The sequence below is a fragment of the Dermacentor andersoni genome, chromosome 4 (assembly GCF_023375885.2).
Source record: "Dermacentor andersoni chromosome 4, qqDerAnde1_hic_scaffold, whole genome shotgun sequence".
Taxonomy (NCBI): Eukaryota; Metazoa; Arthropoda; class Arachnida; order Ixodida; family Ixodidae; genus Dermacentor; species Dermacentor andersoni.
In genome coordinates this window covers 123,620,049-123,692,137 of record NC_092817.1, presented here as the reverse complement: position 1 = coordinate 123,692,137, position 72,089 = coordinate 123,620,049, and the positions used below count along the sequence as shown (strand labels likewise).

Here is a 72,089-nt window from a genome sequence, read left to right as displayed (position 1 = left end):
TTTACTACCCGTCTGCAGCCAATACGGCGGCTATTTTTACACCATAATCTGAGCGATTAAAATGCGCCACCAGTTCGAAGTTTGACCAAAAGTCTGATAAAACTACGCAAAAAAAAAAAAGAAATTCTGGCAACAGTTTTCAGTCATAAGCGTGCCACATGTGTACTTTTTGAAGTAAACGACCTGGTTTACTTCCCAGTTACTCAGTATGGCAGTTACTGAGATAGGCTCGTGTGCTGTTCTTTTTTTCTTATTTTGAGTATATTGCCACTCACTTCATGCAGAACCATCAGTGACCTGCTTCAATTCTGTACTGCGTACAAGGTTCTTTTGTCTTCTGTTTTTTGCGTACTGGCATAGCATTACTACTTGCACTGCTGCTCGAGATGTGCTTGGTAAAATAAGATGTTTTGGAGGTTCATGCGTGGCAGGTTGGGTTTTATTCCTTCGATGTGTTTTTTTTTTCCTTTCATACCTTTCTTTGTCCCTCCCATAATCCTTCCATAATCACTGGGTTTTATTTTTCGTGTTTGTGGGATAGAGGCCCTCGGGCAGCTTGTTTTCTCACACTCAAGTCACTTAATAACTAAAGTCTGCTTTACGGAAGAGGACTTTTTCTGCATTCTTGATGTATTTAAGTTTGAATTGCCTCATTTGTTTGGTGGCGAACAGAAACAAAATAGCGTTGCCCGGTGGTTAATACCTTCCGCAATATCTCCACTGCAGCACGTTTACAGCCCACAAAAAGCGCACAAAAAAAATGTCATTCGTGCGACATGGGAAGGAGTTACTCCCGCAACTAGGGTTGCGGGAGTAAGGGTTGCCCGCAGACTCTGAAGAGTGCTACTTACCTGAAAACATTGCCTTAGACTTTGTATACCGACTGGTGTGGACGTTAACCAGGCACTCACCAACGAGAAGAAGGCACCGAATATTTAATTTTTTTTTAGTACCAGGCAACCGTGATTACGCTAATGGCTATTGCACAAATACCTTCGCATGGGAACGTAAATGGGCCAATAAATAGGGGCATGCGAACATTAGAAACCTCGAATACTAACAAATATTTCTTCCCAATTGATTCGGAATCGATTCGAGAATTCCCTACTCAAAAGTGTCGAATATTTGCAGAGGCGCCAGTTGTTGGCCTGATTGGAGTTGGCTAAATTCTGGGCAATAATTTCCATTCACTCGATAAGGATATGTCCCGCCTTTAAGAGATCCTAGGATTTGTTTTTCGACTTGGGTGGAGCAATTTATTAGGTGTGTAATCTTACCACGTTTGCGTTTCTTAGAAACAATGCACGGTACTGTAGTATTACACTTCGCCACGTCAAAATAAGGGGACGTGCTATTCCTATATTTCATTACTGTAATTGTCACGGTGTGCAAGATAAAATCACCCTGCGGGAGCTTGCCATTTACGAGATCATTTGCAGCAAGTTCAGTTGTGAATGGCATAACGGGTGTCAAATAATGCAGGACGCTTTTTTTTTTATGTATACAAAAATGGAGTCCAATAAACGTTTAAGGCTAACTTTCTTTAGAAACCGAGAAAATACTCGGTGTTCAATTTAATATACGAAGGTATTTTTTGTCTTTTCTGTAATATTCGCACTTGATTTTGTTCGGATATTTCGCTATAGACATTCGAAAACCCCCGCCTCACCACCCTCCTTTCTTTTAATATCGCGCTTGACCTCTCTTCAAGGAGTGATAGCTACAAATGTGTCAGCCATAACTTCACTCAAGTCTGCCATTCGCTGCATAGTTTTCGTCTTCTCACTGATGAAGAATACTTTATTTCGGCGAATAAACAATAAATATGGCCGGTTCAATTTTAAAACAGCAATCTGGCGTTCCCGTCTGCCGTGAACTGTGTGTGTGTGAGCATATTTATTGAAAAGTGGGAGCTTCTAAAAAAAAAGAAAAGTGTTCAGCAAGCGCTAACCGAGCGCTTGCTGAACCTTTCTTTCTTCTTTTTTTCCCTCCATTTCTTTCTCATGGTTGATTTTCTTTCCTACTGCGGCAAAGCTGACTCGGTTACGCCAAGTATACCCACACGTTTATATCGCATATTGGCTCGAACAAGAAAAAAATAATAATGGTGTTAACGTTGATGGCCGGCCAAAGCAAATTTACACTTTCTCGTGACCCCGCGAATTTGACGCACCCGCGTTTTTTTCTTTTTTTTTTCTCGTAGAGCTATAGGAATAAATTGGCTGGTTCGCCGCGGGTTCACTTCTAAACTATATCAAACCGCAGCGGCCGCAGATTGGATAGCGCTCGGCGAATTTTTTATACCTATCGCATTAATGTTTTTTTAGCTCCCGTCGCAGTGAGTTCTGGACAGGTGTTTAGCCTGCTTTCACTCCATCGGGTCGCGACGGCTACAGCTGTCGGGTCGGCGCGCATTCGACCCCCACGAGAGCCGTTGGATGACGGGATGGTAAGGCTTACATCGCGGGCCTCGTGTTGAAAAATACTACAAAATTTACTAGTGGAAGGTCTGGCGCTAGTGTCTACGGAAGCTGCAAGCACGGAGGTTCAACCACCGTGGGATTAACGATGGTTAGTTAGTTCATTAATTGACCTTAACTTCGTATTTCTGGCTTCAAACAGCGCCGTGAGGTCGCAAACTGACTGCCTTCAACAATATCATCGTCGTCGTCGTCATCATCATCCACATTATCATCATCATCAATCGTCAGCCTATATTTATGTGCACTGAAGGAAGGAGGCCTCTCCCTGCGATCTCCAATTACCCCTGTCCTGCGCCAACTGATTCCAAGTCGCGCCGGCCCAATTTTCTAATTTGATCGCCCCACCTAGTTTTCTACCTTCCTCGACTGCGCTTCCCTTCCCTTGACACCCATTCTGTAACTCTAATGGCCCACCAGTTATCTATCCTACGCATTACGTGGCCTACCATGTAATGCGGCCGCGGCAGCCGCATTTGGATGACGAAAAAAAAAGATAAGTAAAAGAACTGCCCGTGCATTGGGTGCCCGTTAAAGAACACTAGACGGTCAAAATTATTCTGGAGTCTCCCACTACTCATAATCACGTCGCGGTTTTGGCGCGTAAAACCACAAAATTTAAAGCCGTATTATCATTAAAAAGAAAGGTGTGCAGTCAGTGCACTCTACCGGTGCTAACATATGGGGCAGAAGCTTGGAGACTGACAAAGAAGCTCGAGAACAAGTTAAGGACCGCACAAAGAGCGACGGCACGAAGAATGTTATAGGCGTAACGTTAAGAGACATGAAGAGAGCGGTGTGGATCAGACAGCAAAGGCGGATTGCCGATATTTTAATTGACATTAAGAGAAAAAAGTGGAGCTGGGCAGGACATGTAACGCATAGGTTAGATGAGTGGTGGACCGTTAGAGTTACAGAATGGGTGCCAAGAGGAGGGAAGCGCAGTCGAGGATGGCAGAAGGCTAAGTGGGGTGATGAAATAAAAAAAAAAAGTCGCAGGCGCTTGTTGTAATCGGTTGGCGCAGGACAGGGTTAATTGGAGATCGCAGGGGGAGAACTCCATCCTGCAGTGGACATAATATAAGCTGACGATGACGATGATGATGATGACGACGACGACGATGATCATGATGGTGGTGCCTTCTGCTTTTATAACTTATGACGTCTTTGTTCACGTTTGCCTTTCCGCACATCGGTGCTTTGCGCTGAAATCCCGCCATGAGTACTTCGAAATTTGGACCAATAGAAGCAGAGGATGCGTACAAAACAAAGCCACGAGAAAGTCTGAAGCCACGAGCCCGAAGATCAGACAGATCCACGTATGCTAACCACCATTCGCGTGGTACATAGCTATTTTAATAGCTATGCGATCGCAGCGCCAGAGTTCCCTGTAGTGAATTTAGCAGGAAACTCACGTGAGCCGCGGTTCTAGGGAAAGCCTTCCAGGCAGTTTTGGGGCGAGTTGTCGCGATAACACAGCGAGAGAGGAAAAAGAGACAGACGGAGAAAGAAGAAAATGTAATGACAAAAAAAAAAAAAAAAAAAAAAAATCCGGGAAAGTGTACTTTGACGGCATGCTGCGTGATCGGGCTGGGTGTTTGCTCAGTTGGGGGGACGGGGGGGGGGGGGGGTTGCACGGCCTCGCGGCCCTAATGTGTTGGCGCGGCAGTCGCACAAAATGGCACCGCCGTCGGCTGCGCAAACAGAGACAGGCCGCGACTGTACGGCGCCGCGGCTCAGATGCAACGCCTGCAGGGCGGGCGACGCGTGGTTCGCTTCGTTTCGCGTCTCCGTCCGTCTCTATATGCGCGTGCGATTTCTGTCGCTGACGCGATATTTATTTCGTGTCCGTCTTTTCTTATTTCCCTTCTTTTTTATTTCTCGTTTTCTGCTTATCGGCTCTGCGGCAGCGAAGTTGGTTGTGTTTACCCAGCGTTTTATGGCCGTAGTGACACGCCGTGTCTGCGGGACGTCCATATCCAAAGCATTCGGCTTTTAGTGGGCCTAATCTAAACGGGATCTAAATGCAGCGCGACTCGGATAAGCTGTGGTGTGCCTGGAATAAACGTGCGTATGTATACATACACGCTGGAATAACGGGCGCTTGTGGTATACGTGCATGGAGGACGCTGAATTTCTATGTGGGGTAGTTGTGCAGAGCTGGCTTGGTACGTGTGCCGCGAACTTATTGTAATTTTGTGTGCGTGTTTATTCTGGTGTTTGACGAATAGAGCCAAGATCATCATACGCTTCTTGATTTTTTTCTTTCTTCCGTTTTTTATTGTGGGCGATAGGATATGCAGCAGGATGGTAATTCTCTATACGGGTTGCAAGTCGTTGTCATAAATAAGGGATTTCGAAGATATGTTCAGCAATCGAGTATTCAGTATGAAATCACATTGCCATGATATACATAGTGCACGTTGACAATGTATAACGGAATAACAGTTGACATTACGTTGCTCGCATTGGCTTTTGTAGAGGTTGAGTCTGGCCGCATATAAATACCGTGTGGAGATATGTGTACATAATGAATCGTCGAAGCTAAGCTCTCAAGAATACAATAACAATAATGAAAAAAAAGAGCGATAGAGAGAGAAAAAGAAAGCTGCGGTCGCTCGGCAACGTACATTCGTGCACCTCTGTTTTTCGACTTACACAAACTGGGGGTTCAAATTTAACGAAAGTACGCTTAGCAAAAGATGTGTCAACGAACATTTCTTACTTGCCGATCAGTGGGATTACACGATGGGACATGGACAGGCAGGATTCTGTAAGCAGGCTTTGCCACGCGTAGGCGTTGCCCTACGCGGAGTGGCTGGCGTCAAACTTGCAGCTCTCTCGATGAGTTTAGTGGGAGCGAGGACACGTCAGTAACGGTGGCACAAGGTCGAGCGCTCATGATTTTGGTTTGATCTCCTAGCACAACATCTCCCATCTGGTATTGGTCCAAAGAGATAGGCAAAGAAGCAAATTTTCGGCCTTGCGCATGTTCAATGTGTCTGGAAATACGGGTTTCAAAGCTCGCAAACAAGAACGCAGCGGAGTCTCATCGCGTCGTTTTAGAAGGTGGCTTATCAACAGGCCTCGTCAACCAAACTAAAGAGGTTGTCTTTGGAAAGAGGTTGCTGCATGTGTTTGAGTATGCCTTGAGTACAGCTGAAGTAATGCTTTCTTTGTCACTGTACTTTGTTTTGAACCCTCCCTCTTGCTTATAGGAGAGAAGTCTGTAAGGTTCCTTTGCGTTCGATAATGGTCGCTTTTCAATTTCAAGCGAATAATATAAAAAAAATTAATGAAAAAGAACGAGAATATCAATTTGCGTACTTCAGCGATCCTTCCACCAGGGAACTCATTTACTGACTCTTACTCTCGCTGCTCACACAGCCATATTTTCGAGAATAACGATTTCTTCTTTGCAATGCGCATAACGTCGTCATCTTCTGCTACACAGTAACGACTGCTGTGGCCTCCGATATACACCCACAAATGACACAGCTCTCAGAGTCTGTGTGGCGCGCGAAACCCCGCACAAATTGCCCAGCGTCGCATCGGCCTGACAGCGCAGTGGCTGGCACACGCAGCTTTCAACTGCACATTGCCGGAGGGATACGAACACTAGACACGCTCACCGATTAAGCCTCGAGGTAGCCTATATATACTTCTTGCATCGTATATAAAGAAAACGACATCATCTTAGCACCCGCACTTTATAGTGCAATGGAAGCATCTGTTGAGCATCGTCTCGTTGAGTGCCTACAACATGCATGACCAGCAACGAGGGACCTTTAGATGAGCACCTTTCCTTATGTGCAAAGAGCAGTGCTTGAACTGCGGGAACTGGATGGAACGAACGTCCGCGGTAGCGCTTAAGCCTGTCTCTCATATGCTATAAGCCGCCAGTGTTTGTTCATCGTGGGTTTGTCGTCAGGTGCTCCGCCGTCAACCCGTAGTCCCACCACACCATGCACTGTCTCCATTTCCTTATTCCCCTCTTCCCCTTCTCAACACAATTCACTGCAGCCCTTTAAGAACAAAACCTGTGAATAAAGGCGTGCAAACGACGACAACGACAGCGCGGGCTGCGCCGATAGATGGTGACTGCGGTCGAGATCAAGTATGCGTGCTTGCTGTGAACACCGGTGGGAGAGAAAAAAAAAATAATAAAGAAAATTGTGGTCTCTATAGCGCAGCTTCATGTAATCGCATTCTTATAGACACGTTCGCTTTCACTTCATTCTAAAAACGCTTCGGCGACGGCTGTTGTGATATTTCGAACGATATAGATGCCATGGACATTTATATCGATTCCCTCAACCAACGGTTTTGGTCACCAATTCACTTCGCTCCGTAAGCGGGCCTATAAAGGGGTGTCCGAATTATCGCGCCATTTACCGCTTCGCTCAGACGCCTCCGCGGCAGTATAACGGCCATTAACGAAAGTGATTTACGACGTAGTCACTGTTTAGACGAAAGCATAAACTGTCGAGTATACACGGGAGCAGGGAGGAAAAAAAGAAATATATCAAGAAATCCACTTTCGCCCACGATAATCCGTCCAGCTCTTTATTTTTTCTTTTTTTTTCGACACCGCCTTGGGTGACGAGAGATAAAATTCTCGTAAATTCCGTCTCTCGAGCCATGCGCTATAAACAGGAGGCAACCATTCGTCCGGTCAGTTCCGTGCAGCAGCGGTAGCACCATCCGCCACGCAAACTTAGCACGCCAGAACGATTTGATGCAGCGAATTGTGCATCTCCTGCAGAAACGAAACGCTCTTTGCAAGTTGTCACGCGCTTTTGACGTCGCTGCGGGGCTTGAATGCGAAATCGGTTGGGTCTAAGTTGCTTGAAGTGCATGCGCGCCGCTATAGCTGACGTCCTCACAGAACGAAGTTGCAACACTCTTGGAGCAATAAAGAAGCTTTCGGAATACAAACGAGACAGAGATTCGCAGCTGTGTAGAATGGAGACTCGAAGTGATCAATATACAGTTGTCGAACACGTTGTCGACTGCAAGTGAACAATAGATGTCGTCGTCTTCGTCTTCGTCAAGGCAGACGGATTAAGACAATTCTCCTTGACGAAACGTTGGCGCAGTATTATCACTTGCTCGGCCACTGTTGAAAGTTTCGGAAAGTTCGGGTACTCTGACTGACAGCTGGAGTTAATAAAGGCCGAAATATTTGTGAAATAGCGCCCCGCGCGCATCGCCCGAACAACGTCGGATAAAGGTAAGACATATGGAAGCACAGGTAAGACATAGTGACCGAAGAGATAGGCAAACTAGGCGCGAGTCCCACTGGAAGTACACGCATAGTTTCCCCTCGACGGGATAAAATGCGCTAGTTTCCCCTGCGTACTGCACCCAACTTCGCCGACAGACGGTAAGTGTCCGAAACCGCGTGAAGGCTCCTTGCCTGCCCGATATATGCGGCCGTTCAGGCAGTGCCAAATGGAGCACTGCCGAGTGTTTACGCACATGGCGGCGCCGGTGGCGACGTCGTCGGGCGGCGGCGCTTCTTTGCCGAAAGCCCGCGGTGTACGGCTGGGAAACAAGCTGTAGTCCGTCACTATTGAGATCAAAACTTCTCGCGCGTGCGCGAGAATCGCGAACGACAAAAAAAAAAAAAAAAGAAAAAAAAAAAAAAAAGAAAAAAAAGAAAAAAAAAAAGAAGAAGAAGAAGAAAGATGACGCCGCGCGCGCTCGTCGCAGCGGGGATTTGGCGGCCGCACACTTTGCTGGGACCGCTATCAGCAATGCGCGCTAGCGCGTCAGTGCTTGCCGAGGGGGAAAAAAAATTTACGGCCGTCTCGTTTTTATATTTCTCGTTCCCCGCGGATCTGGCTGACGTGCGCAGTTTTTACGGCTCCTCCCCGTAGAAGGCGCCTTCTTCTTACATTGTTTTATCGAGCCGTTTCGCGATTTCTTCCGCGCGGCTTCGAGAGCAACGGTCGGTCGGTTTGTTTCTTCTAGCTCGCGCCGTGCATCGGACGCCCGCGGCGTCTGTGCGCGTGCGTGTGTGTATGCACCCGCACGCCCCGCACCAGTGGTGTTGTGCTGTTCGGCAGCGGAGCGACCAGAGCGCGCGCGCGGGGCTTCGCTTTGCAACGCGTAAACCGAGTCGCACGTGAGCCGGGCTGCGCCGTCGGCGAGCAAGCGGGCCGGGCGTGTGTGGACTTGTGAAGACGTTGGCATGTGCTATCTGCTCTCTCCCGAGGGACGTACGAGAGAGAGAGAGAGAGAGAGAGAGAGAGAGAGAGAGAGAGAGGTAAGAGCAGGAAATAATTGAAAACATAAGGAGAGAAATATAAAGAGAGAAACAAACGGTAACTATACACGCTGTGGTGTCTGCGCGTTTGGAGGACGTCTGGGTAAACGACGGTCAGAGAACACCGGATGCCGCTTTTGCGGAATGGATAGAGTGGGAACGTCGCGCTCTTTGCCAAACACTCGCGTCACTTGCCTTTTCTTTTGCCGGGTCTGTCTGCAACAAAATGATATAAGGGAGAGATAGAGATGGAGAGGGAGTGACGGAGAGGAAGGGAAAGGAAACAAAGGGAAATCTGACTACCTTTGAGTTATATGTTCCCAAGCTCTTGAAATCCCCTTAGAAGGCACGCTGTTATATTCGTCGCTCACTGTGTGCACCCAATGGCTTGTGACCGGCCAGCCTTTTCTTCCGCAGCTGGCAGCCATCCATTCCTATCCGAACTGCTCCAGCGGTTCGCTGACTGCATGCCGTGTGAATACGAGGCCAAATTATTCTTGCATCACGATTGTTGTAGTCGCTCATGTAGATTAACGGGCCTCGTGCAGGTCTGTTATCAGATTGTCGCCGTGAGGGTGGCGTCTTCTCGAATTGTCCTTATTCCACTGGACAACCGATGAGCGTGCTTCTGAATATTGCTGATACGCTTGGTTATTCGTTTTGTCCAGGGGATCGTAAGTGAAGCTACTTGGGAAAGTCACGCACGAAATGTAAGTAATCGTAAATTTTGTGGACAGTGCCTGGAAAGCTGTGCTGCTGTTAGGATTACAAGTAAATATGCATGCTTGTGGCTTACTTCTAGTTTTCGTTCGTTTTCAAGGGAAATGTTCGTTACTGCTGGAGGAAGTTAATTTCTTACGAAAAAATTCAACGCCGTTATAACTATATACGTCAGAGTAACGTCATGGGTTTCAGAGTTTATTTACGTATTTCGGTCATTTTGACGTAGGAAAAGTTCTGGAAACTTGCTGGGTTGTGCCTCCGCCTCCATTCGAATACAATTTGGTCCTTCCGCCTCAACCCAAATTAACGTTGTCAGAATTTTACTGAAGCAAGGTCTGACTACGGGCTAGTTGGAATTCCATGGTATAACTCGTCACCTACAGCGCAAACATAGACGGAGGACAAAAAGGACGACGTAGACAAGCGCTGTCTGCCAACTGATTTTTATTTTTCAGAACCAAACATATATACCCTAAAACACCAAGACAAAAGCGCCCTCTAGAAGCAACACCCGACATGAGAATGCATTCAGAATTTTACCTAAGATGAACGAGAGCGCATGTGCGATCTCAGGAAACCCAGTTCTTTTTCTGTTAGTGCGATAGATGGCTTACTAACCGAGTCGTCATCGGCAATCGCTGCTGCTTCAATGATAATTCTAGTGGTTTCATTGGGATGCCTAGCCAAGATGGTCGTCTCCTCAAAAATTGGGACGCAGCCGCATTGTGCGCAGTGAACCCCCAGGAAGCCTTCCCGCCCTTTGCGAACTTTATTGCTGTGTTCTTGTAACCTAACGTTGATACATCTACCAGTCTGTCCTATATAAGACCTACCACATTTCAGGGGAATCTTATACACTATACCTTTCGAACACCCTGTAAACTTCTTCCTATGATTAATGCTGCAAATACTACCTTTCTTAGCCGCAGGATTGGTTCTGACGCAAAGCTGGGCCAGTTTTTTTGGAGCAGAGAAGACAACGTCGATACCTGCTCTTTGTCCTATTTTCTTAAGTTTGTGGGATATTCCATGGACATACGGGATAACAGCTGTTTTTTTACTTCGTTCATGTACCTGAGACTCAAGGCTGTGAGGCTTGAGTCTCACAGCCTTGAGACTCAATGATAACATGATTTCGTTAGTGCATTATGTAAGCAGGCCTGAACGATACCTCTCTTAACGATTTTTGAATGGGCAGATGCATACGACAACAGAGGCTTGTTAGCTCGCGGCTCGTACATCCAGCATACATGTTGCTCGGTAAAAGACAACTTCAAATCTAAAAACCTAAGAGACCTCATGAGCTTCAGGATAATGGGTCTCTTAGGTTTTTAGATTTGAAGTTGTCTTTTACCGAGCAACATGTATGCTGGATGTACGAGCCGCGAGCTAACAAGCCTCTGTTGTCGTATGCATCTGCCCATTCAAAAATCGTTAAGAGAGGTATCGTTCAGGCCTGCTTACATAATGCACTAACGAAATCATGTTATCATTTGATAGATCCCAGTTTCAGTGCACAGGTAGCTCGGTTGAGGGCTGCAGGGTACCCGAGCAACCTTCTGGTCTCAGTTTCGGAAAGCTTGCGTAATAAGTTTAACAGAGAGCCTCACAGCCTTGAGTCTCAGGTACATGAACGAAGTAAAAAAACAGCTGTTATCCCGTATGTCCATGGAATATCCCACAAACTTAAGAAAATAGGACAAAGAGCAGGTATCGACGTTGTCTTCTCTGCTCCAAAAAAACTGGCCCAGCTTTGCGTCAGAACCAATCCTGCGGCTAAGAAAGGTAGTATTTGCAGCATTAATCATAGGAAGAAGTTTACAGGGTGTTCGAAAGGTATAGTGTATAAGATTCCCCTGAAATGTGGTAGGTCTTATATAGGACAGACTGGTAGATGTATCAACGTTAGGTTACAAGAACACAGCAATAAAGTTCGCAAAGGGCGGGAAGGCTTCCTGGGGGTTCACTGCGCACAATGCGGCTGCGTCCCAATTTTTGAGGAGACGACCATCTTGGCTAGGCATCCCAATGAAACCACTAGAATTATCATTGAAGCAGCAGCGATTGCCGATGACGACTCGGTTAGTAAGCCATCTATCGCACTAACAGAAAAAGAACTGGGTTTCCTGAGATCGCACATGCGCTCTCGTTCATCTTAGGTAAAATTCTGAATGCATTCTCATGTCGGGTGTTGCTTCTAGAGGGCGCTTTTGTCTTGGTGTTTTAGGGTATATATGTTTGGTTCTGAAAAATAAAAATCAGTTGGCAGACAGCGCTTGTCTACGTCGTCCTTTTTGTCCTCCGTCTATGTTTGCGCTGTAGGTGACGAGTTATGTCAGAATTTTGACGTCTTGACGAACTGACGCGGGAACTTCTCAGAGGCGTCGCCACTCGTGCTTCATATTTGCATCTTTTCTGACCTTCCGAGTCTCCTATATGACGATGAGAGCTGCCGTTTAACCATTGCAGAAGTGTTATTTAGTAACAAAACGGGGAACAAATAGGAATCGAGGAACTACGCGTCCCTCGATTCCTATTTACTCGCCGTTTCTCCAGTTCGGCGCGTGTATCCTTATACGCTCGTTTAAGCAGCTGAGATTTCTTGCATACACGCTGCATTTTACTTTTCACGCTTCTTGCCCCTCTATAGGGGCCAATTAATTACGTCGATTAATGTAGTTTTGACCCCATTTGTTGTATCCTCGGAAGCACGAAAATCGCGCGGTTTCAGACTGGAATAACAATTTTCTGTTCTTCAGGCAGTTCTGCCAAGTCTACAGAATGCATATTCCACTGGACAACCGATGAGCATGCTTCTGAATATTGCTGATACGCTTGGTTATTCGTTTTGTCCAGGGGATCGTAAGTGAAGCTACTTGGGAAAGTCACGCACGAAATAGTAATTAATCACAAATCACAGCACAGCTTTCCAGGCACTGGAAACTATACCGAGGTACGTCAAGAATGAGAGCCTTAACACTTTCAGGACCAGCACACTTGGAAAGGGACGATCCAGTCGCTCTAAAATACGACGCCTGACGTATGATTGCCAAAAACAATGAAAGAAGGGAACCCGCTATATGACGACATATGTGACGTCGACAGCAAACAGCCAGCCGTCTAGCTTCGATCCAACACGTTTTACTAAAGCGCTTTACTCATATTACGGAGAATGGCCGCGCAGGTCCAGTCGGAAAGGTCTCAAGTTTTATGCGACATGTCTTAAATTTATTTATTTTCATCAGTGCTCATCCTCTTGATGCAGTATTCTGGCGTGCACAATTGTGCACGACGCCCCTGAAGTGGCTATTTTACAGCGAGTGTCGTTGCCCGAGTGTCGAATTTCTGGCTGTGACAAAGGGTGTCCCATAAGACATGGCGACCATGACGTGTTTTCGGCTCCTGCAATCGCTACACAGGCGTTTGCAGCACAGGCAAACACGTATAGTTTTCGAAACTGGCGTCTGTTACTCAGAGCGAGCCGCGCCGCTGGAGCTGTGATTCGGACACCGCCTGTCGAGAGAATGAAAGGTACTGAAAAAAAAAAAAACAATTAATAATTTCTACCGGTATATATGGAAGTGGCGCGAGTCATCCTAGCCGTAAAGCTAACTCCTCGTTTGTTCAAAGCCCGACACTCCACCTCGTGGTCCCAACTTGGCTTGTGTATACTGAAACTATATATGATCTCCCTGAAAGCAAGACGATTATAAAACTCTCTCACGACCCCTCGCCTGTCACAGGCGTATACGAAACGAGGTGACACGTAGGCGTGCGTGGCAACTCGCCGAAAAGCACTCCCGTCGGCGACGACGTCAGCGACGTCGGCGTTGTACGCGCGCGCGACGCCCATTTGGCGTCGACGTTTGCGCGATGCGTCGCGGCCGTATACACGGACAAACACGGTCTCTCGTTAGTGACACAGCGCCTTCCGCCGTGCCGCTAACGAATACTAATGTCTTCGCTTTCGAAGCCCGGAGCAAATAAATCGCGGCGCGTGCTTGCCCGTCGCCGCAGGAGCGTATACCGACCGGCCGGCCGCGGCGACCTGGTATCTTCGCGCCCGTGTAAATACAGTAGGCGCGCGCACAGCGCCCGTTTTAATTCCTCATTGCCCATTTCCAGTTGTAGGTCCCAACTTTTTTTGTGTGTATATTTTTTTTTTTGCGAACCCGCCCCGAACCCGATTCCGCCGGCTCACTTTCGAGCTCGGACCGAAACAGCCATCAATCGTGATTAGCGCACCTGCGCGCTCTCCTTGTGTGTACACACACGGCCGGCAGCGCGGCTGTTAGCGCGGGTATCGGTCGGCGCGCATACTGTTGCGGGAACTTGGCAATTAGCCTCGCTGGTTCGTGCGGCGGAATGATTCTTGCTCGGAATGGGTCGTGGCACGTAGGCTCGGCATAACGAATGTGCCTGAAAGGTTATATGCGCGCATTGTGCGAGAGCGGATATGGCTCGTACAAATGATTCGACTCGAGACGGGTTGACAGCTACGCGCTATGTTGTACGCGCGCTGACGTCGTCTGGATCGAATTTCGCGGCCTCCGTGAATAGGTTATGGGATAAGCCTAGCTGCTTGATGAACGAAATGCGCTGGCGATCGAATGCCATGACAAGCTGTGTGTGCGTGTGTTTTGACTCAGCGCTTTGTTAGGCACGTCTCGGCGTGCCTGTCATGTATATTCGACGTAGCAGTAGCAGTGTACGTTTCATGCTATGTGTATAAGGGCGTTGGAAAAGCAACATTTCCCCATCGAGTCTGATCGAATACAATTATTCGAAGAAAACGGCCTTCCAACTCTCGTTTATAAGTAATGTGAAATATAAAGCTTGTGTAGAGTCCGTATTTAGAAATAAAAATTAAAAATAAGGCTAATTCACCTGATTGGATACGTGCAAGACCATTCCGAACTGCACGTTCGGTCAACTGAGGAGCTTGTAAATAAGCAGTAACTCGAAGTTGATCGTATCTGGTGGACCGTCACAGTGATGTTAATGAAACATATGAACAGCGCGTTACCAAATGCATTTCTGTATCGGCATGCATTCGTAGAAGGAGCCGGGCAAAGTGCGATTGCAGCACCGAACATTGTTTTAAAGGAATGATAACACGATGATACTGTCGAAATAATGAAATGACTCGCATAAATTGAGGAAACAATTTCGTAAGCTGCCTTATGGCGAGATATACTTAAGAGGAAGCTTTAGCTCGGGTGCTCCTATCTAAATACATGTAAAAGGAGAATTCGCTTTTCTCGGCAACCACTGCACCAAATTTGACGAGGTTTGTTGCATTTAAAAGAAAAACTTAAATTCTAATGACTGTTGGTTTGAAATTTATCATTTAGGTCTTCAATTCTTTATGCGAAATTAGCAAAGATAGCAAATTTTCAGAAAACGAAACTATCAAGTTTACAACTCCATAGCTCAGCAACGAGAAATGATATCACAATTCTGTGAATTGCATCTAGTAGTAGTTATAAAGCTGACAAAACTGGTCGGTTACACATGAATCTCAAAAAATTAGTAGTATGGAAATAGAGCTTTTGCAGAACCTTTGTACACAACTTAACTAATTCACGTAACATTTATTGTGACATATCAAATTTATCCGCTTTGAATTATCTAGTGGATGCCGTTTACAGAACCGCGAGATCTGCTCTTGGTGCAGAGCTATTAATTTGTAAACTTCGTGCTTCTATTTCTTTCGTCAGACTTCCGAATTCTTGATTGTTGAGCAGAAGTTAGCTACTCTATGCGTTTGCTCAGCTCCAGTGCCTGTGCGCTGCAACCATCTTGGCTTCCTCGCAGCATAATCATTTGAAGCAGTCATGTGACACTTGGATCTGTCTTTCTCCGCCGAGGCGCCAGTTAATGTTGTCCCTTAAATTAGAAAAGAAATGAAATATTCGAGAACGAGGAATAGTGAATTGTCGAATATAATCCGTATCAAACAGCAAGAGCTATTCGGATCGTATTCGAAATTTTGAATATTTGCAGACTCCTAATCTCACAACAGTATTGCTATAGTGGAAGGTGCCAATGGTGGCGACTGTAGGGGTTTATGAAGAGATAAAAGGTACAGCAGAGATCAGAATATTAGGCTGATAATGCATGTTTATGATACCCGGTTAGCTCAAGCAGGCTAGGTAGTTATTTGCTGCCGTTCCATTTTGAAGGAGATGCCAATAGAAATATTCGTCATCATTATAAGAATAGTAATAATCATCATCAGCGAGTAATCGAGGGCTGCTATTCTCCGCTTGGGCGTCTGCTGCAATGCCAGTGAGGTACGTCACCTCATAAAGGTTCAGCGAACTGCGTGATACGGAATCGCGGGGAGAATACATGACGCTTCCTTGCGGGCAATAACGTAAGCCTTCGAGAAACAGCTGTACATTATAAGTGCACGCACGAGGAAGGCCTTTCTTCTCGCGGGCTCACAAGAAGCGTGTCCTCCTTCGGCGCAATAGCAGGGCCACGACTGCGAAGAAAGGGTTCGACGTCTTCTGCCTCGTTGTGCGAGGAACAAAGCGGGAGAGGTAGCACGCCCCGGTCTTAAATAGCACGCACTGGAGTATACGGGCACGCGCAGCATCCAGTCCTGCGACCCAGTCGCATTAGTAACGCGGGAAACGAAGCCGGCGCTACGGTATTCGAAGTGCTCTCGCACGTCGTGAAAGTCTGTATATACGTATACGTTCCGGAGAGCGGTCAGGAAGGCAGGCGTCCGTGCCAGCTTTCAAGGCTTCTGACGCATAAGCGCTGTGTGCGTGACCAAGCGGTTTTTGAAGTAACGAAGCTGCCCTGCTCTGTTGCAAAAATAAATAAATAATAATAATAACGTGACTGCATTTGCTGTCGCCTAGAAACGCGCGTGTCATTGAGTGGGCTTACGCAACGACCTCTAGCATTCTTTAGTGGACCATTACCGCTTGCGAATGGTACGAATAGGCTGATGTCGAAGGTACATATACCAGTGGCCAACGGTAGTGGGCCGGTCCTAAGATGCGATGCGCTGACTGGATTCAACGACTCGGACACATCGACTCAGTGGCCGAAAGCTATTTGCAAAATAAGTGAAGCCAGTAAGACAGCTAATAAGTTGAACGTTTTCAAGAAATCGAAAGAGAAACATGATCCGCGAGAATCGCGGATAAAATTTAGACCCTATATGTGTTCGCTTTTGAACGAGCTTTAAGATTCATTCATCACGTTGGTTTCCTGACCTATGTAATTTAGCGTGCAGGATCTGAGACTGACCTCACAGTTGCCTGTGCATTTTATAACTCTTTCCTCTATGTCCTGTTTACAATCCCTATATCCGAACCCCAGTGCAGGGTAGCGAACTGGAGACTAATATCTGGTTAACCTCCCTGCCTTCCTTCTTCATATCTATCTATCTATCTATCTATCTATCTATCTATCTATCTATCTATCTATCTATCTATCTATCTATCTATCTATCTATCTATCTATCTATCTATCTATCTATCTATCTATCTATCTATCTATCTATCTATCTATCTATCTATCTATCTATCTATCTATCTATCACAGTTAAAATCGAGTCTCACGATTCTACTGCTCTCGGGGCCCTCATTCTTTCACTGGGACCGGAGTTAAATAATCGAGGCTATATTATGTTGGCTGTATCCTTCCATAGTTCTGTTACGCTGCCGTACCCAAGTTGTAGTTCTTATCAGGTTTTGTCGTCAGATCATCTCCCCATTATCAGCTTTACCTTAGAAATATGACTATGAAAAAGGAAACTTCGTGGTAGCCCCGCCTCACTCGTGTCCTGTGGCAACGCGCTGTTAAAAGCGGGACTCGCTGAACACTACGTCATCACGCTGCTTTTCAGATTTTGAATCGCGGGAGGGAGGGGGGAAGCGGGAGAGAGGTCTGTGATCAAGGCGAGCTATAGCAGTCAGTAGCGACCGCTCTGTGCACTCTATATACCGGCGATCTCGGTATAAGTTTTCAAAATAAATGAATTCACAATCTGGACTCCTTGCTCCGCCTTCGCAGCCGCTTTGGAGTTTTCTGACGTGAGGCTACCCTCTACGAAGCCGTTTGCCATTAGTTTTGGAATGGCCGACAACACTACGTGCGATGTCTTTAGTAGCGAGAAGACGCTTGAACATGTTCTATGTGACCGGTCCTCGATACAGTGCCTTCCTTGAAAAAATATCAGTTATTCAGCGCATGTTGTGGGAACTTCTTCCATCTGTTTCCGTTTTTGTAGCACTGCAAGCAAGATTAATGCCTTAGCAGCGCTGCATCTATGAATAACATAGTATCATTTCTTCTATTCTTTGTACTAGATATGTACAGACAGCACTGATATAATGTCCTCTACAGTTCGTACAACCTCTCTCTCTTTCTCTAACGTAAGCTCGAGATCGGCGTATGTGCGACACGCGTTATAAATACCGCGGCATCTCAATCAACGCATAACTTTCGCACGCCTCGAAGCGGTTCACGCCGAGACGGAAAGCTGTGATGCGCGACCGATAAGGAATTTAAGCAACAGGGGTTCACAAAGAGCGCCGAAATGATGCTTCCTAAAAGATTAATCGCGTCGAAAAAATTCTTTAGCTCTCCAGCACCCGCCGGTGCGCGTTCGACAGTATGCGAAAAGAAAGGGGGGCGGGGGGGGGCGGTAAGATGACGGCCCTGGCGGCACAGCGGCTTCGCATTCGTACACGCGTGTACGTGCTCGCCTATCGCCGCAGGAGCAGCAGCAACGGCGTGCGTCTTCCCGTGTTGCCTGCCCTCCTGCTTATACCTACATGCATCGAAGCGTTCTGAATACTGCCGCTGGCCGCGGGGCTGAGTCCAGCCCTGCCTTTCTCCCCGGGCTGTTCTCAGCCCGTGACGTCACAGGGCGGGCGGGCGCGCACTGTCCATAACTCACACGTACAGCTCGCGCACCGTAAATCGGCTGAAGCAGCTACCGGCGTTGGGACGGAGGGACCGACGTGCTTGCTGCGCGCCCGCGTATACACAACGAGCGAGGCGCTTTTTGGCAGCACGCGCGCGATACGCTGTGCCCCTGGAGGGGCTCGCATTGATCGGGACGGCCCAATCTTGGATCGGGACAGCTGGTTCCCCCCCCCCCCCCGCCCCCCCTTTCATTCTTTCTTTGTATTCTTTCGCCGGTGCTTTGCTCGCGGCCGGTACACGACGTTCGCCGCCGCTTCAGCCGCGGCAGACATCATTAGGGTGAGCGCAACGGCCGGCCAAGTCTTTGGATATAGAGTGTGAAGCTTCTGCATCGAGCCGCGTACTCGAGACTGAAAAGGCTGCCAGCGAAGCAGGAAGAGAGAGAGAGAGAGAGAGGAAAAAGGAACTCTATCTTTCTAAGGAGCTTTTGAGTTTCGACCACGCCTACCGGCACTGCGCCTGCCACGGCCCACGGTCGTCGCACGCCTGCGAGCCGTGGAAACGGACGAGCGCAGGAGGTGGTGGGCGCGGGGAGGTGCGCATATTTAATTAGGTGTCTGCGTTTAATGGACTGTCTATCGAGTAGGGCATGATCTCCCTTTTTTCAGCGGCCGCGTAGAGACCATAAAGCCGTTGGCGACGGCCGCCGCGCGCGAACCGGGTGGGTAGCTGTACCCCCCCTTCCCCCTCCACCCCTCCCATGAGTTCGGGGCGCTTCCTAAGCATGCCTGCAGAAACCTGCGACGGCAGTGCGCCGGTGTCGTTCGCGAGAAACGCGGTGCTCCTTTGACGCACGTCGTCCATTAACGCCGCCAAATGCAGGAAACGCCGTTGGCAGCGAGCACGAGGAGGCGGAGACTGTATGCATGCGCGGGCGACCGAGAGGCGAGAGAAATGGCGTTCGCGGAGTGTGGGAAATAGGTTTCGTTAGTTTGTATATAAAGTGCGTGGCTACGCGCGCACATATCACTGCAACGTCGCTCCATCAGCGCGTGCTTCCAGTATCTGTTTCAGCATCGTTCCCGTGAAAAAAAGAATCGACACGGCTTTTCCTGTAGAGATGACGACAGTGACCGCTCGCCTGATATCCATCGGTGTGCGCACGGGAACGCGCTGCTGAGGACAGTGGCACGCCGGAGTTCCTCCGTGTTGGTGCCCTATGCATGGCTATACATTGGGAATGATTAACGAGCCAGAGGAGGAGGTCCAATCGTGTTCTTGCCGTAATCTTTCCTTTCTTTCTTTTTTGTTCGTTTCTTTTTACCGAAGCCTTTCTGCAGGGCTTCCTTGCCTGGCGGTGAAGTTGGAACGAGAGCCCGGGGGGTCCTCGAGAGGCTGCCGTGTGCGCTACTCGAGTTGAAAAATGCTTCCAGTTCTCTGTTTTCCGCTTCGTACATTTTTGCTTTCTGTCCCGAGTATGCGGCCCCACGGACAGCGGGCTCCCGTATAGAAGCTCGATCGGATCGTAAAAATCGGCTATCGAACGTCTTCTCGCCGCGTGGGGCCTATAGTTGTGAAGGTGCTTGCTCGCGCGCTTACTGTCGCGCGAAGGAACAGGAAAAAGAAAATTACTGCGAAGAAAGGACAAACGACCTGCGGGACGAGGAAGTAAAAAGAAGGTTCAGGCTCACACTGCCGGACTGCGCGCTCTGCACGAAGTCGGCCGTTCCAAATGAGGACGCGTGTTGTGAGACTTGGTAACATCCGCGTACTACTACAGTGTTGCTGCCGTAGATGCGAGTCTGCAGGCCGTTGGCGCTCTTTTGCTTGCGTATGCCTTAAAATTGGAAATCCGAAAGAAACGGAACACTCGGAATGTGGGGCATAGGCCTATCGACTGAAGCTCTTGGAAGTAAAACAACGCTAAAAACTGCACGTAAATGAACAGAAGGGAGCCCACTACATCGTGGGCTTCGCACCATGGTCAATACATTCTTTCGACTGAGCGTTACTTTGCAAACCGCCTCATCGGCTCAGCTGGTTGTGGCATTGTGTTGCTGAGTACATGCGAGGCCGCGGGTTGGATACCTTACCACGGCGACCGCTCTCAGAATGCGAAAAACGCCCAAATAACAAAACTTTCTGGAAATACTAATTAAACTTAACAGCTGAAACTATTATTGTCCATCGCCCACAACGTTATACCTATTTCAGTGGAATATATAAGCAATGTCCCTTCTGTAGCTCATCGAGGTGACCGACAAAACCAACTCGGGTTCTTACGTAATGCGTGAAAATAGTAACAAAAATGAGTAATCGGTCAGCATTTTTCAAACAACGTATTTAACGTGCGCACTTGAAACTTTCGGCACAAGCCACCCATAGCAATGCCCCATTCTCTAAAAAAAGAAAGATGAATTCGGGCGTCGCCTACGGTTTCGGCCCCGGAGCTCCCCGCGTGGGTTCTCCAACGGCTTAAAACTACTCAGGACCTCAATAAAGTTCTTCACTGACTGACGCACCTTCGGTTCTCCTAGATTAGCGGGAAAACTTGAAGCGTTTCACACGAACGCCTCTAAACGATTGGAAAACGAGGTTCGGGCAATTGTCACTTACCCCCCCACCCCCTCCGATTTAAAGCCTACACTTCAAAATGTGCCTGAGAATCACCACCCCCCTCCTCTAAATATACGTTCGGTGAATTATCGATAGTTATTTAAGGACACCGCGAAAACATGCACATAAATTTTCCGAGTGCTTTCCTAATAGCTTCGCTTGAATGCACTTACAGCCGGGCTAGGTGTTTCATGGCAAAGGAGCGTCAAAGCGAGGTGATGACGAAGGTACACGTATACACACATGACACGACGTGCGGCTGGTTGACCTCTCTGCGCTTCCTTCCTTCTTTTTCTCCTCCAAAATGATATGAAAGGAAAGGAGATTATAGGTGATGTGACTCGCTGGCACAGGTATACGCATGTTCTCTTTCAACAATACTTGCCGCTGCAGGCGTTCTTATCCTCTCGCTAACCGTTTAGCGCGACAATTTTTCCGAGCCGGCTACTCTGCAATCTAGGCGTATAAGTTTGTGGAAGCGGCAGCTTTCTGTCCAAATCTGTAACTTACCGAACGTTCTTTACTAGACAAGCCTCCTGGCATAGCTTCGCGCTGCGTGTGCCATTTGTCACAGCCTCTACGATGACCTGGTCGCTCGGGTTATGATCAAAGACGCTTCTTTGATAAAACCTCACTAAATGTTCTTAACGCCCACGCATTACTTCAGATGCCATGGAACGGTGCGCAGACTGCCTGAACAATTGTTAGTTTTACTTATAAGTGTTAGTGTACAGGGTTCTACAGTCGAATGTGCTGTTATTGTTGTCAACACACCAATAAACTGCCCTTTGTAGTCTTTGGTGTTGTAGGATATTGTCAGTTTAGCTCAACTTTGCAGTGTCATCGGCAGGTCGATATCTTTCTCTTCACTGCACAACTTCCCGAACTGATGTGACCGTGCGAAGCACCGATACTTGTTTAGTGTATTACACTGCGTATATCAGTTTTCTGCCGAGATTTGTGCTCATGGTAGAACGCCTGCATGAATACATGCAGCTTGGGTATCTGAAACGTTCCCTATGTCAGTCGACAGAATAATGTTACTGGCATATAAAACATTTATTAGGTCGATTATTGAATATGCTCCCGTCTTATGGGACCCATTTACTGAAGTAAATATCAGAAAACTCGAAAGTGTCCAAAGAAAATCAATAAGATTCGTCTTTAATTCGTACAGCTGGCACACATCTCCGACTCAGCTGCTAGAAAAAGCTAATTTAGAAACACTTCAACTTAGACGTGTTCGTGATAGGTTGAAATATACGTATTTAATATATCATGATAATCTGCGTATCAATAAGGAATTGTACATTCAACAGGTGACTCATCGTTCCACACGAGGAAATCACTCGAAAAAAGTTAAAGAATTCGCCTGAGGAACCGATTGCTTCAGTAATTCATTTTTCCCGCGAACTATTCGAGAATGGAACCGGCTCTGTGCACGCATTGTCGAGAAACTCACCATACAGTCATTCTTAAGTGCTTTATAATTCTTCCATCAGCCTTCGATTTTCAGCAACACTTATCATCTCGCGACATATGCTATGGTTCTCCCGCAAAATGCTTCGATAAGTGATGAATTACAGCAGTTTGTCATATCGAGCGACGCGCATGCGCAGCTTGAATGGTCCGAGTTCTGATTTTATTTTTCCTTGTCAAGCACTCTGCCAAGATATCAGTGTACAATTTTATATCTGTAGCACGGGTTTGTATGCAAGCGACGGGCAAACTATCGGTCTTTCGCTGCTTTTCAGTGCGTCGTGCGAGCCTTGTTTAATGTGTTCTTGTCTTCTTATTTTGGTCATTTCTTCATATGTACTGTTCACTCCTGCCCACGGCCTTCTCTGAAGGCTGGCAGTATTTACGAAATAAAATAAATAAAGAAATGTCTGCACGGCTACTCGTGAATGACCAGCTGAGCCCGTCTCTTTCCTGGAAAGCGACAAGGATTCCCATGACGTCCTTTCCTTTGCATTCTATGTTCGACCCCCTCTTGCCACGCATGGAATGTCGAGCCATACACACTTTCCCGTTTCCTGGCCTAGGTCAGATCAAAATGTCGGCGTACGCGGATCGTGTATCCCTTTTTCCTCGATAGCGTGGCAGTTATCTCGCTTTTGTGAGGCTATTTGATGAGTATGGATTCCTGTCCGGTGCTCTCTCTCTTCATCCCCATACCCCCTTCCCCCAATGCAGGGTAGCAAACCGGACGTGCGTCTGGTTAACCTCCCTGCCTTTCCTGTCCCCCCTCCCTCCCCCCTCCTTCCCCCTCTCTCTCTCTCTCTCTCTCTCTCTCTCTCTCCGGTGCTCGACTAAATGCAGACGAGAGTGAGGCGACGGCCTTTGCGGCTTTTGACGCGAGCCTCCCAGGAGGCGATCAGTGGGTATACAGACGGAGTGAAAGTTCTGAGCGTCCCCTTGCTATCATCGGACAATGTGTCGTCGCGTATCAGGACAGGACTTCGTCAGATCGGGTAACGTCGATTAGAGGTGGTCGCAAGATTTCGATTATCTATTGTAGAGTGCGTTCAATCAGATCTGATGTATCCTCTGCGCTGTTTCATGTGGGCCGCATTGATCGTCTACCCAGGGGGTAGACGAGCGATGCTCTACTAGCACTACTCCCTGAGATCGATACAAAATCCGTCTCCTTCACAAATGTGTCTCTCTCACTTTCTCTATTTATACATATATAGAAAGAGAGAGATAGAGAAGCTTACATGTAGATTACGCAAATAACCCCTAGCGCTCCCCGAATAACTGTGCTTTGTTAACGAGGACACACGCTTCTACGCTGCTGAAGCAGCAACTCGCTTAACTCATGACAATAGTTTTTAAAATTTCAAATCAAATCAATATATTATTATTACATCGTTTATTAATTACAGCATATAAGATATACAAACGAGAGTCCCAAAGTACGAGACTTCAAGGGGATCCTCGTTGAAGATTACATTTAAATATCACAAGGATTAGCAGCAGTGCTAACAATAGAATAGATATATCAAGTAAGAAATAACAGTAAGCATAACGGAACAGAAAACATTAAAGCGCATGAAAGCAAGAAATGAGGAAAGTGAGAAATAAATACTCAAATCTATAGTACAAATCAACAAGCAAGAACATCAAAAATTTAACAAACAGCCTTTTAATGAATTCTTGGATGAGATTAAAGAAACGTTGGATTTTAGAAACGTGGGTAAATGATTCCATAATGTGATCGCGCAGAAGGAGGACGATGATTTGCCGCAATCAGTTGAAACCTTAGGTAGCAAATATTATTGTTAGCAGCAAATCTGGCACAGTTGGCACTTACTAAAGTCTCAGAATCAATGAAGTTGATAGAAAGTTGATTTGTTATTTGTTTATGCAACAAGAAAATTAGATTAAACCGAAACAAGTTATAGATAGTTAAGATGTTGCTGCACCGAAAAAGAGCAGAGGCGCTGCCGTAGCGAGGACAGTGAAAAATAACCGTAATAGCTCGATTTTGTAAGTGCTGAAGGGATGAAAGATGATACTGATAAGTATTTCCCCATGATACGATGCCATAACTGATATGAGTATGAATGACCGCAAAGTAAAGACAAAGAAGGGGCTGATAAGAAAAATATGAGTGTGCATTAAGCAATGCACGAATGCCGAATGCTGCCATCTTTTTATTATGAGCAGTATGGTTAACGAACTTAGGGTTAGTGTCGAGGTGAACGCCAAGGAAAGATACATTATCACTGACACAAATGAAATTCGAGTCAATTGTGATGCCTATAGTAATAATGGTTACTTACGTTGAGGTGATTTAAAAACCAGAAATTTAGATTTATTTAGATTAATAAGTAAATAATTTTCGTGGCACCACTTAGACACGCTGCAAAGAGCGGCATTTAATTTGGTAGTGACAGTGGTGTTAACACATGTATCAGCTATGGAAATAGTCGTATCGTCGGCATAGAAAACGCAGTGAGCCATGTTTATACTGTCGGGAAGATCACTGATGTAAAGTTAAAAATAAAGTGATGGACCAAGTAATGAGCCTTGAGGTACCCCTTGGTTGTTTTAGTAGTTTTCCATAGCTTCGGCGCGCGGAAAATTTGTATCAAAATTACGCTGCTCGTCAACAGCAGTCACGCAAACGCGCATTAATGCGTACTTTGCCCGTTAGCTTTGTTGTGCCTGCAGCACGCCTTTAACGTCTCGTTGCGATATCCATAGAGTTTCCTACAAAAATTACTAGAGGGAACTCTGGCGCTGCAGTCGTTGTCCTACCATGGGAATGATGGGAAGTACATGGATTTGTCTGATCTTCGTGCTTGTGGATTCCGACGTTCTTGTGGCTTTGTATATTACGCTATATAAATCTCATTGTCGTATATTTCAGCGCAATCTATATTCTGCGAAGTGCAGAAGACGCCGGGAATGCGTACAATTGCTATTAATTGCAACGATTGAGCCTTGTCCAGGTGGCCAAATCGAAACGCGCCAAGCGTCTCAAGGCAAGGGCATGCCCGCGATAAATTCATAAGGGCGTTTGATTCGCTCGTCGATACATGCGTCCGTGGCTTAATGATTTCAATATCAGGCTTCTGTGCTAGAGTCCCTGTGTTCCAATGCTGCCGTCGGGCAACTTTAATTAAGTTTATTTAATTATTTATTACGCAATACACTGTTGAAAATGACGAGTTTACAAAGTCACAAAGCCGTTTGAAGCCAAAAAGACGAAGTTTAGGCAAATCCATGTACTTCCCATAATTCCCATGCTGGGACAACCGGTCCCATTGCAGCTCCCGTAGACACTAGCGCCAGAGTTCCCTCTAGTAATTTTTGTAGGAAACTCTATGGCGATATCAACTGAACGGATGCTCGAGGCCCGAAAACGCCGTCGGCGCCGCCACAGTTGTCGTGCTGCCCCGCCCGACGACACATGCGCGGCTCGTGCGCGGAGGTTTAGAGAGCCTCCGGAGGAGGAGGAGGAGGAGGATGGAGAAACTTTGTTTTGCAGAGGAATTTGGGACCTCCCAGGCCCCCTGGGTCCCCGCACGACCCCACTGCACTCAAACGTTCATGTCTAACATGTCCATGCGGAGACGCGAAGTGCCTTTGACTGCAACGACGACGAAGCGCTACGCTCAGTCGCGTGGCAGGGGAGTCGGGCCAGCGTTTGACATTTGCGCTGATGACGCGAGCGTTGTGCGCACGCCACCATGAGCGTTTAGGAACCTCCGCGGCTCCTGATGAGCGCCTGCGTGTACGCGCTGCTCTGAGTGTAAAGGGCAGTAAACGCCAAGCTGTCATTATTATAGACAGTTTTGGAATAGCGTTTGTTGCCTTGCGCACGTTGAACGTAAGCACCTTTGCAGGACGTTACGGAGCGCGTCCTTTCATGTCCTTTAGTTTACCGTACGCAAACGTAAAAAAGACGTTATAAAATGAAGTGCCGTCTGGTGCCTCGTGCCAAACGTATCCAAGCCAAGACGATCCATTAGCAACCATCCTGTTGTTGCTATGCGGACGCGTCTCGTTAGGCCTTCATAGGCCTTCGGGTGCCGGAATCGCTGAACGATCTCAGAAAATGGACGCGCCATGCGCTCATAAAGAACCTTTCAGGTGAGTTTATAGAAAGGGAAAGCTCATTTCAAATGTTACTGATATATCAGCGCGAGTGAGAGCGTTGCCATCACGAGAATTCACGCTGAAGCGGAAGCCATGGTTGCCGCCATGTTGGACAACGCTATTTATTAGCGTCTGTAAACGTTACGAATGTTAAACTCGCTAAATAGCGTACCTTATCACAGCGCACGTAAACCACAGAAACCCGATAACGTTCGGAGCATGCGCAGTGAGGACGAGGCTATTTCTTTACGTACGCAATGCGTTTACATTTGGTTGCAAACGCTATTCTAAAACTGTCTATTATAGAATACTTCGCAGGGCGAGGAATAACGCCGACGGTTTCCCCCGTCACATCTATGGGCACCATTCAGGCGTGACACCTGCAACGTTCTTCATCCCGTCAGCGTTCTGAGACGCCTGGTTTCTGCCGTGGCAATGTTCCTTCTATAGTCAGCAGGAGCTGTCTTGCGTGCAGTGCCGCGCCAGCATGTCGCACCTGCGCACAGTTAGAACTTCGTCCGAAGAGTCCAAGCGCAACGCCAAACCTTTCTTGCCAATGGGTGAAAAGTTTGTTTGCCATGTTGTAAGAACGATAACAAAAGACCTATACTGAGCACGTGCTGGTGGTCGAGTTGGTTATGCATGCTTACAACGAATACCTGCTGCCAAGGATCAAAACAACAAGAAGAAACAGGGCCGTCATCTATGATAGCCCTGTTTCTTCTTCTTGTTTTCATCCTTGGCAGCGGGTATTTATTCCTGTGCCAAGAAATAAAATTCTCAGTTATTAGTGCAGCTACGTGGTCGTCTCGTGTCTCCTTCCTTCGTCCGTTGTTTTATTTGGCGCCTTCGTTGTAAGCAAAAGAGCTACAGTTGAATGTTTTTCTTAAGACCCGCAACAGATGCGATCAAACGCGACGACTGGAGCGAGTCGCCTTACGTCGTACATTCGCCGTAGTGAAACGTACTCCCATCCGACAAAATATGGCTAGTAGGACATGCACAGTAAAGCGTTTCAGGTGATAAGATGAATTTTCTTTTTCTACACGCCTCCACACAGTGAGGAAGCTGCAGTAACCCACGCCCTGAGATCATAGTGTCGTATTCATTTTCACCTGTATGAAAATTGTGGTTACTACGATCCCAGTGGGCACCGAACTTCTGTACATGCCTCATCGCCATGACTGGCCTGTACACAGACAACGTGCGTCCACTTCTCCGCAAGCAAGATGAGACGTTATCACTGCTGCCTGCGACTGCAGTCCACCACATTCGAAGTTCGTTTCCTCAGCAAGAATAGACGATGTGGCTGTTTTTCATAGCTTATATTCACCATGTCACCACAAAAGTCCGACGTTATCGTTCGTCATCGCATGGTCCGCCATCATAATCATCATCATCATCATCATCATCAACAACAACAACAACAACAACATCATCATCTGCCTGGTTACGCCCACTGCAGGGCAAAGGCCTCTCCCATACTTCTCCAATTACCCCGGTCATGTACTAATTGTGGCCATGTTGATCCTCCAAACTTCCTAATCTCATCTGCCCACCTAACTTTCTGTCGCCCCCTGCTACGCTTCCCTTCCATGCCTAAAGCTTATTCAAAAAGCCAGTTTCGTGCAACAAGCTAGACAATTCCTCCAGGAGCACAAGTGGGTTCTCTTCTAAAAATGAAAATTGGCTGTGAATGCGCGTGTATTTGCATAATTCGCAACATTATTTCCGTTTTTCGCGTTGAGATATGCGGACATGTAATTAAAATGTGCAGTATTGTTAACAATTTGTGGCATTTATTGCAATTTGGTTGTTCTTTCTTCGTCAGTGAAAAATTGTGTGCATCCAAGTGGGGGAGGGGAGGTGTATCTGAAATCGACAAAAAGTTACTTCAGTAAGGGCTTTCTTGAGGATAAGGCGTTTCTCCTTCACCAAGGACCGGTTTAATAACTTGCAGCTCGTTGTCCTCCCTCGGACACCGTTCCCTTTAGTTCCTTATATTACAGAAATCAGAAATAATACCAGCTTTCTTCCAAAATCAGACGCGAGCTGACGTGGACGCACAGCCGGGCGTCTATACACCGGTGCACCTTTCCTCACGGTCCGCTACTAAAGCATGTTCTTTCGCACTATATTTGAGACTCTAAATAATGATTTAATATAGCCTGCGATGGATAGCACAATCCTAAACCTTGCACTGGATTACAGGAAGAAGCGGACGTCACTTACACGAGAAAATGAAAATGCGTGATTGCCAATTAATATATCACGAATTAAGTTTTCTTTTTCTTGCTAATGACTTCATGGCACGTACTGAACTTTACGAATTGTAGCCGGTGAGATTGCAGGGCATATCGACTTGGGAACGAATTCTGAAAAATGGCACCGGCTGCAGGATATCCACCGTCAGGTTTGCGGTAAGAAATGCAGCGTCGTTCTACTTACGTTTCTTCACGAAAACGTCGTTCTATACATCGAAGCACAAAATTAACTGGACCGCCAATGAATTTCGTCACCCGCCTTGGGCATGAATATCCAGAAAGTGGTGTTATCCCGAAAATTCGTTCCAAGCTCGCCTTGCGAATCTACCAGCTAGAATCGGTAAATCGCAATATTTACGGTAACGTAATTACTTCGAAACTTAATCAGCAGAACTTTGTTTTTTATGAAATGATTTACCTAAATAAATGAATATACCTTTTTATGAAATGAAATGATATCAGTCGAATAATTAATAGTACCTTATGCTAGCGGGTAGTCCGATCACCTCCCTTGTCAACAGTATAATTCAGAAAGTGAGGCGATAAAAAACGAAACGACTGCTTCACTGGCACGCTTTGAAGAATGCGCGCGCTAACGAAATGCATATTCACACAGTACTGCCCATCCTGGCGTTTGTACCTCCACGCCGCGGGAAGGTCGCTCGAGCCACGGAATTAGAAACCTTTTTTTTTTTCCAGACTCTCCAGCATTCTGTCTACGTAACCCCGCTTCCAAGCCACTTCCACAGCGTGTCACGCCCAGCTGACGGTCGAAAGTTGGAAACGTTCCGGTGTGGCCATCGTGCGCACCCCCTCCGTCCCCCTAACTCCGCCCTCCTTCAACAAACCCTCCGATCTTTTCAAGTGGTTCTCTCTTCGGATTCTCGAGCCAGCCTCGAAACTGGGCCGGCGGGCTTGTTTGGAAGTTTGGGCGTCGCGATTAGAGGAGATTGTCGGAAGCAGGACCGCCACGCACAAAGAGGCAGGCGACGTTGCGACAATGAGACAGACTGGTCCGTGGTATACGCGCATGCGCGCCGGGGAACAGGCACGTATAAACGGCGCATAAGCGTTTTCAAAGCGTAGCTTTGTTTGCGAATCCTCGTTCACTTTCCTGAGGGTGGCTGCTGCTGCTGTCTTACAGAATAGCTCACACTTAAAATATAGTTGAATTATATGCCCGGTGATCTAATCATTAGGCCATAATCACATTCTTTCTTTCTTTTCCCGCATACATACATACGCGTATGTACGCATTCACGCATACATACAGCATACAGTCATACCAGCCCAGCACGGCCTGAAGAGAGACACGATCAAAACTGGAATTTATTCATCAGCCCTTGTAACCTATAGGGAGCCTGTCCGGTTCCGGTCCTCGGAGTTTATGCACCTGAACCATTCTATACATGCAGATTCGCGGAAGTTATACTCCTTCGCGTGGTTTCACGTCCAAATCTGCACGGCCATTCCCGACAATCAAATACTGTGTAGGCCAGGGAACACTGCCATGTCAAATGTGGCTTATAGTGGAAGAAGGCATACCGTTAGGCCACAGTCGCACGTGCACTTCTACCGCGCGAACGCCAATCAGCTTTTCGAGACGATAGACGTGTGCGTGGCGTTGTGTATAGCACGGGTGCGCGATGAACGCGAGCGCGTCGATTTCCTTTTCGCCAAGGGCGCACGAATTAAAGTGGCTATTCATAGCAATTGGTTACCCGCCGTTCGCGAAAGCTTCGGTTCACATAGATTCCAAGATGTGCGCTGGATGTGCTTAAATCGTTTTTTTTTTTTGCATACGTATAAATCTTATGCGACAGTCTTTCCTTTTTATCATTTTTTGACGTGGTATAAGGAGATGTAGGCAAACAAATACGGCGCCGGCTAGTTTTTGGCTCTTGAATACGTGGTATGTAGAACATATAGTTCAACGTAGCAAAATAACACTATACAACGTAGTCACAACAAAGTTGCGTTGTCACACATACAAGTCAAAATAGCATCACGAGATTACAAAGACTTTCTTAAAGCAAGTAATGTGAAGAACGATGTCACAAACAAATTAAACACTCAGAGAACGTTGCTAATCACAATAATATCACACATACAACTTGACAATAAAAATAAAGAATTCTTCTATGAAGAATTCTTTCTTTGCGTTAATGTGCGGGTAATAACGCCAATGTCTTCCAGAAACGTTGTTATGCTATCAAAGCGAACTATACTGCATTGGTATTGTTGGCCACGACCACAGTACTTTATTCAAACTGACAGTTCTACAGCCTAATGCCGTTAATGGCGATTTAAGTCGGCGTCTTGATGTGTGATATAAGGAGTGGATGTATGCTTTCGTCAACAATGCCACAATCACATTGTGGAATTTCAGCACGGCCAACTATTTGTAAAATGTCTTTTGTTTTGGTGGTGTCCGGCTGTAAGCGATAAAAAAGTTTACAGTCACTTTAGCATATACGCTGAAGAAGACGAGGGCGAAAGCCTGCGCACTCACAAGACGTTCAGTAAATTACATGACATTCTCTTTCGAATGCGTTGTTACTTCCTATTACTTGCTTTTTCCCACCAAAGGTCGTGAATTCGAGTGCCTTAATTACCTTGGCCTTAATTAACACCGAAGGTCGTGGGTTAGACTCCCACCTAAGGTTGGGGGATGAGTTCTTTAATTAACTATATCTTAATTACCTGTGCCTCAACTAACTTCCCCTTAACACCAAAGCTCATGGGTTCGAGTACCTTAATTAAATTTGCCTTAATTGACACGAAAGGTCGTGGGTGCGACTCCCACCAAAAGTCGACGGTTCGAGTGCCTTAATTAACTTTGCCTTTATTACCACCAAAGGTCGTGCATTCAACTCCCACCAAAGGTCGTGGGGCTGAATGCCTTAATTAACTATATCTTAAATAAATGTGTCTTAAGTAACTCCTTCTTATTTGACACCAAAGGTCGTGGGATCGAGTGTCTATACTAAATTTGCCTTAATTGACACCGAGGGCGTGGGTGCGACTCCCACCAAATGTCGAGGGTTCGAGTGTCTTAATTAGCAATACCTAAATAACTGTACCTTAATTAACTTCGTCTTCACACCAAAGGTCATGGGTTCGACTTCCACCAATGCTTGTGGATTCGACCATCAGTGGTGGCGCAATGCATTTTAGTGCCATTGAATGTTGGTCCCACCAAAGGTCGAGGGTTTGACTCCCACCAAAGGTCGTGTTTGGAGTGCGTTAATTAACTTTGCCTTAACGCCAAATGTCGTGCGTTCGAGGCCTACCAACGGCCTTGGATGGGACCATCAATTTTGGTGCCATTGAATTTTGGTTGCTATAACGATGGACGTTCAATTTTTGGATAACGCCGGACAGTGGGTTTTCCGGCCCATGAGGCACTTAAGGTTTTCGCCTTAATATGAATTGCTTTATTTCTATCTAAACGTAATGGAATATTGAATTGAATAAGCGTATCGGAATTCCTGGAATGTTGGTCGAACTAGATTGGTTAATGAGGTTTACCGTTGACGTGAACGAGCCTCTCTTCCATTAGGCAGAAGGCAAAATGTTTACGCAGCGTTTTATATAGCAGCAACAGAGCGTTACTTCGTATTCTTTAAATGCACGATATTTAGGACGTGTCGGTGCCTTCACATGGTGGCGCCCACTGCTTTGCAGATGGAATTATTACGTAGACAAAATCAAGTAAACGCGCGGAATTGAACGATAGAAAAACCACCGGGATAACAGTCACACGAAAAACGCTCAATTGTAATTTGACACAAACACTGAAAAACTGGGTCACAAAAACGTCACCGGAACAATCGGCGCATCAGGAACTCACCCGGATTGACGAGCAGGGCAAAAGAAAAAAAGAGAGAGAGAGAAAAAAAAAAAACTAGACGTTAGATGGCGACGCTCACTTAGCGGTGTTTGCCCAGCGAGCGTGTGTGCTCACACGCGCGGCGTAAATTAATAATCAATTGCGGCACATCAATTCGTTAGCAAATGGCTTTCTCGTTAGTAATTAGGTTGTTATTAGCCCAGCGTACGAGCGGGTGTGCAAGGCACCTGGGCATATGCCCGCGAACGCCATGCCGCTCCACCCCTTTAATTTCGATCGGCCGCCGTCCACGCCGCGTGCTCTCTTTCGCTTACGCCTCCAACGGGCAGAGTAGCAATTAGTGGGCGAGAAATGACACCGCGCATCGCGAGAGGTGAGCAGAACGTTGTCCCCTGCGCGTGCGTGCTCGGTGACGGTAAAAGAGCGCAGCACTGCGAAAGCCGGAGCGGGTGTCAGGCGGTCAGTGGCCGAAGCTACAGTGGCCGAATTTATAGTGGCCGAAATTATACCGAAGCTTCACGTATCGAACATTCGCGTTTTCGCATTCTCGGTGACGCTAAAAATCAGAAGTATGCAACAACCACTAAAAGAGATGTGAGTTTTAGTTATCGCTAAAGAATATCCAAAAAGTTCACAAAGCGACTCGCACTTACGTTACCGTGATCACAAAATGGGAGGTTTGGCAAAGCATCCACTGGAGTTGTTTGGTATGCCACATTGTGTAAGCTCGCGTGCACAACACACAAAAACGCACGCTTAAACGCATGCATACGCACGTATGTGTGTTTGCATGTGTGTTCCCGCTGTCACATTTAGGGTTTGCCGGTGCGAAGCGTCGCACGGGAACTGCGGTTCCAACCGGTGGACTGATGTCACTCAATGCGCAAGTTAGGACAGTTACGGATGTCACTGTTAATTCGGCCTAACCCGCGCCCGTGCTCTCGCTAATCAAAGCTTACGGCAGTGTGACGGGAAAGGCGTAGTGCACGGCTAACCACAAACCATTCGCGAGCTCCGACAGCTCTGTCCGTTCGGTGTCTGATTTGCTGATTATAACGCCTTCGGCAGTGCTGTACAGTATTAATGATGAGGTATGGGGCCGCCGCAGCTGGGTGCCTGGGCGATTTATGCGTCGGCCGGCCGCTAACTGGCCTGTCAGTCGGGCTGCGTTGATTAGAGACCGCGGGGCCCCTTTGCGATGCTGCTGGCCGCGTAACTGCAGGTGTGGAAGGTGCCGCCCGGGCGTTTCGCAAGGACTGGCTGGTCGTAGTTTATCGTTATAAATTATTTTAATTGCTACGTTTATTTTGTGTACGTATGCCCGCCGAGTCGCTAAGTATGGACTCGTCAATGTGTGGCTAGTAGATAGAAGTTTTTGCCGCGTTATCCGCCAGCACATTAGGCGTCCGCCGTTTCATTGGTCGTGTTCGACAACCTTCCACGATACCGCCCTTTACAGGTGGCTTTGACTTCAGTTGTGTTCTTGTGGCTGTATTTGCCAGTAACTACTACTACTACTACTACTACTACTACTACTACTGCTACTACTACTACTACTACTACTACTACCACTAGTCGTAGTTGCAGTAGTTAGGATATCAGTTTCGAAAGCTGTACTCACTGGCTCAACTATGTATACCCTGATCTATGCAGGTCTGAATATGAGTGTTTAATGCTGCATGTTGTGAGATTTGTCGGACGATCCCACCGCTGGCATACAGTTGTAGGAGTTGTCGGACGATCTCGCCGCTGCCACCATATGTAAGGGTTGAAGGTCGTAGAGATGAACTTGGGAGGAACCAGGTGAACAGGGTTTATTTACAGTATTTACATTTTAAACAAGTGATACATTTACACAGTCTAGCGTGACTCCCAAATGGAGCCCGCAAAACGAAGCATACACCATACGAGCTCACAGCTCACGAGCACAGAGCACGACGACGAGCACCCCTAGCAACCGACAACGGCCGCTTATAAGCACTTCGTGTTCCCTAGACCCCTAGGTGAAGCAAAAACGTTCGACGTCATCGCAGCCGGCCCCCTTTTGAGGGAAGGGGGGAGGGGGCTTACACACACACGTATGCACAGCTTTCACTGCCGATTCGCAGCGTCAAATGTCAACGCAGTCGACCCGCCGCTTGACCATTATCTTGAGTCTTGAAAGGCGCGTTGGTTCCCCGAGCTGACCCCCACTGCTTGGCCGCCGGTTGTCCCTTGTCCGGCGCCACAAAATTCCAGAGCTGCCTTTCTCCTGTAGTCGCCGATTCCCCGAACGAGGCTCATGGGGGATTAACGCCGCCATAGTCAAGTTCTCCAAAGGTAGTTCATGGTTGGTTAGCGCTGTCGTTCTCGCTGGTTCTCTGAAGGGCGCCACCACCGCGCATCGATCGAAGCACATGCAGCGGGCTGAGATAGTTTTGCAGAGCAGTACCCCTGCAGGCCGACCCTAACAATGTATGTAAGATAGAAATACATCCACCAAGTGAATGATTCGCGTTTGTGAAATTTTAGCGGGCTCTATCCATCTAACATTATTCTTATCTGAAATATAACATTAATCCAGCGCTGGCACCGTTAGCACATCTTTTGCATACTACACATCTGCATTAAAAAAAATCCTCTAGGCTAAACAAGACCCAGCATGCAAGCAATGTGAGTACTTTGACTTCAACTTTAAAGAAAACAATTCCGCATAACCCATCTCACAATAAATGTCGACGTTAATGCGATTAGCACTAAACCAATGCAACGGCACACTGCATTGCTACTGCCGAAACGCATCATGTATGAGGCGTGTATGCGGCCGGGCTTCTACCTCGCGCTTCCCCACTGGACATGCTGCGCCATCCTGTGGCGGCTCTTCTATATATATATATACGGATAAGATTGCCTGAATATATCTGAGACGGGTTACGTTCCGCCGACCACCGAATACATTTCAGAGCACTATTTTATTGAATAGCGGTATGCGCCGCTGGGTATGCCAGTGGGATAGCGTGGGATGCCAGTGGGATCTATCTATCTATCTACCTCTCCGTCCGTCCGTCCGTCCGTCCGTCCGTCCGTCCGTCCGTCCGTCCGTCCGTCCGTCCGTCCGTCCGTCCGTCCGTCCGTCCGTCTGTCTGTCTGTCTGTCTGTCTGTCTGTCTGTCTGTCTGTCTGTCTGTCTGTCTGTCTGTCTGTCTGTCTGTCTGTCTGTCTGTCTGGTCTCCCGCCAATTTGGGCAACCGGGTATTACGTGGTCTAATGAGTGGAGCATCGAGATGCTGTGCAGAAGGAACCATGTTCCAAATGAGCCGTCGGACAAACACAGGCCACGGGTATATGAGATTGTAAATGTCCCGCTCATCAGTTAACTCGTTTCACGCCAACGTGCGGTATTGAGTGCGTGCCACCACTTTTGTGGCGTCCTTCAATGAACCTCTTTGAGGTCAACTTAAGTCACTGAATATGCGCCACTCGTTATGTGCCACATTTTCTATGAATCCGTTTGACATCAACTTTGGCCACTCTGTGCGTGCTACTTTTCATTCACACACACACACACAAAAGAGAGAAATGAGAAAAAAGAAAATGGCGGTGCATCCATCTTTCAGATATGATTCGAACTTTAATGCTATTAGCAATCTGTTTCATGGTTGGCGGGTAATTGTTGACGGTATGTTTTATATAATGAATATTATGAAAGATAGCACATACCCAATAACCCAAGTTGACGTCGAAGAAGTTCATTGAAGAGCACCACGTGCCCAGAGTTACATCCCCGGTGACCGAAGTTTGCCGATGGCTTATTCTGAACCATGTTCCTGCAAAACAGCAACCCGGTGCTCCATACCCATTTGACCGTGCACTACCTATCGACCCAAGTTGGCCGACAAGAGGTTACGCGCGGACATAGACGCATAGAGGGATACCGGAAACAGGGTGTTCTAGTAGCGTAGAAAATCCTTAAAGATTTCTCTTGCACTTGGCGAAATCAAACCCACCTCACATATATTCAGACAATATTGTCTGAATATATATTCATAGATGCGTCACGCGCTGACTTTGGTGGCGCCGCCAGTGGGCAGCACGAGAGAGGAATCCGGCGTAACGCACGCCGCGTACGTGAAGCGTTTCGGCGGTGTCAGTATGCTGTGTCGCGACATTGGTTCAATAATATCGCATTACCGTCGACATTCGCCTTTTTTTGTTCACTCGCACGCAAGAAAAAAAAAAAATTCGGCAGAACCCATCTCACGATTGCTGTCGAAGGTAGTGCGCTTCGCACTGAAGCAAAATAGCGACACACAGTATTGCCATCGTCGGAAAGCCTTATGTACGAGGCGTGTACTGCAGCGGGATTGCTCTTTCGCGCTTTCCTAAGAACACTCGGTGCCATCTAGCGCCACCACCGCAAAGCCTGTGCGTGGCCTCCGAAATGCACGGCGCGCCGGTGGGTGTGAACGCTGAGAAAGGCGTCATTCGGCAACCGGGCTCCTCTCTCGCGCTTCTTTCTGGATACTCGGCGCCATCTAGCGGCACTGCGAAGAAGTCCGCGCGTGGCCTCCGAGACGAGAAGCTTGGCGCGCCGGTGCGTGCGAACGCTTAGAATCGTTCCCTCGCTTGCCGCACGCTCATTGGCACATGCTCAGTTACCCAAGTTGGCGAGATATGCATTGAAGGGCGGCACATACTCAGTGCGTTCATGACGCAGCTCGTTAAAGCGTCGGGTCGCTATCCTTGAGGAACCTTTGTTGACGTGGGCTCGATTCCGCTCAGCAATGGAGAAATTTAAGGCACATTCTTTGTGACACATACCTAGTTACCAAAGTAAGGGTCAAAGACCTTCATTCGAGGGCGGCACATACTTACCGGCACATACCCAATAACCATAGTCGGCATTAAAGAGGTTCACCGAAGGCCAACACAGACCGAGTTGCACGTAAGGAGTGCGCCAAGCCCGCGTGAAAGAGATCCCTCGAACAATGGTACTACGCAGTCCCGCATCTACTGTGACCCACGTGGGCCTGAAAATGGTTCGTTGAAGAGCGGCACGCATTTGCAGATTGCCACATGCTCAGTGATCCAAGTTGGTGCGATGTCTGGTTTCCAACCCTGTTCCCTCAGCACTGCAGCCCGATGCGCTACCCATTCGATCATGGACTAACCAGTGACCCAAGGTAGGCGGGGAAAATGCTTAAATACAAAAACACATATATACAAACGTACATACATAGATAGACAGATAAATAGCCCCCGGTAAGTGAGTACCCTAAGAATGCCAACGCCTTAAAACAACGACGTCTACGTCACCGTTTGTTTTCAGACCATGACAACACCGAAAGCACCCCTCCTCTTGCTTCTTGTTGCGCTAATTCAACACGCAATCCGAGAAATATCCCCCAGTGGACCTTCCTTTCGTAAACAATTTATCTCGCTACAACACGCACGGAGCCTTCGGGTCAAGTCGAGCCGAGCCAGTTTGGCGCCGTGGAATTCGTGCGTGTTCGCTTTATTCGCGAGCATGATCTATATAGCCTAGGTGGGGCGAGAGGTGGAGATGCCGCTTTGCTCCGGCTTTAATGACGGGTGCGCAGTCCGGGCGTATTGAGATGGATGAATTTCGGCCGTCATTGAGATGGATGGTGCTCGCCCCGGAGAACCCGCGAAAGCGATGCGTTTTAAGGCTCGCAGTCGGCGAAGGCGACCCCAGCGAGCGTGTGCGTTTCATAATGAACAGCGCGGTTTTCTCAGACGAGGCGCGTCTTTTGAATAAACTTTTTCGAGCAGGGGCTATATTTTTGTTCTTTCTCTCTTGGCGGCATTTCATCTTCCAGTGCGCAATGCAAAACAGTATAGCCCCTCCCTTCCCGTGTGGTGGCTGTTTGTGCCACCTTACTACTGCTTCATATATATGTATATATATATATATATATATATATATATAGTAGGTCCCCGCTAAAGACTAACCGGGAGGTATAGGTAATATTTTTTTCGGATGAACTACAGTCATTCACAATATTCGAAAACGGCTGATTCTAAACAATAAACGCAACATCCATTAAACTTAAGATCTAAAGTTAGATGTATAAAAACTATATAATGAATTTCAATACTACAAAGTATAGCTTCATACGCACTATTACTTCCGAAAATGTTGCTTGCCATCGCTGTACAAGCCTCTCCGCTGTCCTAACTGCTGATGCTTCCCCCATAGCTACATGGGTGAATATCGCAATCGACGGGCTGGGATTTACGTCATATCCTCTAACCACCAGTGGCACGGGCGTCGTCCGCTCAGGCGCCATACCAAGGCGGCTAATAGGAAAATAAGACGGTTGCCAGCCCCGCAGCCTCGCTGAAATTATTTCATTAGTGCGTAATAGTCGCGTATAACGAATTTAGCCAAAGGTAAATTTCGTCCCACTTGTCCTTGAAGTTAAAAGCGCGAGAAATTTCCTTATATTCTGCAAGTGGCCATTTCCGTATACGTGGGAAGAAACAAACAAAATTTTTTTCTCGGTCGGAGCCGTTGAACATAGCTAGCTAGCACCTAACTCAGCAGGACTTCTGTGCTTTGCTTTCCTGAAGCTCCGTCACAAATAGCGCCGCTTTTCATCATGAGCCGAGATGTTGTCTATGTGCTGTATTTCTGTTGTTAATTCAATCGAATTGACACTTAAAAGCCTTCCACCCAAGCTACGTTGGCGCTCCGCTTTCCTCTCTGCTGATCACTTTCTTCTTTTACATTTACAGCTAAAGATTCCTTGCAAGTTGCTACGAAATAAGGGCGTAGCCCTGTGTCTCTTGATGTCTAATGACCCTCCCCACTCGTAACTCCCGTGCGAACATCATCCCCTTGTCTGCAAGTACCGCCAGATCCGATGACAACCAAGGACTTACATCGAGCCTGCTGCTGGATTATCCAAATATCCATTGCTTTCCTTAAAAGGACAGAACGGTTTATTATTCGTAACCCAAGAAAAGATACCATAGAGAGAGAGAGATGCAAATGAGAGAAAGGCAGGGAGGTTAACCAGACTTAAAACCTCCGGTTTGCTGCCCTGCACTAGGGGAAGGGAAAGGGGAAGTAAAGACGGAAAGAAGAGCGTGACAAAAATAAAAGCGTGAGAAAAAAATATGAAAAAGGATGAAATGGGGTCATTATAGTCTTTCTAATAGGCCACTGTCACGTAGAAAAGTCAACAAAGCCTTGACCGACTTTTGCTGCGACGACAGTTCACGTCGGCATTCCAAAACTGACTGTTCTGAAAGTAAAAGATACCATAAATAAAGATTATACAGTTTGGACCCAGGTACAACACAAAATGAGTTGTGTAAGGATGTCCCTGTATCACAGTGTTGCCAAAAATTAAAAAATACAAGCGAAACAAAACTGGGTGTGCGTGTACATGTAGTAACTGTTTGACACTATACAATGGATAGCAAAAAATTAACTATACAGAATATAATTTAACAAAGAGAAAGAGGGCTGTATGAAAGTCGCATGCGTAGATAGCAAGAAAATGTGGGGATCGAACGCTCGATCATGTCGTAATCTATCCGAATCGAAGCTTAAGTAATGCTGTTAATGAAACGCTTCACAACTAACGGCGATGCGTACAATTTGGTGACGCGTTTCATTAACAGCAATTATATTAGTGACAGAACCGCATATAGTCCTCTGGTTTATGACTTCATGTCTCTGCTTGCTGAGGCTTCTCATTCCGGGCATGCCATCGTGCTGCAGTGGATTCCTGGTCATTGTGGAATAGCTGGAAACGAACAGGCTGACGCAGAAGCAAAACAGGCGCACACTGACGGAACTATTATAAAAATTCATTTTTCCCGGTATGACATTAACGCCTTGCTCCATACCTCCCTTAAAGCTTCTACGGAGCGACATTGGGACAACCCCGAACATCGACAAGAGCGCCTCCATAGACTTGACGCTGGATTACAATTCCGGTTTCCAGTTCGGTTGCGGAGAAGCCAGGAAACACTCATTCATCGATTACAGCTGGGTGTGGCATACACCCACCGATAGCTTCACAAGATTGGACAAGCACGGTACCCTGAATGTAGCGCCTGTCGCACTCTCGAGACAATAGCTCACGTACTTTGCGTGTGCCCTCAATATGCGGCCGAACGGAGAACACTCAAACCTACTGTTGACAGCTTGGACTCCCGCCCCTTTTCAGAAGAAAATCTTTTGGGCGCGTGGAGGAGTGTTCACTGTGCCCAACGTGCCATAAAATCACTTTTGAACTTTTTAAGTGAGACTGGTTTAGACGATCACCTCTAGAAGCTGTGAGACGTGCAGCCAGTGCGAAATGTGTTTGCGCAATAACTTTTTGTGATAAGATTACTTCTTGTATGGACAAGATTACTCTGACGCCTATTGCGTCTACAGTGCGCATCCGCACATTGGACAACGTGTATATAGTATCTCATTGTACCATAACATAATCACTCGCCACCTACCTTTCCCTGTATTTCCCACTTCCCCTTTCTCCAGTGAGGAGTAGCAGGCTAGAGACACGCTCTCCAGGCCGACCTCTCCTCGTTTCTCTTCATTAAAATCTACTCCTCCTCCTCTGGTGACGGCGGGTGCATGCACAAAAAAAGTACGGCACGTACCATGCCAGATTTAGGCATTCTGTACCTCTTTTGTCGCAGTGGGACATAACCATTCCGGAAGATTGGTCAAGAACGGCACACCTGCAGTGGCACGCACCTAATGGACAAATCAAAGAAGATAAAAGTTAATCCGAATAATATGTGAAATATGATTAACCATTCTATTAACATATTGGTGTGCTGTAGAGATATGTGTGCGAGCCGAGATTACGTCTTCATGTTTTATGTAAAAATCGTACATAGTGGGACATGCCCAATCTGGACGATTGGACGGCAACCCAGTGGCACAGACTTAGGGTCCTTCGTTTTCGAGTAAAACCCGACCTCTCCCCGAAGTTCGCCCTTTCGTAGGGGTTAATAATAAGTGCAGTCATTGTAAAAAACATTGAACTCTGCTCGTCTGTTGCGAGCAAATTGTCAATACATATCATATTAACATTAATGTAGAAATAAGGTCATCATCCCCACCGTCATCATCAGCCTATTTTTGTGTCCACTGCAGAACGAAGGCCTCTCCCAGCGATCTCCAAACAGAAATAAGGCATATGCCTCGTTTTCGCTCAACACTGAAGCGGAAACTGGCACATATAAAAATATATTCAGCACATACTGCAGGGCCTAGAGTGAACAAAAGTGTGTCGCATTTTTCCCCCTTTTCTTCTTTTTGTAGCCACGTTTACATGCATACCGCCATGGCTTATCGCATTGCATTTCCCGCACGTCGCATACATGTAAACGGCGGTGATGCGCTAGAAAACGACTCAACGCAGCGCTGACGTTGCTCTGCATTGCCAGCTATAGTTGTGACGTCGAGAGGACGTTGATAGTGGGACATAGTGGGACATGCCCAATCTGGACGATTGGACGACAACCCAGTGGCACAGACTTAGGGTCCTTCGTTTTCGAGTACGTTAGGTTCGAACCACGGGGGCGGATTCGTTTAGTTGCTGTTACAATAATTTTGTTGCTAGGTCGTATATTGCGAGCCTGTAAAACAGGACGACAACCAACGAGAAAAGCCGGACAAAGTTCTCTCTCTCCCCCCCGCCACCCCCCATCCCACCACACCCCTAAAATGGACACAGAAATGCTCGCAATCTATATGATAATATACGTCAACAAGGGCTTTTGTAAGCTAAGAAAAACCATCACACCTCCGACGAAATATGCCCGTGTGAACGTCTTTCTTGTGCTTCTCTTTATGAGCAAAAAAATATGTATCTACAGAGTACAAAGTAAGGAAGGGATCACGAAACCCTTCTCTGTGTGTTGAATTGTATTATTTGAAATGGTTTATTTGAAATGTAATAATAATGCCCGACAATGACGATTTGTAGAGATGAGTTCGTCACATGATTTGCGGTCAGCTCTGTCTGCCAATGCATGTTTTTGCGAGTGGTTTAGCTAGGTTAAATAGAGCGTTTTTGTAGAAATGGAGACCAATCCTTGTGTTAATCGTTTGTAAAGGTTACCAGAGAAAAAAATTGCGTATTTTGGGCTGCCCGACAACAAAACCTGCGATTTCTCCCTAGCTTTCGTGCCGGACAACAAAACATTACTCTCCGATTTCTCTCTTCAGAAATAACACCTGATTTTTACTCCCCTAATTTCAAATTATACAATACCCCAAAACGAAGGAGCGTCAACACACTGAACGGGTAAATCTAATAATGCGTTAAATATATTTCACCATTCCATTAACAGATCGGTGTGCTTGGGCATATAATGCCTGTGAGCCGGCATTATATGCCCAAGTTTTATAAAGGAAGTAATTATTTCTTTTGTTACGCAGAACCGAGCTAAATATATGTCAGCATACAAGGTTTACATGAGCCAATTCATGGGTATACCTTCATATAACTTTCATGCCTATATATCCACAAATACATTCGGCAAGCCACGGCCCGGAAAGTCTGGGAAGGTCCGCAACGGAAGATGCAAAAAAATAAAAAAAAAGACGCCGTTATTTCCGCCCCACAAGACCGTTATTTGAAAAAAACCACCTCATGAAGGGGGTGGGTGAGCAGTACATTTAATAATTAAGGTGGCCCGTATACATTTACTAGCTCGGACAAACTGCTCGCGCGCTTTCTTCCCGCAGCCACGCACGGCTTTCGCGAAACCCCAGGAGGGGCGGGGGGTGGCTCGTGCATGCGTCAGGGGCACGAAGACATATCTGTGCGCATAGCATGCGAACAGCGCGCACCCCGGGGCGTTTCTCGCGCAGAATCAAGGGTCCTCGAATAGCGTGTGCGCATGCGCAGAGAGGAGGAGCACGGCTTGACGAAGGGTGGCTTAATCACGGCCTGAGGGAGGGGATCGAGGCAGCCAGCGCGTTCCGGACAACGCGCGCGCGATGCCCGTGCAGGATTCATGAGGCACTCGCAGCCCCGAGCGCAGAAGCCCTGCAAGGTCAACACGTTGCGAGCCACACAAGTTGCGTGCATCGCTGTAGAGCTTGCGTCGGTGTAACTTGAAAAAGTCAGAGCATGGGCCCGTACCTAAAAAAATGCTCTTACGCGAGCATCGTCCGCAAGAGCCAATTCCGGCCCATCCTAATAACGGACTGATGTATTTGATCCTGATAAAATTTCCGAAGGTGGCTGGCCAACGGCAAAAAGCACTTACGAACGAAAACTTCTGTGAATTCAGCCCAATGCTCCCGCCTATACTGAAAGTCTCACTGTCTCTCAAATAGCGTTTCGTATTTCGTACAGAGTCACTTTCCATACCTGAATGCAACTGAAGTCAAGCTAATTGAGTGCCTGGACCATCTAAAGCTTTCGCTAGTCGCAGGCTGATGACAGAAGCGATAGATCGGTGTGAAGCGCCCGTTCAGTGACGCTACAGCTTTCAGAAAGCCTATAGCTGGCGCTTCATCCTCTGTCGCTGTACCTTCGCAAGTCCTACTCCAAGTGAGAAAGGTGTCGCCCTCTTCCCTGGTGACTGAAACATGCTTTCGTGACCACATACTGTTTAACCTATGGCATATGCTGTACCGCAATTCGGTCGTTCTGATCTATTGGGTCACGTCAAGAGGCTTCGGTGACGCAGTCTGTCAAGCTCGTAGACGAGGAATAAGCAATGGTATTTAAGCCCTCAGAATGCTGTTGGAAAGCGTCAGTAAGAACTGAAGCTGAGAGACAAGCCTTGAAAATAATCAGTTAAAACTCTTGCTTGGGCTAGTTGGTTCATGCTTGAAGTAGCAAAGGCAAGGCGCAGAAGACCAGGACTCAGGACCTGTCGTCTGTGTTCTTCCTGAGTCCTGGTCTTCTGCGCCTTGCCTTTACTACTTCAAAAATAATCAGTGCAAGCTTCCTGTTCCTCCGGTGGGGCACGCAGCTCCGGCCGGCGTTGGTCGTCTTCATTACAAAGTGGCTCTGACAGCCTTCCCCTGCACCGTCGACAACCATCTTTAGGATGCGAAGCGTTAACAACACATCGCCATTGTTACTATGTCTCACGCAACGTTCATCGCACACGTAACACCATATTCTGTGCGTTCGCTCGCATGACTGAACGCTGGTACGGGTGCCACCGCCCTTTGACTCCAAGATTCTCGCGTACCCGGTGCACACCAACAGCGCGGTGCAACGACCCAGAGCTTCGCGCGCTCGCAAATAGAGGGAGCCGGAGGGCGACCGGCAGGTCGCCCTCCGGCTGGGCGAGCTTGCCGGAAAGGGGTTGAAGGATTACCTCCAAGAGCGGGCGGGGTGCGGCGACGACGTTAATCTGGACGTGCCGCGACCGGTCGAGAGCGAATTCGGCGTATCTCTTCTTCAGCCCTTCCTCTATAACGCTTTATCACGCAAGCCGCTCCCTCGTCACCCTTCCTTATCCCCTTCATCGTCACTCTCTCGACCTCGCCGTCCCTAATTAATATTGCAAAAGGAGGCGCGCCTTCGAAGGAAAGCGACAGCTCCCTGCTTTACCCGTTCGAGAGCAGTCGGCGACTACCGCTGGATGCTGCTGCTGTTTCTGTGTTAGTTTGCAGCTTTCGCTCTTAGCTCCTGGCGCTCTTCACTTGCATGCAGGACGAGTACCTTTTGATGTTGATGCTCACTAGCAGCCGGCCACGGTGTTTTCTCGCGACGTTGCCTGCTCAAGAAAACGGCCGTACCCTCCTGGTGTTCCCCGTGTTTTTCTAATGCATGCTTACTTGCAAAAGGAGGAAGCAAGAAGCTCGCTTGTTTTGTCTGGGAGCGGCGCTTGCGCTGTCGCGTATGCAGCATGTGTCACATGATCTTCGAAAGCCCTATCCTTCTTTCGCTAAGGCTGCAGCTATTCGACTAACTACTTTGATTTCTCTCGGCGTCTGTTACATGGGCCGTGAGAAAGGCGTCGTCGTGGGAGATGCTGAAAGACACCTGTCGCTGAATGGCGTATCGCTTTTCTTAAATGTGTCTAATAAGAAAGTCTTTCTTTACCCAACTGTCAAAAGAGCGAGAGAGAAATAAACACAACAGGTACATTCCATGTTATTGTTCGTTATTTTCAGAGAGGGAAAGTTATCCAACGTTTACTGCGTAATAACTTCGCATACGGCGATGAGAAGTAGGCGCAAAAGCATGATGTCCTACACTAGCTACAACATCAGCATCCATACCTCGTTTCGAGCTTTTCTTTCCTTTGATCTTTTAAATCATTCTTATGCTGTTCTTCGTGGGCGGTAATCATTATTTTCACAGTTAGAATCATCGCGCTTAAACGCCACGGTTAAGGATAGTATTAAGCACTACAATATAAAAAAAAGAAATAAATAAAAAGCTAATGTGAAAGAACCAATAAATAGCAATTGGAGCAAAGTATATCCGATTTGGCTGCTCATCCTGCTGCCGTTGAGTGTCTTGTAGAATCTTTCGACTCATCCGAAAACGTTGCGAATCTGCCGAGTATTATTAGCAGATCCGTGGAAGATCAAGTTGCCACTGTGAATTCCCGCTTATGCCAGCTCGAGGACAGATCACGTCGGGACAACCTTATTTTCCACGGCCTCGCAGACAATGCATTCGAAACGTGGACACAATTTGAACAGCAGGTACGCGACGTCCTTTATAGAACTTTAACCTTAATTCCTCTGATGAAGGTATCTCCCGTGGTACGCCCCCCCCCCCCCCCCCCCCCTAAAAAAAACGCCCCGTTGTTAAATTTGTTTCGTCCAAACCACGGAACAATATAATTTGTCGACGTTGCGAATTCGATGTCTCAAGCCTGTCGATTGGTGAAAAATTTTGCCGGGCTATGGGACGTCAGGGGAGTAAAAGGCTGCGTGAATTCAGAGAAGCTAGGGGCTAGCAAGCAATTCACGATCTGTTTCACTAAACTGTACATCAACACGAAGTGCTGTGTATACGGTCGCACTGCCCGTCAAGTCCGTGAAATGGATCCTTCCGATCACAGAGTTTGATGCAATTACTAGAGGGAACTGCGACGCTAGTGCCTACTGGAGCTGCCAGCCAGCGTGGAAATTATGGGTAGTGCGTGGATTTGCCAAAAGTTCGTCCTTCTGGCTTTAAATGAGTTCGGGACTTTGCAAAGTGATCCTTTTTAAGAAAGCACTGCGTTATAAATAATTAAATAAATGTTACTAAAATTGTCCGACGGCAGGATTCGAGCACAGGACCTCTAGCACAGAAGCCCGATATTCAACCCATTACGTCACGGATGCACTGACAAGCGGGACCACTGCAATTATCCGTGATTATGCGCGCTTGCGCCGTCTTATTACCCTCTGCATTAAAAAAAATAAAGTATATAGTGCTTTGAAATTTAGGCCAATTTAGGCCCAGATAAAGCGTAATTAACGAAGCCACAAGAACGTCTGAAGCCCCAAGCACGAATATCAGACAAATCAATGTATTGTCACTCCCATGGTGGCTGGGCGATCACAGCGGTAGAGTACCCTCCAGCAATTGCAGGAAACTCTATGCTTCCGATAGCCCATCCACTAACAGTACAAATATGTCTGCTTCCGATACTAGTAGTTCATGCATGCCACAGTTATAGTTAGCCCAAATTACAAAAAAAAAGAGAAAGTAAAGAAAAAAGGGAAATGAAACAGTTTGGCGTCCGTCATGTATCGGAGCATACGCAGCGTACGCAATAAACGTGACCACTGGCGGTCCGTAGTTATTTACGCATGTTTGGCCAATATTGTCGTGCTCAATGATACGTAACTTTGAAGTAAATTCACCCATCGCGAAATATTGCCATGTCAGAGCAATTACAACTTTTTTTTTTAACGATATGATCGCGAAGTTCTGGTGCTGTGCTGATAGCTGTCCGTGACGGGCTTATCTGTAGCAACACAGCGCTTTCATTACCTCTTCAATGAGTATGCATGCATATACGTGCCTGGAACAGGGACTTCATATTTTTGCTTTTGTTGCCACTCACCCAAATAATATAACACATTTTGCTCAGACTTTCGCGATGTGTTCAGCGGTCTGACCGTAAGATTTCGCTCGTGTCAATTTCTATTCAACTCTAGCTGACTTCATCGACTCTAGTATTAATTGGTGTGCTGATTTTCCTTCAGGAGTTGGTAGTTACTCAGAGTACTTGCCTTTCGTCATAATTTCTTTGGACTTCAACTTAACGCAGCTTGCCCTTAAACCAACTCGGTCGCACAGCACATTTTGTTAACATTTTGGATTTCATCTTCGCTACGGCACCCCACCTCGTTGTCCACAATCACTTACTTGCCAGGTCTAAGTGACCATTGCATAATGCAGTTTGACTTACGCATTTCTGTTCCTTCTGTTATATCACCAAAACAACTGCGCGACTATAAAAATGCTGACTTTGATTCTATTAACAGGGTTCTAGAATTTCTCATCACTGACTACTTTCCGAACGCACACTAAAGAACAGTCGAACAAAATTGGCGCTTGTTCAAGTGAAGTGCTTCCGCTAATTAACCGATACATCCCACTTAGAGAAATCACCTCTAACGCGCAAGCACCGTGGATCCACGCACGTCTTAAATGTGTTCCAAATAAAAAGAAGATACTTTCCTGGTGCACCACACCCGCCGTGGTTGCTCAGTGGCTATGGTGTTGGGCTTCTGAGCACGAGGTCGCGGGATCGAATCCCGGCCACGGCAACCGCATTTCAATGGGGGCGGAATGCGAAAACACCCATGTACTTAGATTTAGGTGCAGGTTAAGAACCCCAGGTAGTCAAAATTTCCGGAGTCCGGATCCGGATCCACGCCGGATTTCCGGATCCACGGAGGAGGAGTCCTCCACTACGGCGTGCCTCATAATCAGAAAGTGGTTTTGGCACGCATAACCCCAGAATTTATTTATTATTTTTTTTCGTGCACCACGACAGCCAGTCAGGCAGACCGTTGGCGCGCCTACATCTTTGCTGACCGCGAACGGAAGCAGGAAATCGCACGTACTAAGAGCGAATCTTATCACGTGAACCTGCCTTCAGTTTTTTCTTGATAACCCGCGAAATGTTTACAATATAGTCAGCTACAAGAAGTCGCTTCGATTAAATTATGTGATGGAAATGTCGTTTCTACACTCCCACGATGACTGCAGCCGAAGTACGAAAACGATGCATTCGTGTCATTATTTTCTCCTACATCATACTTACCTTTCTAGAGTTAACTAACTTAGGTTCACTTTTGTAGCGTGACCTTCAGTGACCGGCCCTACTGTGTGTGATCTGTACTGTGTTCTACTTTAGTCTTTAGATTTGTCCTGTTGCTCTTCCTTTCCTCTTTCCTTCCCTCCTTCCTATCTCCCATCTCTGTGTTGCTGTCACCGCCCATCAGAAGAGTAGGCAGGCGTTGTGCCCCTTCCGGTGGCAGTTGCCAGCCTGCTCCTCGCTTTCCCTTTCCTGTTAACTGCGTATATGTGTTCAAAACAAATAATAATAACCTCCTACACCACCCACAGCTTACGGTGGCATCTCGGTAGCCGATTTCATTCCTGCAAATTCTGTTTCTTTTGATGCTGTTGGTATTGCTTGTTTGGTAACAAGTCTAAAGATCTCTTCCTGCGTTGGCATTGATCATATCAATTCTATGTTTCTTAAAAACGCACTGATGCATTCTACTTTAATACTGTCACGCCATTTTTTAAATCAGTTACTACAGTCTTGCACGTTGCCAAATAATCGGAAAGCAAGGAATGTGTTCCCACTGCATAAATCAGGTACGACAGACTCTCCATTTAACTACAGGCCCATATCAGTAACTGGCGTGCCCTGTAAGCTCTTGCAACGTGTCGTTTACTCGCATCCTATTGATTTTCTTGAATCAAACTCGTTTTTCACCAGCTGTCAGCGTGGCTTTAGGATATTTTTTTTTCATGTGACACTCGGCATCTGGTATTAACTAATGATTTATTCAGTGTCACAGACAATGGACTAACGAAAGATTGTATGTTCTTTGATTTCGCGAAGGCCTTTTGATTTAGAGTCTCACAAATTGCTCTCCCCTAAGTTGAGTAAACTTAATCTCGATACTAATATCCTGCGCTGGATTGAATGCTTCATTTCTAATCACTTCCAATAAGTAAATAACTATCTGCTAACGGGCATGGCTCTACCATCGCTTTTGGAGTACATCAGCTAGGGTTCTGTCTTGGGTCCACAATTGTAAGTTAATTTTTTATCAACAACCTCCCCATGCGTGCTTTTCTTGTCCTTTCTAAAATTTTATTTTTTGCGACAGCAAGTAAGTAACACTCCAATCGAATTTTCGCAGTCGGCATTGCCGTCGGCGTCGGCGTGGTGGTCCGCATGGATGATTCAATGCGATTGACGGGCTGCCCAGGCGGCGCTGCGAAAACGTCGGCTACTAAAACAGAGCCCTCCATATGTCGCGCTAATCGGTTTCGGGTAAGTACAAAAACGCGAGGTCCTGCTGGTGAATGCATGACGCCGCGGTATATCTGCTAGCCTGAGCTGCGCTGTGGCGGTGGAATTTTGGAGAATTGCGTGCATCGGAGGCTTTGTAGCGTGCCGTCCTTCGCCAAGGGAGCAAAGCGCCGTGCCGAATGCGTGCGCATGCGCACGAGAGGTCGCTGCAAACGCCGTTTGAAAATGCCTCCCGGTTTCGTACATGCACCGCTCAAGTCGCGCTACGTCGAGCTGCAACGGCACACTGGATTGTTGCGGTACGCGTCTATTCGCATGAGCGTGGTCGCGCAACTCGGAACCGTGGCCCGTAAACAATTAAATGATTAACTAAGGAAAGTAACATGAGCTGCTAGCGTTAGCACTGGGACTGAGCTTGACCCGTTCTGGTATGCGTTGACGCCAAGACTGCGGGCCACATGCTGCTTGCGCCGCAAAAGCGCATTTCCGGACACGGCCATCGGTAAACACCACGAGTGAGCGTGCAAAGAACGTTGCCGCAGGGATAGCTTCGTTTGTTGTCCTTCATTTGTTTACAGTAGAATATGCTGTGACAACGGCTGTTTATACACCGCCTTTTACGTACTGTTCCCGAACTTAGTGCGGTAACCGACTCTCTGTACCACGTCAGTCGATCGATTTTCTTTCGCTTGTCCTGTAGCTCGCGGCAACGTGTTCTGAAACAGTTTAATCAGTTCTATAAATCATTGATTAATTACGTGAGCAGCTTCACGATCATGAATTCTTTTAAGTTCTGTAGATTCCTGAGAACGACAGTTTTCTAACAACAACAACAAAATTGCAGCAAAACCCACCTCACGATAACTGTCCACGGTAATGCGTTAGCAATGAATCGATACAGGGTGTCCCTTAACGTTAGCCAAGCTCCTAAAAATTAGACGAAAAATGTAAGTGAACGCAACCAACAGTATTCTGTTGGCAGTGACGTACCGCACCAGAAGGACTTTTTTTTCACAATTGAACTATCGATAATAGGATTAAATTAATTAAAGAGCTTTTTAACAGCCAAACTGAAGGCGCAAATTTTTATAGAAAAGTAATAATTGTGTTTTAAAACACTCGATTCAGTTGTTTTCAGAGTGCTATGTCTCGCGTAATTAGTTTTTTTCCCGCGTTATAAAAAAAACGCGCGAGATATGAAAATAGCCGCATGGTTGCTCGTCCATGCTCTGCGATGCCAGCGGTCCCAGGCGTTCCTGGGAAGAATTAATTAACTCTGCTCAATGCCCGGCTCGGTTGTCACGTGAAAGTGGCGAGGCATCGGTAATAGCGTTGGTCACCGTGAACTGTGAGCTGCCTTTTCCGCGTGAAGCGCCAAGTGAATGCAGTGGACAGCGGCTTTGAGGAGGAGGACAAAGACATCGAGCGAAGCTAATTCTTCCGAGTAACTCCTGGGACCACTGGTGTCGCGGCGCACGGACGTGCAATCATGCGGCTATTTTCATATCTCGCGCGTTTTCTTTATAACGCGGGAAAAAGTAATCACGCGAGACATAGCACACCGCGAAAACAATAACGGCACCGGGTGTTTTAAAACACGATTATTACTTTTCTATCAAAATTCGCGCCTTCAGTGGGCGGCGAGAGCTCCGTCGAAGAATGTCTCCACCCTGTATACGGAGCGGCGGGGCGAGGAGGACATCGGGTCCCCCTATTCAAGACTTCCAGCCTGTCAGTCGCATGCTAGGATATAGATGTTCCATTATTGAAATGTCAAAGTTGCTCTGAACAGGTTTTACGGTCTTGATTGAATGCTTCATCAAAACTTTTAATAATTGCAGCTTGCGACAAACAGCCACGAAAAATTTCATTAACAGCCTATACGCCTTTACCTTACATTTTCCGAGTCAAGTAGGAGGAGGAGGAGGAGGAGGAAAGAAAGAGAGAAGGCAGGGATGTTAACCAGAAGTGAGTCTGGCTGGCTACCCTACACAGGGGGAAGGGAAAGGGAAATAGACAGATGAGATGTAGAAGGGGGGGAAGGATAGACGTGGTGAGTTCGCGCACGCTCGCGGAGGGAAAAAGTGCAAAACAATATTAGGGCTCACAGCATGAAAGGGATGTAATTTCAATAGCGCCGGTGGTCCATTGGCCTACATTTACGGGCAGCGTATAGAAGTTTGCGCGATGCCACTAAAGACCCTACACAGCGTACAAAATCTTTCAAGGGCATCGCAAAGTTTGGCGCTTCAAAGCTTTATGCGGACAAAAATTCCCCCATTAATATTCACCGACTAAGCCTGACGTCGTCACTCGATTGAATGCAATATTAATAATGCAGACGCTGGAGGCGCATTCACACCGTCGTTGCCGCCGCCGGCGCTGTAGTGCTATCTCATCCACAGCGCAGGCGCGGATGGCGCGCGAATGATTACAATGTCTCCTGAAGCGTTCAGTGCGTTTCACTGCGAGAACGACAAAGCGAAGAGGACGCACCGTCAACGCTACGCTACGCTCAATCGCCTCGGTGGTGAGGCAAGCCGAGCAAGTACTTTGTTCTGCCTTCTGCTGCAGGGATAAGCGCGCGCGCAATACAATAACACTAGCGCTACTGCGGAGATGTTGTATGTTCTTGTCAGAGCAGTATATGTCGAACTAGCATCATGTAATGTATGTAACTGGACACTGTCTAATGTCGACGGTTTCCTGTCGGTCTCGTTTCGCGAAGCGCCGAGGTGCAACGCCGGCAGAGACCCCTTGCGGCGCTCATGACGCCAGCGTTCTGAGACGCCTGGTCGCCAGGGTGCTGTTCCTTCTGCAACAGCAGGCTTTGTTTTGCGTACTGCGTCCCTCAAACGTAACCTGTCGCCACCTCGTACGGTTAGAAGTTTCGAACACCGTCCGAGTAGCTCAAGCACAACGCTAAATTTTGCTACCGCTGTCAATGATTTGCCCTTCAGGCGAAACGACCAGTATTATTTTTTTTTTCAATACAATTTTTCGCCGACGCCTGCATATTTTATCGCGTCATCGCTAACACATCTGGTCATGCCGCCCTGCAATCCGGCCTTAACGTCATAGCTTCTTGCTGTTCCGATTGGTTAAGGACCCCTAAGAGTAATAAATGTAAAAGCATATGCGTGCCTCTCGGGCTTTCTCTTGCGCCTACGCTCTCAATAACACACTATTAGCCTCTGTAACATCTTGCAAATATATTGACATAGATATTGCTAGCAATCTCATGTGCATTTCGAATGCATATCCAAGAACGCTAGCAGCACGCTCGGTTTTATGCGCCGAAAGTTTTCCAGTGCGGCTGTTCTTGTTAAGTAAAAGCTTTGTAAAGCTTTTGGTACGTCGCAAGCTCGAACGTGCCTGCTTGGTTTAACGCCCTGGTCAAACAAATATAACGAAACTTCTACAATTTCTTCAGAACAGAGCCGCCCGTTTCATTTTATCAAGTGACACCCTTCATGCAAGCGTATCATCAGTAAAACTGACTCTTGGATTGCCGGACCTTGTGTTACGTCGTAGGTTACGTGATTATGCCTCTTTCACAATACTTACAATACAGTACAAACGTGTTTAGTTTGCAAGAAAAATACAAACATTCCCTGCGGGACGCAAAGACAAACGACGAAAAAACCTGACGAGGTCTTGACCCCCTGATCAATAATACAGTCTGCAACAGCTGACACGATATAATATACATCTCATCAAGTACATAGCGTATGTTTCTTTCTTTTTTCTTTCTTTTTTCCATGTGATCGCATGAGTATTTTTTTATACATGTGCATTCAGCATGTTCTACATAAAATATACATCGAAAAACATACATTGGAATAGACTCAAACAATTTTGTTGAATTACTGTAATTTCCAGCAAAAATTGAACCAGAAAAAATTCAACTAGAAACATACAAACACAATTTGACAACTTTTACGGATTGACTAAGAGGTTAGTAGTGAGAAAGAATCATTGATAATGTCGTTTGAGTTACTTGGTCTGTAATGTAAAGTCAATATTCAACTCACGGAGGTCTAATGATAGCACTATCTTATATTTAATGGCTTGCTTGCCATTGTTTGTGCATATATCTTTAGTTTTCCGGCTAGAGCTTCTGAAGCCATGTTTTGTGGATACACTGCTTGAGAAGGCATCCTGTAAATTGTGTTTTTATTCATGTGTTGCATCAGCTTTAGCCCATATATTTTTTAACAAATAGTATTTTATGTTTTAGAGGAGGAGGAGGAAAAACTTTATTTGCTCTAATTGGTTAGAAATTAGCGGTGGCAGATGCGGTCGGCCGTCTTCACGGTCTTCTTCCCCATCTGCGCAGGGTCGACGCCCCTATTCCAGGGCACCACTGAGGGTGGCTACTCGGCGAGCGTGCCTTACTAGTCCATGCTGGACTTTCGGGTCGCTGCTGGAGAGCACCCTCTCCCACTGCTCCGCACTCGGGTCTTTTATTTGAAGGAATTGTTGATTCTGAACGCATTCCCATGTAATGTGATATAAGGTGGGCTTGGCGCCGCACCAGGGGCAAATGTCTCTATATTGGGTGGGAAACATCTTGCTTAGTGTGTTTAGGTTTGGATATGTTCCTGTTTGCAGCCTCCTCCAAGAGGTTGCTTCATGCTGATTTAGGCTGTTGTGGGGTGGAGGGTATTTGATTCGGACCCCCTTATAGTAATTCAAAATGTCTGAGTAGCTTGGGTTGACTGGTATGGGTTCCTCAGGGTCGGTGCTTGTGGCCGCTCGGTTTGTGTGCTCTCGAGCTGCCTTGTCCGCCCTTAGGTTCCCTTCTATTCCAGCGTGTCCCGGTACCCAGAAAATTGTATGCCTGACTTTGTTGTTAGCCCTGCAGGAGCGGAGGATGTGAAGCGCTCTGCGTCCTATTCTGCCGTTCATGTAATTCCGACACGTAGTTTGCGAGTCGGTGAGTATTGTTAAAGACCTTTCGGATCGGTAGCCCTCCACTGCCGCTAGAGCTACGGCTATTTCCTCAGCTTCCGTTACCGAGCAGTCCTGCATTGACGCGCTGCTGATCTCTTTGTAGTCCTGGCTTATTACTATCGCAGCTGTCTTTACTATGTTTGTGCCTCTTTGCTTGGCGTATACTGCAGCATCTGTGTATACTGTTGTGTTTTTTGTGGCCAGGTACTTTTCGACGTATTTCGCCCTTGCGTCCCTTCGCGCCGTGTGGAGGTTTGGGTCCATGTTTTTGGGTAGGGGGCTAACAGTGTATGTTTTCCGATATTCATCAGGAATCCCCTCCGTTCTTTGGGTTTCTTTGATTGATTCCGCGAAGCCTAGCCTTATTAGCAGTTCCCTTCCCGTTTTGGTCTGCTGGAGTCTCATGAGCTGTGCGATACTTTGGGCTTCTTTTAGTTCTTCGAAGGTGTTGCTTAAACCAAGTGCCATTAGTTTCTCTGTCGATGTATTGTTCGGCAGGTGAAGTGCTGTTTTGTACGCTTTGCGTAAAATTGTGTCCGCTTCTTGTATTTCCTGTTTGGTGCAGTTGAAGTACGGGAGTGAGTATGCGACCCTGCTGACCACTAGGTTGCCAACCAGCTTAAATGTGTCTCCTTCTTTCATCCCATATCTCTTTTGTGACACCCGCGTGATCATGCGTGCTATTTGGGTTGTTGACTGCTTGAGTGTTTTCAGCGTGTGGGTGCAGCGCTGGTTGGATTGCACCCACATTCCAAGGATCCTGATTTGTTGGCTATCGGGTATCGGCTGCCCCTTTAGCCATATGTTAAGGCTTTCTTTGCTTTTCTTGCCCCGTGTAATTCTCAGAAGCTCGGATTTCTCCGTGGAGCACTCAAGGCCTCTTTCCCCGACGTATTCTTCCACGCAAGTGGCTGCTTCTTGCAGATAGCTTTCTTTTTGGCACAGCGAGCCTTTAGTGGCCCAGATGGTGATGTCATCTGCATAAATGGCGTGTTTTATGCCTTCGATTTTGCTTAGTTTATGCCCTAGATAAAAAGTCTCAATTATAAAATTGTAGAGCAACGTGAAAATTTCCCAGTACAGCTATCTGTGGCTCAATATGTGCTACATAATGTGTTTTTAGAGCATGAAAGAAGCCTGAGAATCTCGCAAAGTGCCTTGAGTATGTTTCTGTGTGACAGCGCCTGTGTTGTGTTCTTCCTTCAGTCCTCGTCCTTTGCGCTGTACTAACAGTCGACCTCGAGTGGCCATTCCCGTGGCAGTCTTGCATGTATTGAGTGCTTGCCCTGTATAGGCATGCGTGTTTCCAGTAAGCAAAAAATACTGAAGGAGCCCAACGTGATGTATTTCAGGACAAGTGTATGGTGTAAATTACTATGTGACAATAAAATAAACTGAAACAAGACTTCACAGTAGAGGTATGCAGGTGTGTGCATCAGCATAATGACGAAAACCTCATGCAAGTTTAGAAAAATATTCATTAAGTTAGTTTCTGTCATTCTTCTCTGTCACATTATTATTGCAAAAATGTGCTCTCTAGTATTGCACGATTAAAAACACAGTTCAAACACATCATTTGCTGGAACCTCGACATTCATAGCAACATAGAGAGGAATGGTTAAAAATTTGCTTTGCCTCTCTGACCTTCATTTTAGGTCTTTCTCATGTTTGCTAAGCTTCTTAAACTATCATAGACCCCTTCCAGGGTTTACAGGCAGCTTGAGCACATTGTGCCAGATTGTGGAGAAGCTGCAGAGGTCACAGTGTGTATAATGGTGTGCGGTAAATGCAAGTTTATTGCAAGATGCATTATGCTCAGTACCAATTATATTAAGTTATAATTTTCGCAAAAATCTCTGTTTTCCAGATATATATCAATGTGTCTCCAAAGAACTGCACTTTTTAAAAGAGTTGCTCATTCTCTGTCTACTGTTCGGTGTTGTTAAATGCATGTATGTTGGACAGCATAGTGCTTGGCCTTCAGCTGAAGGTAGTAGTGTAGGTAGTAGGTAGTAGTGTAGAAAGTGGTAGCAGTAGTAGCTTTATGCATGTGCATAAAGCTGCAGTAAGCCAAATGTGAAAAGATAAGGGCTAATACGATACAGCCATGTAGCAAAATTTACACAAGCAAACTGTTTGATGCAATCCCTAGGAAACTAAGCAAAAATATAAGAATGTGCTTATATGATAAACAGTACCTATGTTTCAGGCGCATGGCCTTCTACCGCCATATTCCATAACAGTTCATTATTTAACACTTTAAAACTACTTGCCCTGTTTATGTCTAACTGCTCTAAATTCGAAAATTTTCATTGATTGCACTATGAAGGTTTTGGCCGTGGCTTAAGTTACTGCTAGAATTAAATTTACAGTTGTGGCCGTCCTATGTGTGATAACAAAAAGCCATTTTGGAACCAGGTGACTGTTATGCAGTATGCTAAGTGTGCGTATTAGAACAGCCACTTATATTTTCATTGTAACCATGTATAAAGTATGTATGTACACATCTCGAAGCCATAGACTGTGTACTGTTAATTGGAGGTGTTATTGTGTGGAGTAGGTTTTTTTGTAAGCATTGTCTAGAATTTGCACTACATTAAGGTGTAGTGAAGCCAAGCGAAAAATATTGACAAAATGGCTAAAGTACATTCTTAAGAGTATTAAGCGCACTTAGATGACTTTACAGCATGTAGTAAAACAAGAATGGGAACTGAAGTGCTTAATTTTTGTTCATTATTACCATATGGCACCAACATGCAATGAAGACAAAAGAGGAAGAGAAGTGCACTAAAGGGCAACTCGCTCCTGATGGGAGCTGCATTCACATCTACATGATGCATGCAATCTTTGAGTTATAGCAGCAGCTAACCACCTGTTCACATTGTTGCACATTTGTATTGTTTATGTACTAAGTCTGGCCCTGGAAGTGTTAAGCAGTGCCACTTTTGGCATTGGTGCTGCATGCAAGACATCCTTCTAACCACAGGTGTTATGTATTATGTAAACCTAAGTTCTTTTAAATTCATGTAACCCACAAAAGTTCCATTTGAAAGGATGTGCCATATTTGCCACCATTGCCATGAGTAGCATTGGCTGACAGTCACAGGGCGAGACGTTAACCTTGCTCAGCTATTATGCAAAACTATTTTACATACAAATGTGGTAATTAGTATACATGCCGAAAGCCTCACAGAATAAAATTTTTTATTCGCATCTTACAACGATTGTTATTTTGCTTTAACTCAGGAGGCCTTTCTACCTGCGTTGCATCCTGTGGCTGGACCACTCCCACGATCTCGGCAGAATCGTTACACAGGTGTGTTCTTTTGTGATTCTCAGTACTGATATTTTCTAGTTTACGTTCAATGTAAATGCACAGATCAAATGAAAAACAGGTTAAAAGATGAGCTCACAGGCACTGTATCCAAATGTTTGTTAGGAAGGAAAATCTTTTTTACAAGTTGTCGTTATAGCAACACAAGAGAGTCTGCACATCACACCACCAGTACCTAGCAAGCAACAGCATTATACCGTAGAAGCCAGAACATCAGGCGAAAACCTGTACTAAACTAGGGACTGTATTAAGACCTTTTCGAGGCTTAAACTATTTCTTGGGTTACTCTGTCTAATTGCTTGAACTGAACTGACGTGTCCTGCAAAACAATTTGCATTTGCATTTGATACAATCTGCAGCAAAATATGAACAAAGGGCTGCAATACTCTAAGGGCCTACTATTGAAGTTGCAACCAGTCTTCCCAGTGTACTGCAGCCTCAGGAACATGAAATGTGGTACACTGTACCACATGCACACACAACAAATTTTAATCCATGGGCATCTGTACACTGTGCTTGTGCAGGACTGCGCAACTGGCTGTTTATTCGTGACTGAAACAGCTACGTACATCAAGACTGTATTGGGAAGCCACCATCTTTTTCAGTCAGTGTAACAGTCCATAAACATATGGATTTCCATGAGCATTTTGTCTGCCACACTTTTCTTTGTCGTTTTTTTTGCACTCCAGCTTTGATGGCTGCAAGACACTTCAGGCTGGCTGAAGAGACAGTGGTAGCCTAGTAGGTGGCCTCACAAAGTTGTTATTTTGATTTTTAAGAGCCGACTTGCTTTGGACAATGCTGAATAACACATCAAAAGGCACGGGATTATTGACAAGGTTAGAATGACTTTGAAAGAAGTTTAAGGCTTCTTTTAAACTCTGATCTGTCTGCTGAGACCAAATCATGTCAGCTTTTAATGAAGCAATGTTCAGGTTGGAAAGCTGCAAGGCTGTGTGGGTACTCAAACACCATCATTGCTTCATATAGCTGAAGTTGCTGTGACATCAAGGCAGAAGGAAATGACATGGCAAAGGAAAGGTTGGTCGACAAAGGACTCATTGGCAATTATGTAGGTTCAAGGGCTATTGCACTGAGTAAGAAAATGTGTTCCTGATACAGCGTGAACAGTGTTAATGCTGAAGAACAAACTGACACCATCTCCCCAGTCCTACACAAGCACGTGCATAGAAAGGGATGCCTGTTGGCCTTGAGGGCCACCACTGGAGGGATCACCTGCTATCGCTATGACATAGAATGTGACATCAGATGACTATAGTTCACACCTTTGCTGCAGCTCGCTGGCTGGGCAATTGAAGCCTTGATTGTAAGGATGAAAAGTTTCAATCACAAGGTGGCAATTTAGTTGCCAACTCTTACAGCATGGTTCACTACTCAGTGCTGCAGTGCTGGACGTATTTGACCAAGCCTGGTGCGAGTTCTCATGAGTACCCATGTTCAAGCTGCCGCTAGATACTTAGTTGATAAAGTCACTGAAAATGAAATTTGGTCTTCGAAAGAGTCATGAAAACGATGCACACAAGGCTTGTAGCGTGCTTACTTGGTATGGCCTCAGTCAAGACACCCTGTGTAGAGATGCTGGCAAAAGTGCAGCAGAAGTGTGGATTGAGGAGACAAAAATATAAGCTGTTCAAGTTCCACATATAACAAACTGATAATAAATCGCCGTTCAGCAAGAACTCCGGCAAAAGGGGCAAGCTGCACTCCCCACAACGAATGCTATAAAAACAGTACTGTTATTGCAGCAAAATTGCCTATAGCTCTTTTGATAGCTTGATAGCTGGTAGCTACTTCATGGTAGCACTTGATAGCTGGTATCACACAATGTTTTCTATGCCACGGAAATATTCCAGCACGTGGGGGCCACAATTCTCCTAGAGGCCAATACAGACACAGGTTGCCAGCAAGCATGGACTAAAGATTTTTCCGTTTGCATTGATGTAGTCTACCACATTTTGTTTTCTTGGGTGCACAGTCACACTGGGGTAACAGTTTTCTGTCTGAATATTCATCGCAGGGAGCACTGCAGCCAGCTAAAGCAAGTTTTTTGTTCACACCTTGCCACAGATGTGGCAAGATGTAGACTTGACCCATTTTTCTAGGCACATTTGTTGGGTTCAAGAAAGAACACAGAGTAGCTTAAGAACTTTATTCCTTCTAGATTTAAGGCGTGGGGCCAGGTATTAACCATTGTTTTAAGAATTTTCCCAAACCGGGAAAGATTCTTTCTTGAAAGTCTTCTCATATCAGCTTGATACAGTCCCTGGCTTAGTATGGGTGCATGTGCTGTGGCTTTGTCTTAGTCTGTTTAAAAGGTCGTTTTCCTTTTGAGTGTTCCAGTCGCAAAGAAATCACAAATATATTTTGATTTCAGGAACCCTTGTGACATTACATAATTCCTTTACATGTTGCAACCAAGCTTATTTTTTAAACACATGCCTTTCTTTCAACATGAAAAAAACATCTTAGATGAAACAAGGCAAAAATGGCTGCTTATGCATTTGTACGATATTCCAACTGAGAGGGGTGAAAAGTAATAAAATGTTCTACTTTCATAATTTTTCTACCATGTGTACAACATTTCTTAATAGGCATGAAGCAAGTTCACTTTGATCACTAGCCTATTACAGAAACAAAAAATGACAAACTGAGCTTTTAAGGGGGCCCTCAGAAGGGCCCAGTCCGTGCGTCTTCTTTTCTAGCGCCATGGCTGTGAGCGCAGCTGAGCACATCTGCAGCCTGCACACCCTGTTCTAGAGGTGATCTGCTGCGTGTGGAAAGACTAGACGTGCTGATATGGCGTGGTATTATGTGCACAGTCTTCCCACGTGTTTAGTACACGGGGTTGCATAATCTGTAGTTTCAGAGATGCATTGAAGTTTGATACAGACAAAGCATTCACCTCCACTGCCAGCACTTTTCATGATGGTATCGTTCCATTGTGTGTGGCAGTATCAAAGAGGACAGGGTGGATGCGAAAGCAAGGCTGGGTTTGCTTCATGCTACCTATGTGAAGGTATCGTTAACACACCGTGAAACCGTATCTTTGGTCGCTGACTCTCAAATTCAAAATTTTTTTCTCATTCAGATTTGTGTTTTCTGACTGCGGCCCTTTCCGTGGGAAAACAATCCATTTGCAAATGTACTTATTTGACTAAACGGTCGACTCTGAGTACAACAAACCAAATTGCTGATTTTAGTGCATTCGTTATGTTGGGGTTCCTTTGTATATGACTCCAGAAAAAGCCGACCATTGTCTGCTCACACTCCGCCGCGCCCGCCCATATAGGAATAAACTTAATTTTGGTTGGCCACGATGCTTATTGGTGTAGTAGCTGTCGTGTGTCCACCCATACACATTTTGTTGGCTTCCCGAAAACCTCAAAGAACAGCGGTATTTTGCTTATGTGCATTCACTAATCAAATAAGTACATGTTTGCTAGAATCCCCATAATATTGAGTCAGCTGGTCTGCTTGAAAATGTTCAAAATATGGCAGTTAGATTTGTAATAGGAAGTCATACTAAAAGGCTTTGTATTACTGAGAGTCAGTGTAAGCTGCAATGGCAGGATTTAAAAGACTGGGAAATCTCTTCAGTTAAGATTATTTCAAGCATATACTGTTCCAAACATGTAGAGATAGAGAAATTCATATCAGGCTATCATCATACCTCACAAGAAAGAGATTACACTAAAAAGGTTTATTAATTTCCTTTACTTATAGGTGATGCCTCACATTGTTTTTTCCTTGGACCAAAGGGACTGCAAGGTTTTTCAGCCTGCAATTGTTTGCATAGTTTTCAAAGATAATTCCCTCCCTGCTTTGTGTGCTTGATTTGAATGTAAGTTACATTACACAGAATGTATACCCCCCCTGCAATGCCAGTACAGGCGAAGCAGGTACTAAATGAATAACCATGAAAGGATTTTGGAGCGAGCAAAAATGGCATGTGCAATAGATATGCGTAGATGTCCCGTTGGTGTTGCTGTCAAACAAGAAATTGGGATATCGAGGAACTGAGCAAAGTAACTACATGTGTGCTTGCCAAACTATAGCTGTCATTTACACCTTGATTGTGACTTAGCTACCAAAAGAAGTTTTTTTGTCTTGTTCTTTTTCTGTTAAAATGTACTTTTTTCTTTGTCTACTTTCGTTTGGGTTTTTGTAGCTATATCGTGCACATGTGACCAATAATGCCGTGTGGAAGTTAGTGGTTGTTGGTATTTCTCACTGCCTGTCGTTTGTTCAATGTGTGTACTAAAGTCAATAGAGCACCAACCAGTATAAACTAGTGTGTTGAATTTGTTTTCTTGTTTTAGTACAAATGATCTGACTGGTTATGTGCCCAAATAAACAATTAGATTATGAAGACAAAGTTCATCAGAACATGTCATGCATTTTACTTACAATTACCCTATTTCAACTGCACAACCCACACATTAAGGCATGTAGATTTAAGTGGAACAAGTCTTTTTGCAATCCTTAGTTCTGAATAGGTGAGAGCAGTGCTAAGGGCACAAAGTGAGTCCACATAGATAAATGGCATGGTGCACTGTGCACTGACTAATAATTGATGTGTTTTTGCAACAGACAAGCAAATAAATATCCAGTAATGCCTTGTCAGAGGCACAAAAGCACATAAAGAGGCAGGGGGTGGTCAGATACAAATGTGCTGTGGTTTCAGGTTTGTTAACAAGCATACCACTTTTCTGTAACTTCAGAGAACAGGTGCTGCGCTGACACATTAATCTTTTTTTTTCTTGTTGTTATTTTGTGGGATTTGATTAGTTTCTGGGTTAATGGTTGCTGCTTTTGCTAACATGTTGCACTTATGAAATTTGGGCTGTCATCGGCACTGTTTACAGTGTATGTACTCTTATGGTCACATTATAGTGGTGCTTAATCGTGAAGGCTCTCATTCAAATATAAGCTTGTCTGGTCTACATATGCTTTCCTTCATGCCAAAGAAATAAGATATACTATGTTTATGTCAGAAGGAAAGAAATTGAGACTGGTGTCTATTATTGCACATAAATCTATGCTTAGTTGCGTTAACATTCTTGCATAATTTCAACAACTTATTTAGTGCATTTCTGTAACATTCACACTCTTTCTTATCCACTTAGGTGTAAGGAATAAAGGAAAAAAGTAAAGCATTGCAGTGGATTTAACTTAATGCTCTTGATTCTTGTTACCTTCTTGATAGCTTTTCTATTTGGAAGAGCATATGTACAAAAGCATGTTTTGACCAAATAGGCTGCTGTTTGGGAGGCTTTGCAAGCACCACTATAACGTGACAAAAGCAGTGTGTGGCCATTTGGTTATATAAATTCTGGTGTAATGACACCACAAAAAGTAAACAAAGATATGTACGCACATGACACAAGCACCGGATCTCACTTCAAGCTTTAAAATAAGGAAACAGGCAATATTTAATAACAGGTGGAGACATGATGTGATGATATCTGTTAAAAGAAATTCTTTATGCAGTGCAACTAATGGATCACTGATACATTCGTCATACTTTTTAAATGTTGCAAGCCACAATTACCTTGCATGTTGTCAGGTCGTAATACCTGGCTACAACGCAAGTTTTGTGGAACACAGGACCGCAGTCACATTCTTTGCAGTATTTAACATTGTGTGATGGAGGATTGTTTCACACGGATGACTCATACTCCCTCAATTTCCCTGATTTCGCATTAATAGAGCATCCCATCTGTCCAATGTAGGCACGGCCTTATGATGGCAGCAGACTACACAACGCTTGCGGCCTAGCTCACTAGATGCATATTGTGCTTCAACCACAACCAACCTTTTCCTTTTTTTGGCTTCTGCCTTTTATTACAGCACAAAACTCTCCTAACAAGGGCCTGAGAAAACAATGATTTGCGCAACTAAATTAGGCATGAATATGGAATATAATGAATGAGATGAAGTAAAAAAGTGGTTGCAGTTGTTTCGTATGCATTTGTAATTTTCATGGGTAATTGTGTAGCTGGTCTCTACGGGCAGAAATTTTTTTTCTGTATGAAACATGTGATGAGAGATTTGCTCTGATGAGAAAAAAAGACAAGCCAGGAAAACAAATTAATTTGTTGCGTGCAGCACAATTTGCAGGCGGTGCACTGTGCAACGGAGGTTATGTACAGTCAGCCATTCCCATCCAGTCATGCTTGCATTGCATACACACATTGTATTAATTTGAGATTGCGGCTAATGAAGTTTGTGTGGAATAACTCATTCGCACATAGTGATGCACTGCAAAATAGATTGGTTCGTTCCTGTGTTCATAAAAACTTGTAGCCAAAAATTATGAGCAGATGTACATAAGATAATTAAGCTTTGGCAGATTAGCACGAAAAGGACAAATGCATCAGTCATTCTCAGCTACATTGCACAAAGAATTTGTTTTTGAATTAATGACATCACTTCCTGTCACTATGTGATGTATATGATGTCTGTTTTCTTATTAAAGCGAGAGTTGAGGTTAGGCACTTGTGTCCTGCATGTCTTTGTCTTCGTTTGCTTCTGTGGTGCCATTACACCAGAATAAGTCCATGACAGGAGCTGCCAGTCTATGCAGTTATACTACATTGGGCTCAGTACGCCTGGCGGCCTGAATGTGACGAGTGCGAAGTAGCAGTAAGAACTTCAGAAGGGTAGAATTTTGTGTCGGTGGTGCATATTACAGTATGGTGAAGCGCTATAGATGGAACAGTGTGAGGTGAGACAGATGGGAAAGTGCTACAGACAACTGTGAATGTTTACTGGAAAGTTTCGCTGCAGCGGGACAATGCATGCGTTATCCTGGTGCAGCAAAATTTGCCAATGTTCATAGTTGTCAGTAGTACTTGCCCATCTACATTACACTTCACCGTACACTAGTAGCAGTAACAACATAAACCAACTGACCCGAGCAATAATGAAAGCCCACAGAATTGCCAAATTGTAGGAGAAATGTTTCAGTGTAACACGTGTTTTGTTAATTGACAAGCAAATGGCATACATGTCTGCGAACCGATGATCAGATGCATTTTTCATGCACATACATTATTTTGTACAACTGCTTCCTGCTTTGGTTTTTTATGGCTTTTAGGAAGCATTCCAAAGTACTTAACTGTTTGTCTGTTCTAAAATTGAATCTGTTCTCAGCCAGCACTATGTGGCATTACTGCATAAGCCCTTACTTCGTCAGTGTCCTTCGCACTGTTCCCAACTAAATATGAATAACCAAATAACCATGTTTTTAAATTTTCAGATTATGAAGAAAATACTCTTAATATGTATTTCATTAGAAAAATTTTCTCAATTTTAGGAAGAAGTCTGGCTGGCCCCAAGCCTGGTGCAAAATGAAGAAATGGCACTCCACATCAATTCATGTTTACTTGTCGTCATAACCAGTCTGTTAGCTTAATTTTTGGTTCTTCCTATTGAATTCTCAAGAAAGGTACCAACTCTGTCATTCACTCTGCAAACAAATTTTTGCACTTGGGGATGCAGCCATGCACAAAGCCTTTGAGCTCATTAATATCTTTATTTTTTAAAGAAAGTGCAGCTGCTGCGTGGAGCAATAGGTTGAATAAGACGAGGGTAAATGAAAAGATGGCGAAATTAGTCATCAACAGTTGTCCAACAAAGGAAGTCTCAAGCTGGAGGCAACATCTTTGCAAGAGAACCAAATGGCTCCAGCCTGAGACATTCGTTGTTCAACCTGGCAAGTCTCCTTCTCTAAATATTTCCTCTAGCCTGAGACCTATATCCATTCCACCACCCTTGACCAACAATACACCTATACATTTGGCAACCCATGGAAAGGTAGCAAATTCACATTCAAGGAAAGGGAATGTAGTGTGCACCCTGGAAGGTAGCATGAACAGTATTTTATTTACTTAATGAAATGCAGATTTGCTATCCAATTACTTTATTTTGATCCCCGTTTTATAATTGGACAGCATGGTTCCTCAGAGAGAATAGTAATTCGAAGCTCACACAATTTTGCTCCTTTATGTCCGTTAAATCTGTCCTGGTTGCTACACTATCAGCCCTGTCTGCAATTGCGTAGCAGTGTTTTGAGCATGCATCCAAATTCAAAAGAATAGTTAGACTTCTACCTCAGAATGTTTGCTACTGTGTTGCAGCTCGAATTCTATGTCTAGGTGGTCACTGTGATGCCATGTGCTTTTTAAATAAGACCAATATGCTATTTGAAGGGCAATTAAATGCAATCTCAAATGACCTCAGCTCGGGGAATGACACAATTGGAGGTCAATGTGATAAGGAGGATTTGATTTCTGAAAACAAGGCACTTAAACGGGAGAAAGCATGACTAATTTCGTATAAAGATGCTGCTTTTGGATATGATCAGGGAAGGTACTTGTTCGTGGCTGCATTTGCAACATGTGACATTGCTGGCTTTATATATTGCACTGGGTACAGTGAAATGTTGCTGCTTGCACAATATTCAACTAAACATGGTAGCCATGCTAATGTGTCCATGCAGAACACAACTCATCCACTATTATGGACTACAGTGGAATCTCGATAAACGAAAATCGCTTCGAAACTGCCGCTTAAATAGGACACCATCCTGATAATTGGTTGGCTCTCTGCAATGTCTCTCAGTAAATATAATGCCTGGTAAATGGAACCAATTTCCCTGGCACCTTGAGGCTCCATTTAAAGAGCACCCACTGTAAAAATATAGGGGGGATCGTGTTTGGAACTTTCGTAAATGTAGTCTTAAACAAAACCGCATTTCAGTGGGAGCGAAATGCAAAAGCACCTGTGTACTTAGACAGGTGCATGTTAAAGAACCCCAGGTTGTCCAAATTAATTCGGGTTACTCGCTATGGCATGTGTCATAATCAGAAGGTGGGTTCTGGCTCGTAAAATACAATAATTTTTAATAGCTTGCTCAGAAATCCAGCACTAAATTATGTAGCTTGTTTGTGTGATGAGTCCCAATTTCTTAATTTAGTACTTTGACATTTATCATATTTGTGTGCTAGTCCATGTAAAATACCACTGATCGGCCTCATTATACCAGCCACTGTTAATTAGGAATGGCTTAGTCAAGCAACTTAAACTTACAGCACAAACACCTAAGACGAACCACAAAAGGAAGATACAACACACACTGGTGCTAACTTCTTTATTTCTTCGTCGTCGATGCAATATAAACCCTAGGCCACACTACCGCGCAGGCACTCAGATTACATTACAGAGATCTGCCAAATTATCACATACGCAAGCTTAGGAAGTCAAATTCAGATGGATGCAGGGACAAAGATATCTTACTAATGCAATTATCGCCCTGCCTTTCTTGTGGTAAGCCTCTAAGGCAAGCCGCACATGCTCATTCTTGCTTTTGCCAAGAATCGACGTCCCATCAAGTTGTGCCTCACAATTGTTGCAAGAGTTTATATGCGCACCAAGGTGCGCTCCTCTATCTACATTTTTGTTTACTTGTTGCGCATGTTCCCTGAGTCGCTCATTGATGCAATGCCCTATCTAGCCAAGCTATGTCTTAGCACATGAGAGTGAATTGTATAAACCACGCCGACCGCGCACAACATGTATGAAGCATCATGCCGAATTCGGCGTCCTCCTCTGCCCTCTCCGCAGGTGCGGGAGCATAGCTTTAAAAGCTTGTTCGGTGCAGAAAACGCCAAAGGAACACTATGCCTGCAAGCAATTTTCTTGAGTTGATAGATGACCTTATGTGTTTAAGGGACCGCGCAGGGAACATGCACAAAAAGTAAACAAAAATGTAGATAGAAGAGTGCACATTGTTGCGCATATAAACTCTTGCAAAAATTGTGAGGCACGACTTGATGGGACGTCGATTCATGGCGAAAGCATGAATGAGCTTGCGCGGCTTGCCTTAGAGGCCTACGACATAAAAAGGCAAAATGATAATTGCATCAGTGACATAGCTTTGTCCCTGCACCCATCTGAATTTGAGTTCCTACGTTTGCATATGTGATAATTTGGGAGATCTCTGTAATGTAATGTGTGCGCCTGTGCAGTTGTGTGGCCTAGGGCATATATATGCATCGACGACGAAGAAATAAAGAAGTTGTCAGTTAGTGCCAGCGTGTGTCGTATCTGCCTTTTGCGGTTCGTCTTAGGTGTTTGCGCTGTAAGTTTTAAGTTCACAATTATGTGCCAACTAGGCCAAATGAAATTTTACTCTTAGTCAAGTGAGCTCAATATATAGTCTGTGCAAAAGTGTGGAGCGTCAGTACAAAGTAACAGTTCAAACACATGGCTCTGTAGTTACAGTTCAGTATGAAACGAGATAAGATTTCTTAGCATTTCTTTCATTTACTAATTTCATTGTATTAGGACATGTAGAATACTAGCAACTGGCATGCTTACAATGTACAGTGCTCTTTTTTAAAATCCAGACAATTGTTTTACTGGGGCAGAAATGTGCTTTCTTTTGGGCCCGGAAGTGAACATATTATATTTCTTACATTTGGTGTAAAATAAATTTTCTTCACTGTCAGTGTGTGTCTCGTGCATTTTTCCTTTCAGCAAGTAGCAACTGCTCTCGAAGGCGTTTGCTGGCCTCGGAGGCACTGCCGATAAGCTAGGACGACTGTATAAAAGCTTTGCAAAGAGGGGCTCTGTGATCAGCGAAAGGGAAAAAAAATGAAGACGTGCGGTGACGGGTTCATTCGCCATTGGACCACGTGTGCGCGTGACTTGGTCGATTCAGCGGTGGCCCTGTGCCGTCGATTGGACCACGTGTGGCGAGCCCGCGGCGAAATGCTTCGTGGCGGTACGCCGCGCCTATGCAGCAGCAGACGGAACACCGCAGGCCAAGGTGTCGGACGCCGGCGTTCGCTCCGAGCAGGTGCGACGCCTGCTCGGGTGGCAGCTCACGGACGGCCGAGTTCCCTTGAGCCTTGATCGCCGGCGTTCGACATTTCGGCCTGCGGTGTTCCGTCTGGTACTGCGTAAGCGCGTGACCCGCGCCACCATGCATTTCGCTACGAGCTTGCCGCACCTAAACTAAAATGCCTTTAATTCCTTCACAATACTCCCATTGTACCTCCCAGTCAAATAGGGGGGGGGGGTGAAGTGGGCGTATACGGTACCCCCGTTGTGTGCCCAATTAATGCCCACGTCAATGGGAGTTTTATCGTACGCCCTTTCAATGGGAGCAAAAAGATGTACAAAAGGGAATGCGCTAGAGGACAAGCAAAAAACGCCCATCTGGGTGTTTTTTTGTTTACAGTGTGGGTACACGTTGTAACTTTCCAGGTACCATTCCAGGCGAGTCAAAATCATTCTTTCCATTATTTTTCCTATGCAACTGGCCAGAGCGATGGGGCGGTACGATGACAAATCTAACGGGGATTTGCCAGGTTTGAGAAGCGGAACCAAGCGGCTGCATTTCCATTCACGTGGAGCCATACCATTGCGCCAAGACTCGTTGTAAAGGTTTAGCAGCATGAGTCGTGCTTTCTGCCCAAGATTGGCGAGCGCCGCATAGGTAACGCCGTCCGGCCCAGGTGACGAAGAGCGCCTGCAAGTCGCTAGTGCCGCTTCAAGCTCCTCCACCGAAAAGATTACATCCATGCGGGGATCCCGTGGCACAGGAGTGGCACATGGTGTAAGGGCGCGTTGAGGCTGCGAGCTGGCAAGTCTTGAGCAAAATTCTTCGGCAACGTCTATTTCGCTGCGACCTTGTTGCAAAGCGAGGCACTTAAAAGGAACACGCTGTTGCGGTGATACGCGAAGTCCACGCACAGTTCGCCATATCTGAGATAGTCGCTGACGTGGATCCAACGACTCACAGAAACGTTTCCATCTTTGAGATTGAAGTGCATCAATGCGGCGTTGAATCTTCTTTTGCATCCGCCTTGCCTCTCTGAGATCATGGATGGATTTGGTTCTCCTGTATCTTCTTTCAGCCCGCCGGCGAACTGCTCGTAGTCGCTGCAGTTCGGCTTCAAATTCTTCGTATTTCGGGAAAGGCTGAAAAGCACGCGTAGTATCTTGCATGGCTTTTTGAATTTCGTTTTCCAGACTTGAATGGTTCCCTTGCTGACATACTTCCTCCATGTGCGACCGAAACGCCGACCAGTCAATTCTCCGGAGTGTCGTGGAGGGGCATTTAGATAGTCCCTTGATCTTCAGGTACGTCGGAATGTGGTCGCTTCCACGGGATTCGATGTCTGGAAACCATTGCACGTTTCTTTCAAGACGCCGAGAAACCAGGGTCAAGTCTAGGCAGCTGCTGTATGTAAGCCCGCGTAAATATGTTGGACTACCATCGTTGAGGCAGTTAAGGTCGTGCTGTGTGGCAAAGGATGCTAGTCTCCTTCCCCTGGAGTCCATCTTCAAACTCCCCCAAAGCGGATGGTGAGCATTAAAATCTCCGGTGAGAATCGTAGGGTCGGGTGTCGCTGATAGCACGTCGTGCAGTCGCTTAGAGTCGAAGCCGCGTGAAGGAGCAAGGTAAACAGCGACGAGTGTGAACGTAAGCTTGTTCGTTTTCACAATTAAACAAACGTACTGGTTGTCGTCGTGAGATGGGACTGGGTGCAACACGTATGTCAGATCACATCTAATATATACAATTACCTTGCTCACATCACCACAGGTTGAGGACATGAATGCCTCATAGCCAGAAATGCGTATAACATTCTGCACGTTCGGTTCGCAAATCACAAGTATGGGAAATCGGTTTTCGAAAACGTAGTGTCTAAAATCAGAAATTCTCGATTTGAGACCACGGGCATTCCACTGCAATAGAGATGCTTTCTTGACTTCCTTGTGGAAGGGCAGCGAGGGGCGGGCCATGGTGCTATGCGATGCTTTCAAGTACTGGAATCAGCGCGTCCAGCACTTGCAGTGCACTACGAGCAGCCGGAGTGTCCATGTTTGTCAGTAGTAGACGCATGACATTCGTGAGGGATTTGAGCATAGCAATCACTTGTGAATCCTTGTCTCGCATTTGGTCAACTGAAGTGACATTTGACGTTAAGTGGCGAGTCATGTGCTGTGGCTCTGGCGCATGGCATGTCTTCGGCAGTGCTGGCCACACCTCACTTGATGAAGCAGGAATAGCAGGGCCGCTTTTATCGTTGACATTCGTGCTCTTACTGGTGACAGATGGAATAGGAGGTGGCGTTGTCGGACGAGACTTTTCCCTTGAACCGAAAGAGGATTTCGTAGACTTTCGTTTCCGGGAGCGGTGTCGCCTTATCGCTGCAGAAGCATCTCTGTGTGATGATCCGTCTCTGGCCATTTTTCGCAAGATTTTCTGCTCTTTCTTTAGGCGTGGACAGTCTTTTGAGGATGCGGCGTGTGGGCCTTGACAATTAGGGCACTTGAGCTCTGTTGCACGGCAAGCGTCCGTGTCGTGTTGTTCGGAACATCGTGGGCATGTCGCTGTATTTCGGCAGACAGCGCTCACATGTCCAATTCTTTGACACCTTCTGCACTGAAGTGGTTTGGGTACGAAAGGTCGTACTACATGCCGAAAGTGTCCGACCTTTACATGTGACGGTAGGCAGTCACCTTTAAACACGAGCCTTACACAGGTCGACTTGCCGAGGCGCCGAGCTTGTAGTAAGGCAACACCATCTGTG

The 72,089-nt window shown here is 46.0% G+C and overlaps 1 long non-coding RNA gene across 1 annotated transcript; it reads left to right on the top strand.

Moving 5' to 3' along the window:
* The first annotated feature begins 58,086 nt into the window (after positions 1 to 58,086).
* On the top strand, positions 58,087 to 68,992 carry LOC140217365 (uncharacterized). The gene is made up of 2 exons (XR_011893907.1): positions 58,087 to 58,440; positions 65,798 to 68,992. It is a non-coding gene; the product is annotated as an uncharacterized lncRNA (long non-coding RNA).
* Positions 68,993 to 72,089: the final 3,097 nt, after the last annotated feature.